Raw genomic sequence first — 66,221 nt, forward strand, 5'->3', positions numbered from 1 at the left:
GAGTAATATTTACCAACCCCTTTTTTTAGGGAAATTGATGATCTATGAGTTTTTACTTTCCTATTTAATTCGAAACTTTCCATTTTCATTCTTAGTTGAACCTAGTTTGAACAAAACAATTTGTTTGGTCCTTCAAATAGCAAAAGCAAAACCCAACTCCGTATTCAACTAGAAACTCAATTCGGTAAGTCACTTTGTTTGTTCTTTCCAATCTTGGACATAAGGAAATGAAAGAGAAAGTTGAAGACTAAACTTTTTACTGTCCAATGATGAAGAAAATTATAATATTGCTCGTGAATCGTGTCCTCAATTTTATTTTATTTTGTATCAATAAGTACGAATTTTAATTGAGAAGAAGTTGTAATTAGATCTGGACTCCCATCAAAATCACTTATAATTTAGACTGACGGGAAAAGGGACGATTTTCTAAAAATTCATATCTAAAACATAATTATCTTCAAAACAAATGAATGAATTCATGATTGCAAAAAGCCCCACGAGAAATGAGGAGTTTTCCCCTGTTTGTATGTTGTGGAGAACTTGTTGCAGAAGAAAAGGAATTTCATTAGGATCCTAGTCTCGGTAATGAAGACCTCTTATGATCCGAAATCAACAACAAAAATATTAATTTAGTTCTCTTTTCCTTCTTTTTTGGCCATTGCAAAACTCCAGAGTTCAACTAGTCAAATTTGTATGACTCTGTCGAGGAGAACACAGAGCAGTCCAATCTGTACCTGACCAAGAGAATTTTCCTATAAAATCTAGTAACTAGACAAAAGATTAGAAAAAATAAGGTTGTCATAATCACATACGTTTCAGGTTATTTTTCCCATGCAAGTCGCTGTTTTTATTCATAGCAGAGTAGAGTGATGCAATGACTGTACTCAGAGAAATTAGTGTCTTATTTCACATCCTCTGCTAATCGCATCATTTGAGTCTGTTGATGTAACTTCCCTTTAGAATGACCTGACTTTTATATTCAAGAACATGATTAATGAAGGGATAACACATTATCATGATACTGCATATCATTATTGCATAAAATACTGTCTCACAATAAACTTGTAAAGTCGTTTTTTACTTCGAGAGCACGCGATGATGATCCTCTTTTAATAGTCGTAGATATCCATTATCGACGTAATCAATTTTTGAATGGACCCGACAACAGTCACAATTGAGATAATAGAAAAAACCCTCAACGAGCCAACAATTCCATTTCCAATTAGTCAACAAATTATATGTTTAGTGGAGAAAATAGGACAATTATCTGTTCCTTTCTGGACAAGTGGAGTGACGATAGGGAGAAGCATCTTTCGAGCAATCGATGGAGACCTCACGGGCTCGCACTAAAATGTGGACGTATACACCAATGTAGCGATGCTCCTATTGATTTAATGTTAACATAGGAAATAAATAAATAACTCGAGGAATATTCCTACCTCACAAGTTGACATGTTGGTGTTTTTTCTAGGGGAACATTTTGGTGTTTAGTTTATGTATGACGAAAAACCAGCTAGTGTCTATATGGGATGGCTAAATAAACAAGAACGAGATTAGTAGGAACAGGTGGACTATCCGGAATTATTTGACTCTGGCGAAATCTAAGTCTAAACAAACAAAAACAAAGTAAAAATCAGTAGGAATTATTTAATTCATGCAAAATCTAAGTGTCCCCGCGTATGATTGAGCGGAAAATAGATAGTTAATTATGTAGCCTCTATAAAAAGCATTTCTTTCTTTGTCCTCATGGCATGGTAGGCTGGTCCTGTTAGAAGAGCAACAAAATGCCGCGTTGCACAATAGTGGCTGCTGTTTCATATAAAATTATAGCATACATGGCTGGTGTAAACAAAATTTCACATGCATTCTAATCACCTTTGATTTTATTTTATTTTTGGTCGAATCACCTTTGATTTTAGGGTTCTAATAATATATATATATATATATATATATATATATATATATATATATATATATCTCAAACCTTGGCAAAGTTGGTTAGAAGTCAATTATTCGAATCCTAGAAACTACATGCAATCACCTCTAGTCCAAGGGACTTGCACAAGCTGAAGTTTTCGATTTGATTGTTCATGGTGTTTACAATGTGTTCCATAGGCCTTCATATAGTTGGGTTCCCACGTCTGTGCTCTTCAATTATCAAAAAAAAAGTTAACCCACTCTCTTACTAACCATCAAACCGAAGAGGAAAAAGATGACTTATACTATCATTATATGCTACACTTACTCTTGTTTTACTCACTTATATACTTGCGCACTCTCCATGATGCTTTAGCTAGCTAGTTTAGGTTGCAATTTTATAAAGTCCTCTTTTATAGATGTAGTGAAAGTTATGATTGTGCATTAAAAAAAGGGAAAAGGCTATCAAAAATCTCAAACTATACTCACATTAAACATTTACCTTAATTTTTTTTAATAACACCAAAAGTCCCAAACTTGTATTTGTCTAATACATTTATCCTCCGTCAAGATTCCATCAAGAGTGCCATTAAAAATCTATCTACATGGATGACAAAAAAATAAACGGTATTAACATAGTGTTCATGTGACTTAAATGAAATAAACGTCATTTTAGCTAGAAAGTCATATGATAAATCTTTAATGGAGAATAAACGCGTTACACGAGTACAAGTTTGGAGTTTTTATATTACAAAAAATTTAGCGCAAATTTATCACAATAGATATAATTTGGGATTTTTTGATGTCACAAAAAAAAAGTTCAAAATAATTTGTAACAATGAACATAATTTAGGGAAAAATAACAAACACCTTTTTCTATTTTTCTATTTAATGATTATATGTAAAGGCCCATTAACCTCATGAGCCTAATAAATGCGAGCTAAAGGTTGAGTCGATAATCATTGGGATTCGCCCCAATAGTCACCCTTCCAACATGGAAGGGGGAGGTGCGGGATTCAAATCCCCACCTTCTTAAGGGGGGGGGATGGAGTGGAGACGAGTAAGTTTCAGGAGTGGATTTCGACTCCCACGCCCTACAAGAGGCAGGGCAAAAGTCTAAGAGTAAATATAGAGTAGGCATAGAGTAGGACTGACAAAAAAAAAAAAAGACTAAGTCGATTGTACAAATATGGAATTGTTTATATTTGATGGCGTGGGAAATTGAACAATCTAGTGGGCGCCTAATTTATACAAGCAAAATGACTCGTTAACCACTAAACCAATACCTTGGTTTTTTTTTTGTCGAATCCCATGGGATTGAGACATCCCTCTTTTGGGAAGAAAATACTTCATCAATTGACTCACAACTACGAGACAATAGACGTAACTTATCCTAATCCATCCCATTGTGCAATTCAATCCGACTTTGTTAATTCATAAAGTGATTTACTGGAGTTTCAAAGCCCCGGCTAGTTAATTTCAAGAGCTTTCAAATATGTTTTTTGCCAATTTGGCAAGTTTATCTGCGCACCATTTGAATATGGTTTTTGCCAATTGACGCTTAACGAAGCCTTCTCATTTGAGGCTTTGAGCAGCCCTTAAGGATGATGCTTAACGTTTTATCGAACTCCTTTTTTCCCAAAGCATGCAGAGGTTTCCGCGTAATGCCAACGCGAAAATCGTGATGCGACCCCACGTCAACCCTCGGAGACAGTATCCAAACGCCTCGGGCCCTAAAAAATATAATCATTTTTAATATATAGTACTCGTTCAATGTCCTTTATTATTTATAAATCATGAGTTTACCGTCGACAATCTCCCTATCAATATCTTAATAACCGCGAAAAAAAATGTTTTAAGGTGGACCATACCACGATTGCGATGTTCTACAATTTATATACAGAGAGAGTCAAAGAGAGAGAAAAAAATTTTAAGGCCTTGTTAACGAGCGTAGTACTTTTTATAGGCATGCTTGTTAAATATTAATTATGTGTGTCGTAAAAACCGTCGGTGCATTGAAATTATAATTTTCTTTATTTGGTTGTTTAATGAGTGTTGAATTTTTATTTTATTTTTTACAAAATTCAACGTTTAAATGGACCAAAAAAAAGGGGTAATCGAAGGGATTTTAGAAGATGGATTTGACCCTATCTTTTGCACATGTTTCTTTGCTCTTGCCTCTTCCATTCCAATTGTCTGTGACCATCATCTGCCCAAATTAGTCGCATGACATTCAACCTCTTAAAAAAGCAACGTGCATCTCGATTATTGTATGGTATGCATTCAATTTAATTGCTGAAATGAGTGATAGCGCCAATTATCATTAAAAAAAAAAAAGATTTAGGATTAATGTTCTTTTCGACGAGACACGATGTAAAACTCACTAATTTATGCTTGGCACAATGCTGTTCAACCATTTGAGTTTACCAAATTTACTGTAAAATCTAATTAAAATATTTGTAATTTTTTTGCCTCATTCTTTAATGGAGGACTTTTGCATTTGCTCAAAGCTTACATGCTAGTTCAACTCCGCATCAAAACTCTTGAAATGGGGTCCTTCACTTTGCTTGTTGGTGAACCCTGTCAAGCAAGTGGATCGGATTGAGTTTGGATCAATTGAAAATTGTCCAACTAGAATTAACCCATTTCCATATAATATAAATCTAGTAACCTATGTCTAACCTAATACATGTCTAACCTAATCCATATTATTAAAATGCTTTGATATTTAATCATGTCTAGAAAAACTCATACCCAAATTGAGGTGATAGGGCGAAGTGAGCAAGCACAAGATCAAGTAAGGGCAAGGGAAAGTAAAAAGAGTCATAGAGGTGACCTTGATTTAAGTAGATTGTGAACCCATATTTTGAATGATGATGGAAACAAGGATCCCATGTCGACTGTCCTGTCGTGAGGGTGTCTCCATTGATATTGGATGTTTGATTCGTCCACATATATTATCGGTGAAAAGTTGGTAGAGACACTAACGAGAGCACCATGCGACGAAGAAGGACCCTCGTTTGAAAAATGAACACACAAGTCATAGTCATCCTAAACAAGACCGTGTGGTACAATCAATCACCTCCATTTTTGACCGCTATGTAAGATGGGGGCGAACCCATTAAAAAAATCTGCTTCTAAGGCGGATTTTGCATCTTGATGGACATTGAATTTTGGAGAAAATAAGCACAAGAACTTCTGGTCAATGGTCAAAAGAAATATATATCCATGTCTTCTCCTTCACCAATAAAAAGAGATGCGTGAACAAGTTGAAACAACATCGTCCGAAAATGCAGATGACCAAACATGTCTCCCCAGTCTGCCCCTAATCGATACGACTCAATTAGACACGACTTCAAACTCCGTGATTTTCGTCCGCTAAGGTAGTCGGTCGTCGACAGACACGACTCGCTGAATAACAATCTAAGCCAAAACCCTAGCAATTTCCCATGTGTTGGCATGTGCTGCCAGATGCTCCTGCCGCGTGAACGACTGTTGAATCATGAATGGCCGTCGCTCTCGTACTTCGCTCCCGTCTTCTTCGACCGTCGAATTCGAGTCGAAACAGTCCACCCAAGAGAGTCGCTCAACGACATTCATGATATCATTATCGCGCCTACACCCCCCATAGATCCCTACAGGACCAAGCAAAAATAATGCATGGTTCTTACGGCCTCCAGCCAAAACAACAACGCCCCGAACGGTCCAAATCGGTCCGCGTCGGGACACCAGAGGGACATGGAGACTGCGAGAAATGGTCAAAATGTGAGGTGCGAAAATAATATGATTCGTTTCTTCCATTGATCATGTTGATGCGAAAACACCAAACATTCATTATATGCAATCTCGTCCTTTTGATTCTGGTCAAAAACCCTAGGGATGCTAGACGAAATCCTGCGTGATGCGTGACCCGTCGTTTTTTTATTTTAGAGTCGGGTCCACTATAGCCGTTGATCTCGGGATAAAAGTCTTCCGACCTGACCACTCGGCTGTAATCGCCTCTTGCGCTCATTTAACGCTGCAATGCCCTGCAAATCTGCTCAAAATGGGTTGGAATTTTATTTGTTTCAACGATCATGTCGCGTGATAATGATACGAGATGTTAAAAAGAGAGCCTGTTGAAGATTAAATTCTCTGTCATTTGAAATTAATTCCCATCGTGCATACATTCTGTGATCTAACATAATCGTATGGCATCCATTTTATGAAAAATTTATCAGTTGGAAACTAAGGGTAGATAGGAAAAATGCGGTCCTTATTTTATGCAACTTGAGCATCTCTCGGCTAGGTCGCGATTTCTATCTCTCTCAAGTCCTTTTCCTACATTTTCTTCTTCTTCTTTTCACCGGTCGTCAAGTCCTTTTCTTTTGTTTGAAGACCGGAAATTTGCCGAGGTAGCTAGAGTCAACTGCGACCAAACACAGGGCTCGAAAACGAGAGAGAGAAAAATATAATAACTTCTCTCTCTCTCTCTGTGGAAAACCAAGAAAACTCGCTTGCCCGTTTAGCCAATTCTAAGAGCGTCAACTTTTGGGCCCGCTTAATTAAGGTTATTGTCCAGGTAGCCCTCACATATATTCTCCACCTATGATTTGAGGCGAGAAGTTTAGACATACCAGGGTGAAAGGGAAAAGGCACCCAAAAAAAAAAAAAAGAAGAAGAAGTAGTAGTTTCCAAATCCATTGTATTAGTACCAATTCAATATTAAATATTTAAATTGAATCAATTTAGCCCTAAAGATTTTCATATTTGTACCAATTCAATTTATCCGACCAATTTAGGTCGAAAATAACTGATGTTGATGTCGATCGTCCTATATGACACAACTAGTGATGACATGAATAGTTTTAAATAATTTGTAATAATTTTTTGTTTGGCAAAGTCCATCCAAAGCATCCAATGAAGAATAAGAGGAGAGCGAAGCGCCAATGGCACGCGAAGCAATTGTTTTTTCTTTTTGTTCTTTTTCTTCCATGGCCTCACCTAGATAAGGGCAAGCACCTACAAAGCCACCGTCAATAGAACTAGTGAGGGCGACCTTCACTCAAGCAAGGCCATGGTTAAAAAAGAAAAAAAATAGCAAGAAAATTATTTAAGAATGTTCATATTAGTGCTAGTCATGGCCCATGCCTCATAGAAAAGCCGACGTCCATGTTAATAATTTCCAACCTAAGCTGGATATACTCAATTACTACTAATGTAAAAAGGCTTGTGACTAAATTGATCTAATTAAAAGATTTATATCTAAATTTATATAAATATAATAATTTTAGGACTTTTTTTTTCTATACTTTTCCCCGGGTAAAAGTATCGTTTTAGAATATATGTTATTCTCATCAACGTTCTAGTATGATATCTCGGTTATCTCAACCGTCGATTTATATGTTTAGGGTTTCTTTTTAAGTTTTGCGTTCGGATAGATCAAGGATTGGGATTCAAGAGAGGCAAAGAGACTGGTCTGCCGAATAGTGACCCGATCGGGTACGCATTACTAAAAGCATGAAATCCCTTTTGACTTTGCCGTTCAAAAAAAAAATCCCTTTTGACTTTGGTGAAGCCGAGAGAACGGTCCGAACACGGAGTAATACGTCCTAAAAAAATTTGCTATAAAGGGAAACATAAATGTGCCAGCGAAATTACTCGAAATTTTGAGGGAATGTTTCTCAATTAAGAAATCCAAGGTTGAAAAATAAATCCGCGAGTGACAAAAAAGAGAGAAGCAAAAAGAAAGGGGGCCAAAGAAGAAAAAAGGAGAAATTGGTGGGCTCTATTTAAGTCGCAAATAGTTTAATACAGCTGTCGGAGGGGAAAAAGGAAAAGGCTGAAAATGACAAGGCAGAGTTTTTAACCAGGAGATGGGCCCTCACTTTGATCCTGGTGGGCATCGCTCGATCCGGTTCTCCGCTAGGGAACCCGACCCGCAAGTCGTAAATCTTTTACTGTTTTCTTTTAATTTGTATTGGGTGTCCTAAATTGCTTAATTTATCTGGTAATATCCAAGTAATTTTCAATAATTTATGTAACTCCTAGTACACTGTATAGGCTGAGATTCTCTAAGGATCGAATTGGCATTCACGTATATCGAAGTGTGGATGTATCTTACGATGGATGCATACATGAATAGTGTGCATAAATATTTTTTTCTTTTTCGAAAGGTCCGAACATTTTGGGGTTCATAATTAGTCTCTCATTTGTTGAGAAATTTTAAACTATCTACATGCACGGAAAAACGTCTTTTTTCTCTTGTTCGAAAAGTCCGAATATTTTGGAGTTCATGATTAGTTTTTAAATTGCTGAGACAAGTTAAACTATTTGCATACACAAGTACTTCTTTTATCCTTTTTCGAAATGTCTGAGCATTTTGTGGTTCATAATTAGTCTCTCAATTGTCCGACATGTTAAACTATTTGATTGCTTGATTTGCTAACAATGAAAAGACTAGTCGCTCCGAAAACATAAAATCGATAGAAGAAGCACGGCTGGATTCACCTACCCATCGAAAGTGACCAGAAATCCTATTGCGAGTTTCGCATTCAGTTCCTATTCAACGTCCGAGCCTCTCGCATCAAGTCACAAAAAGAAAAACTCATTTACAATGAATGTCTTAGCACTTGTGTGGATAATTTATCTTTGACAGGATCAAGAGAACGGACTAATCTATCATATGAAACCCGTAATCGAGTATTTTTTTAATTTATTTTATTTTTACAAATTGCTACACATGACATCATGTTACATATGATTATACATCCTCTTGTTTTATGGTGTGCATTAGAAAGCACGGGCAATAGACGACACGAAGTTGCACCCTCCCCGAAGGACCATTGCATGCACGCAGACCCCCTTTTTCTATTATATATTTTTTTTTTTTTTTTTTTTTTTTTTTTTTTTTTGTGGTTGGAGGCTCTGCATGCGAATTTGAGAAGCCTCGAATGGCTAGCAGCTCCAATTCTTGACTTTGAACTTTTCTATTTTTAATTCATTTTCTATACTCTTTTTTTTTATATATTTTTTTGGATCTAGCAGAACTATACAAGCATAGGGTGGTCCTTCGCACCGTTTTCCTCCGATTTCTAGCCGATGGCTACAGCCCCCCTCGTTAGTGGATCTCGTGATAGTTTGCCTCTATCTCATGCTTGATAAAAATTCCACAATAAATGAATATTAGAATTAGGGCAAAAAAATTGAGAAGAAAAAGAGTTGTCCAGAAAAAAAAAAAAAAAGGGTTATTTGACATAAGATAGGAATGCTTGTGAATCGCGTATAAGGTGGTGCGCAATATTCCGGCGAGCAAAAAGCTTGAGTCAAGCAAGGAAAAGTAAACTCGCAGGTACATGTAGAACTCATAAAATATGAGGTTGTTGCAAAAAAGAGTTGTAATTATGTGGTCAATTGTCTAATTAACAAAGAGGGTACCACAAATTTATATACGTAAATCCTAGGTACTCCATACAATGCATTACCTAAAAATGACCAAAGAGTAAGGCAAGAGTTCGAAAATTCACAAATTGATTTGAAAACAAAATACTCCGTCCGATCAAAAGTGATGATTGTAAGTATCTCAGTGCTTAAATTTCTTCCTTGAAAATTGTAGGATAATTCAACGGAGGTTTATCCCCTATGAAGTACTTTATTTTATGGCATAGAAAAATGTCATGTTTTCCCCTGTTAAAATTAATATATTATCCGCATTTAAAAGCGTGTGGTTGTCATCATTTACAACGGGCATATGTATTGATATTCCTATCAAAATTCGAGATCGAAAGTTGTTTTGTATTTTTGCTATTTTGCACTTTTTGTGCCACTAATACTATTTTTCATTTGAAGTAATATTTTACAGTTCTTGAAAAAAATCAAATAGGACAAAGTCATACGTGACATTGACCATAATGTTTAGGAAAATTAACTTCCTTATCTCCATTTATATAAAATTTAGGAAAGATAAAAGCGAAAAATATATTTCCGAAAAAATAGATGTGGAGAAAATTAGCAATTTTATGTGTTAAAAGACGATAAATAGCAAGAAGATGGTGGAGCATTCCAGTTCGGTTGTTCTCGAGGAGAAAAGGAAGAAGAACAATTACTTGGCAGCCTTGCTAGAACTAAGGTATAAATACTTTCAAATAATGATATTAGATCCAAATTGAAATTGAATGATATTAGATTGATGCAATTGATTGAAATATCGGGAAATTTCAAGTTCATGAATTAGAGATCATTCGTTCGAATTTCTTCGATTGTGCAAGCTACTAAGTTGGGACCACTCACACGAACCAAACTTTGAATTCACGGATTTGCAGAGCGTTTTATGAATTTTCAATAGATCTCCAGTCCTATATGTTTGAATTTTAAAAAATAAAAAATAAAAAACTTTTGCACAGAAAAAGTTGATAGGAAAACTGCCTAACAATTGCGCTGCGGGAGCCCATTATTACAAAACTGATGGCGATTGAAATAATGGTGACTTTATTGTCCAAACATTATTTTGGGAAAAGAGAGTAATCAAAACACACCAAGGATTTAGCTAATGAGATGCTTAATTTAGCAAAAGCCAACTTGGAATTGTACACGCCTACGATTCTGCTGATGGACCTAAATCTCGGACGCCGGAATTGCAGGTCGGCTGAGTCGCCATCGGCATTCATCCCCTCTATTCATCATACCGCCATAGCTTGATTCCTTTGTACTGCTTTGTTTCTATTCTTACTTTTTTGGGAAAATGATATAAATAATTCATGAATTTTAGCTTGTAATATGATTCATAAATTCTTAATTTGTTTAATGTGATTCATAAACTCTAGCCTAATGGATAATATCGTCTCTAAATTTTTAAATTGTTTAATGTGCCACATGGACCTTTCGTACAAGTTTGATTTAATCCATGAACTATATAAAAATATTCAATATTATGCTTTTATTAATTCAAGTTCAAACACGACATTAGACATTTGCATATAATCCAATGATTAAATTTAATGTGTACCGTAAGAGTCACATTAAATAAATTAAAAGTTCGGGGACTACATTACATATTTGAGTAAAGTTGGAGTAAAGTTCAATGATTACTTGCACACTGGATCAAAGTTCAAAAATATTTTATGTTATTATCCCTAATTTTTTCTCTAATTTGGGCTTAATTACATGAGCTTTATTTATCATAATCGTGTAGAGGGAGGTAATAAGGAAGTCCCCTCTTAATCACTGAACACGTGTCCTTGAAGTATACAATAAAAGAATGTATCACTCAAATATCTAGGAGAAAAAAAGCCTATAAGAATATAATCTCTGCTTTATCAGAAATTATCGCCATATTATATTAACAAAAGAGGAATATGTTTGGGATATATCACGGCACTTGATCGCACAAGAGGAATATAGCATGCATATCAAAGTTTATTTAACAGAAGCAAAGTTGCACTTGTATTGTCCTATTAGGTAAGAGCAGGAAAATCTCAATGGGAAAAAAATCATAACATTTTTCTTGTCAAAATTGACAATTTGCTAATATAATTATTCAAGCCAATTTTAATCAGAAATTACTAACGTGGACAATTTTTGTACTCTTTTTATTTTTATGAATTTTTTTATTAATTTTTTGAATGTTTTCTTTTGTTTCTTTCCTTTCTTTTTCTTCTCTTTTTCTTACTCCTCCCCTAGTCATTGCACCTCGGTGATGGCTGTCGAGAGGCAACCTCACTAGATCCAGAACTGGTAAGCCTCAACCAACCATTGCTAAGGCCTAGCGACCAGTGGAGGAAGATTAAGAAAAAAAGAAAGAAAACTTTCAAAAAGTTCTAAAATTTTAAAGAAATTTGAGAAAATTGCAAAAAAAATTGTCCACGTCAGCAATTTCTAATTAAAATTAACCAGAAGAACTATATTAGTAAATTATCAAAAGACTTTGAACTAAATAAGATTAGGCTACCACTTGTGGCCACCTCAAGCTCCCTCTGTCTTAATTAAGAGATGGAGGGAGGTGCACTGAGCAATAGAGATGATTAAACAACCGAATGGATTGGGCAGTAATGGAGGCACGATGGGGGTGTGGTAGTGGCACAAGATTGTGTGTGTGTGAGAGAGAGAGAGATTTTTGGATTGTGTCTAGGTTTGAGGGCAAATCCCCATGATGGTAGAGACGTCTCGGTTATTTTGGGATTATTGCAACATGTTATTACCCCTACTTGCAAAGTATTCATATTATAACTAGTTCACACTTCGTTAATTGTTGAGGTGCATGTATAAGAGTATTAAATGATACATTAAATCCCCCACATTGGATAGTTGACGTGGGAGATGGAGTGGTTAATGAATCTAATCTAGTTGCTAACATCTTAACTCCCTAAACTTTCGAGTAAAAGCTGGTCGAATTACATGTTAATAAACTCAAACCCTAAAAGACTCCCGATACCCTCACACAGTACACTTAAACAGGTGACATAAATGGTCTCGCCAAGTTTCGTAATTGACTAGCGTTCGATTTTCTAGACCAACCAAAGAATGAGAAAAAACCGGGCGACAACAAGATATTACTTTACCCCCAAAGAAAAGGAAAGACAACAAAAGCGGGGGTGAGAAGGTGGCGCTATGTTCCCCTCTCCGACCGCATCGCATAATACGCCCCAGATCATTGTTCACATGTCCCATGAAAATGCGCCTCTTTTTCGCTGCCCAAATCTACTCTCTTTCTCTCTCTCTCTCTCTCTGCGCCTCAGTTATTGAACATGCATCAAAAGGAGAAACCATATTCAAAAACACCAAAAAGAGAAAAAGAAAAAATACACACAAAGCAAGAACAGCGCGAAAAGAAAATGAAAAGAAGGAGATGGGTGTCATTTTCGTTGAGGAACGAAAGAGAATCCTGGCAGCAACCTAGGAACATCCCTCCCTCCACATCTCCATTGGCAAACATTAAGAAACCGATGCTAATCGATATAACCCAATGACATTGACCCAAAAAAGAAGAAGAAGATATAACCCAATGACGTAAACCCTTTTTGTCTTCAATTTGCAAGCAATATGGTGAGCCGAAGTAGCTGATGTCATTAAGCAAAACAGCTTCTCATGAGCTCCTAGCACTTGATTTTCTCTGTGTAAATATTGTCAATGCATGTTCACAATTTCGTATGTACATAATATGTTTTTAATGTGGCGAATAAAATGAACTTCGAGCATTGCAACTTCTCAAAAAGTAGCTGTAAATGTTACGTATTATTAGCTCAAAACCTTACAAAGAATTATGGCACAACTGTCGCACTTTTTGTTTATCCATGTCCAAAGAGTTAAGATGGATGGCAAGCAAAACTATTATAGGAGACACTCGAAAAGAAAATGAATTAATACCTACATGATTTTTGGCTAATTATAGATGTTAAAATTAGATGAATGAGTTAAACTCATTTTATAAAAGGATTATGTTAATAAATGTCCGAAATTACTTATTAATCATATTTAGTGAGAAATCATCCGATCTCCAAATTATTGTTTGTCATATGCACCATGAAAAAGAATAAGTGTCTTGAAAAATTACAAATGATATTATTTGATCATGACATAGTTGCCTTAGGGACATTTCTTGCTCCCAAATTTTTGACAAGGATATTAGGTTGTAATAAATCATTTTGGAGTGTTTTTTTTTCCTTTTTTTCCACCAAAAAAAAAAAGTAGCGGGTTTTCCGGTGCAAAGATGCAAAAAGCTGGCGCACGACACGTGGCGCCATACCGTCCGTCGGATTGGAATGAGAGTGTCCTCTGAAAATCTTCATCGGAGATTAGAAACATGAAATCCACAGCCAACGCGAGAGGGAGAGAGAGAGTGAGAGAGACAGAGACAGATTTTGGCTCTCTCGAACTTGCTCACTCTCACCAAAAAACTCAATCACCTGCAACAAAACCAAAAGACACAGAGGAGAGAGAGAGAGAGAGAGAGAGAGAGAGTGCTGTGTGTGTATGGTGTTTGATGGATATGTCGAGACTTAAATGGAGGTAGCAGGAGTTTGCAGATACTGAGAGGAGAGAGAAAGAGCGGACGACCCATGGCGGCGTCGCAGGGCGAGAGAGAGCTGTAAATTCCATGGCCCTTTAATGCAGAGAGTAGCGAGACAGAGAGACAGAAAGAGAGAGAGCAGGAAAGAAGGAAGAAAGGTGAAATGAATTGAAGGCTCTGCCACAGAATCGTCCGACGTGTGTCTCACAAAAAGAACCCATCAGCAATTATACACACCCAACTCCCTCTCACCATTATAATCCATTAAACCTCGCTCCCACGCACCACACCCGTTTGAACTCTGCTTGAATTCTCCATCTTCTAGGGTTTTTCAGCTTCTGGAAGGAGGAAGGAGGAGAAAGATAGGAGGATCGTGCGCTCTGATATGGATTTGAATTCCCAGTCGAAATCGAGATTTGTCCGGTCAATCGTCGCGAAATGGCTGGGTTCATTCCATTAGGAGGAGGAGGAGGAGGAGCTGCTAGATCAGCAGCAGGAGCAGGAGGAGGAGGAGGAGGAGGAGATCAGCAGATCAACCACCCACAAGCCACGGCCACCGCCGAAATTCCTTGGTTCTATTACCCGAGAAGCAACGTGGACGACGTGGGAACGTCGTCGACTTACAAGGGTTTGGAGCTATGGCATCAAAACCAGCCGCAAACCCAACAACAGCTACACTTCTTCTCGCAGCAGCAGCAGGATCTCTACGCATCGGCCGCGGGCCTCGGGGTGGGGCCCAGCGGCGGCGGCGGCAGCGGTAGGGGCTCGATCAACGTCTTCTCCGACGAGAGCTCGAGATCGGGAGGAGGCTTCACGACGTCGACCTCGGCGGCGACAACGGGCGGGGGGATGAGGGGGAATCAGCTGCCAGGACTGCGGCAACCAGGCCAAGAAGGACTGCCCGCACCTGCGCTGTCGGACCTGCTGCAAGAGCCGCGGGTTTGACTGCTCGACCCACGTGAAGAGCACCTGGGTCCCTGCAGCGAAGCGGCGGGAGCGGCAGCAGCAGCTCGCCGCCCTGAAGGAGCACCACCACCAGGAGCAGCGGTTGCAGCTTCGAGGCGAGGCGTCGAAACGGCAGAGGGATGATCGCGGGAGGCCTAACAGCTCAGGTATATGTATGTACATAAGTACACGCGTGTGCTTCTTCTTGGGTGACTCTGGGCAAGAGAATTAGTCAACCTGTTTTCGCTTTCAGGATCACTCTCCGCACTGAGAGAGAGAGAGAGAGTCAGGGATTTGGTGGGCTTGAGTTGAGATAAAGAACATGTTTTCAGCTATTATCATTACTTCTAGTACCCAACGAGCTGGGGATCGTATCGTTTGCGTGTGTGGTGCTCGACCTCCATAAGAAATCTGAAGACCCCATTATTCTCTTTTCTTGGTTTTTCTCCTTTTCTTTGCCTTATCTGTTTCCCTTTTCCAACATACTGTTATTTAGTATTCCTGACGATTGGTTTGACAGGAAAGCTCCTCTCTCTCTCTCTCTCTCTCTCTCTGTGTCTCTGTGGGGAGTGTCTGTGTTGATTTATATGTTTGTCCCTAGTCTATGCGTGTATTCTTCATCATGCGATCTTTCATATCTGTGACAAAAGATTTTCTAGGGGAATTCCATTGCAGAAGCAGAAAGTTTGTGGTTCTTTTGTCAAAACAAAGCTCATGAGTTTCGTCGCGTATGATAAAAGATATAAACGATATATATTGTGTCATATATATGCGCTGACCGTACCATTGATCTTTTCTTTGTCCTGGTCTCTAGGGTTGGAGTTAGTCGGCAACTTCCCAGCCGAGGTGAGCTCGCCGGCGGTGTTCCGGTGCGTGAAAGTGAGCTCCGTTGACGACCCTGACGAGCAGTTTGCGTATCAGACGGCCGTGAACATCGGAGGTCACGTCTTCAGAGGTATTCTTTATGATCACGGACCCGATCACCCCTCCTACACCAATGTAGCTGCCGGAGACTCTTCCTCCGGTGGGGGTGGTGGTGGTGGACTGGTTCAGCCTCTCGACCTCATAGCTGCTGCAGCCACCGCGGCCGCATCCCCCATCACCAACGCCGAGAGTGCGCACGTGTCATCCGCGACGGCACCGTTCTTCGACTCGGCTTCTTTGTACCCGCCTCCGCTCAGCACATACATGGCTGGTACGCAATTCTTCCCGCACCCAAGATCTTGACACACACATCACATTCGTTGCATTTTAACTCTAAGTCATAACCCTCTCCTCTCTTCTTTCGCTCTCTCTCCCTCTCTCTCACTCAGTATGAAAGGAGGCAAACTCTTTGAGATAATGTTATTGCTGTTGCAGTAGCAGTAGCGCTATTAGTATGGTAGCTCATCATTTGACAAATCCATTTGAGAGAAGGGTAGAGAGAGAGAGAGAGAGAGAGAGAGAGAGAGAATGTGGAAGACATAGGTTTTAGTTACCATCTTTTGTTTTCTTCTCCTTCTTGGGAATCATTGAATCTGTGTACGAGATAACTTCAATTGTTTGTGCTCTCTCTCCATCGTCTTTTTGTTGTATTTGCTTTGGATTTTGTGGCCTTTCCATTCTTGGGTCGATCTTGATTACATGTTATGGGTTGGTTCTTGAAGTTCGGAACTGTTTGCATGCGCCTTTCTTCCCTCGTTTACCGGTATGGTTGTCGATCTCACATGGGGAAAGAACATCTTTTTGTCATTGTGAGGGGGTTATGGGTTGTCCCAAGACATTATTTTGCATGTTGCTGGTTTCGAATGGATGTGATGGATCTTTCTCCGAAGTGACTCTCATGTATCCCCCGAAATCCCAAAAAGATTCAAATGCATTAAACTTTATAATATATCGCTGAATTTTGGAGCCACTCTCAGGGCCGTTTCCTTGTTATTTCGTCGCGTGTTTCTTTCTCTCACGTTGCCTACGGTCTTGGTTTATGTTTGGCCATGGATAGATGTTTGCCGGTTCTTGCATGTTAGTCGTCTGCTTTACTTGGATTCTCGATGCGCCAATAGAAAATGGGCAGGTTTTGTATGGTATTAACATGGCACGGAACAAAGAGTTTTGACCTCCAATCATAGAAGCAGCTTCCCTTCGACAAGGAAATTAGGAAAGACCACATGGAAACGTACTCGATCCGATGTATGAACTGTTATCCAACACGAATGCTGGAGCGAGCGCTCGTACTGGTTTCGCAATCCCTAGGGGGGATGGAGGGAGAGGGAGGGAGGAGAGAGAGAGAGGAAAAAACTTAAACTACGTTTTTAAATCGTTAATTTATGGTTTTTTTTTGTACGTACGCTCTCTCCTTTTGATGATTTGATTTGCCTTAATACTAGGGCTTCTTGAATACTGACACCTCGAGTTACTCCCTCCAATTTTTTTACTAATTGTCCTCATTATTGCTACTGTACGGGCGTTGATTTTGCCAAACTTGCGAATTATATATGGATTACTTCTAAATCGGCTCTATTCACCTATTAAGATAAGGGCATGTTCTTGCCGGGGAAAAGAAAACAAGATCAAACGGTATATTTCTTTTGGAAATCGATGTCAAACACCCATTTATATTTTCGAGAATTTTTTTTATGGGATGGATCTCAGGACATTTAATTTTTTTTCCAGGCCTTAGGACACTTATTAAGCATGCTTAAGTTGGAGTAGTTCATATTTTTATACTATTGATTACATGTGATACGAGAGCAGTATATATGTTAAACATCTTGTCTTTGATAAATTATTTTAATTAGTGCCTCCAGGACATTTGTTACCAAAATTCTATTTGTAGAGCGACATATCATCGTCCGGATCCTATAAAGTAGAAGGATCCATATTTTCGCCTTTTAAGTTATTGGAAAATGATTTTGATGCATTTGCGCGGTCAAAGTGCATCTCAAAATATAAGTCTTGTGGAGGCTTTACTTGGCACCGATAGAGCAAGATGTTCTGTATCCTATCCGACGAATGGGGTGGTCTTGCAGAGACGATTGGGGGAAATATAATTAGGCTCTGTTTTTTTTTAGAAAATTAAATTAGAAATATAAAGAAAACGCGAGGGCTAGGTCTTGAGGGGAAAGGATTGCGGAGAGGGGTATTGTCACTGTGGACATTGTTTGTCACCTCATCGACACCGTCATTCTCACAACAATGTCGACAACTAGAGTAATGACACTAGCGTCATTCTCCCACTGCAGTTATTTTCTCCCTCACCTTTCTCCTCAATTTGTCTTTCGAGAGCATGGCACCCTTTCTTAGTCGCCCGCCGTCTCTCTATAGCCCTCCTCTCTTTCCCTCACCAGTATCATCTAATTCCGTATCTTTCTGAATTGTCGTTAGCCATATGAAATCAGATCACAACTTCGTAGTTTTAGTATCTCAAACCAAGTTGCCATGTTGATTTAATTTTCCAAACCACATTGCTTTACGTGGCTAGGGTGTACATAAAGATAGGTGATTCGGGGCTTGTTTAACTATTTTTCTTACCGGATGCGGTGAATCTGCACATGATTTGTGAAGTATAATTGCCCTAGCTTATCACGTTAGCAATTATTGTACAAGGGCTAAAAATGTAAGGTTCTGGCGTCAACATGCATTGTTTTCTGGCTTGATAACGGGTAGCTTTTGGTTGCACCTTCACAATTCCATGAAAAGGGAAAGCACGGGAATGATGAATCAAAGATTAATCTGAGAGAATGACATTCTTAGAGACATTCTCTCGTATGTTTATTGTCGTGAAAGAGGGACCAATGCCGATCTCAAAGAAATTGTGTAATTCGCACGAGTTTGTAAAAAAATTTAAAAACGGGGTACATTCATTTCCTGTGTCATCTCCAGGTGATACCGCTAGGGTTTTCTCTTCCATATTCTTCCTTCTATTTCATGTTGTGCTCACTTGGAGCAGTACTTTGTTTTCGCATACTAAACATGCTTTAAAAGAGAAAATTCAAAATGAAAGTTCAAATGGTATTCTTGATATTGGAAATAAAAGTTACAGGAAAGAGAAAATTGTAAAATCAAACGATTCACGTATCTTCATCAAAAAACAAAACGCGGTGAACAATGAAACACTAGACCAATGAAAGTTTCTTTGACCGATGAATTGATGTAGAATAATATAGGTGTCATCATGTGCAAGTCTCATGCCTGTCTAGGGTAACTAGGGTGTACCTTGGAGGATAATGTTTTGACATGACAATGCATTGCTATGAGTACAAATAATTCTAGTTGAGACTGAAACTTCCAGAAGTTTTGGTAGGTTTATGACTCAGATTGGACAAATAGTTTGCCAATATTTCCACCGAAGGACCACCTATGAATATAGGTTGGATGGCGTATGATAATTTGTGCGCAATTATGCAGAATCGTTCGTGAAGGTCCCCATACAATCGATAAATGTGGGCTATATGCTATATAACCACCTCACTCAACCACCAAGTAGACTCATAGCAGTAAACTGTCAAAGTTTATTAGGTACAGAAGAGACCCTAGATTTTTTAGAGAGAGAGAGAGAGAGAGAGAGTTCATCTCTGATGAATCGTAGAGATTGATTTATATTTACCTTTTCTGAATATAAATAAGGCTTGGTTAGAAGTACATGCATGCTTTAGTTGATTCGATGAATTGCAACTTTGATATGGCTCCAATTTGGTGGCCTTTAATCGCTTCTAGCAAGCGACAGCACTTCAAAGTCATAATCTTTTTTGGGGGCTCAATTTCTATGGAAAATGATGTTGTACTAGTTCTACCGTAATTGATAAGCTTAACAGGACCTATAGTCTAAAATGGGAAGTAGTCTTTTGAGAGATAATTATCAAAAAAAATCTTAAATCTATAGTACAAATGTCGGATGCCGACTTAGTCTTAAATTTTCAATTGGCCAATTTTATCTTAAATTTTTGGACAATTTACCAACATAGTTGTCTTTCAACTAATTTTGTTTAGAAATTGCTAACATGCACGTCAACCATTCTACAAGATGTGATTGACGTTAATGTGAACATTTTTTAAAAAAAAATCTGAATTTTTTTCCTTTTTTTGTCATCTTCATTTCTTTTCTTTTTCTTTTTTCTTTTTTTTTTCCTTATTTCCCCACATTGGTCCATGGCCTCAATGGCAATTGGCAACACAGGTTAAGGTTGCAACGGCCTCACTGAATAAGCAAAGGTATCATTGTGGTCAAGGGTTTCAAGTGAGGGCTGCAATGCCCTCACCCAATGTTGGCAAGGGTCATTGGGCCACAGTACAAAAAGAAAAGAAAATCAAAACAATTTAAATAAAATTGAAAAAAAAAAATCCAAATTAACATAAATCATACAACGCATGCTAGTCAACATTTATATCAATAATTTTTTTGTTAAAATTGGCCGAAATAACTATATTGATAAATCATCAAAATATATAGGATTAAAATAACCAAATTGAAAATTTTAGAACTGAAATGGCCATGGTAAATAATTTTAAAACTTTTTTTAGTAATTTTCCTGGTCTTTTGATGTTAGTTAGCCCTAAGCGTTCGTTTGCACAAATTTAATTGAGGTATGGTAAAATAATTAAACATAACCTAGGTGAGTGCCGGCTTGTAGGCCCCCTTAAAATAAACATTTATTATTTGATCCATATCCTGACATTAAAAATCCAAATTAAGCTGCAATGTGTAGACCATCGTGACACTCTTAAATCGACAATGACTGCGATTTTACACGTGGCAACCAATTAAGGATATTGCGAGTGTTAGGAGAATTCATGTTGGTTTCCCTCAATACCTGCAACCAGCAAACTAGTCCCTGCGTGATTGATTTAGTTGTAGTGGTTGAATAGAGAGTTGTATTCTACTCCAATATGACTCTTGATTGGTCAATAATCACCACGCTAACATCATCTAAGTATGAGTTTACATTAGAAAAAGCAGAACCCGAGAAAAAAACCCTAGCCATACTTCATAACGAAGCCAGTTTCCGTCTATCTTCACTTTCTCTCTCCTTCCCCCGTCTGCAGCACCGCCCTTTGCCCGAAATTGCTGCTGCGACACCTCCGACCGCTTCGCTCCGCAAGATCAGATTCTTACTGTCATTCCCTGTCTCTCTACCTCCGCACAAGAATCACCTCTCTCTATAACTTGGGATGTACAAAAAAACACGAAATCATCCAGACCGCCTAAAATTAGACTGAACCAGCCAATTTCCATGAGAACCAGTCTGGTTTCAGATTTCAATAAGCAAACTTGATGCTCACAGACATCTCATCTCAGTCTCTTCTCTTTCAAGAATCCTCTCAAGTCTCAACACGGTCACTCTCTGCTCTCTGCGGTGGGGATTAGGCAATTTTGGAAGGCATGGCTGGTTCTATGGACCCATTCAAAAACCACACCATCAGTGGTTCGGTTTCCGGGAGGGAGCAGGAACCAATGGGTGATTCCTGCTTCCCAATTTGTGGAATCCACCCTTCATGGGTGGTTCCCAATTCCAAGGTGAGAATTGGCCCACCTTGGAATCAATCAGTCACTGTCTGTGTAGCATCAATCTCAATGGATTCTCTTGTCAAATTGGGATATATGGGTAGATGGCTATCATTAACCGGTTGTGATCCTCGTCCAAATTTAGGGCCTCCCTAGATCTCGGCCATTGCCGCCTTGATTGACTTGGAACTACCCAGATCTATCCAAGTATGGGCAATTCGACCAAATGGGGGCCTAAATTGGAGGAAATTTCAAAAACACGACACTATGTGAGAATTTGTTCCCTTGAGTGTTTGGTAGATCAATAAGTCCCTTATAACAGCATTGAGACATGGTTATATCTTAAAGCTCATTGCTCAGTGCCGAAGTTTCGGTGTTCTCATCTCACTTCAAATACTAAAGTTTTGATTGTTTGATACGTTCCATGATGATTTTTTCCGACAATCCTATTTGATAAAGAAACCTTAAATTAACTAAACAAGCACTTGATCAACCAAATTCCATCATTGGAGCGAAGGAACCAACTTATAAATTAGTGGCGCATCTTATTGGGTGCGCAAATATTGGACTGAAGATCTAAAACTTGGTGGATGCACAAATTCCACTTATAATAGCAGGTGGATATTTTGGAGTGTCTCTAGGGTGCAATTTTTTAAGTCCCATTTAATGTTCTTCGAAAATTCGAAAAGATAAGAAGTGGTATGTTTCATTGTCTTATTATGCGTGAAGGACACTCCGATAAATTGTCCAACAAAAAGAATATGATCTGGAATATTCATCATTACCTACTATTTCCAAGACAAAAGTAGCGAAACTATTGGAACTGTTACCCATACGATGTTGATGTGCACGGGCGAAGGACGAAACCACTGGCAATGGAGACGTTCTTGGAGGCATCATGTGCACGTGAGTCGGTGTATTCGAGATTTCAAATTCATGTAGGGCTCACATTACATCTACTGTCATAAAAAGTTTGAATGTATTAGGTTCACAAATCAAAATTACACACATAAGAACGAAAAAAAAAGGCAAATGGGGTAAAACACAGCTTTTCTAAAAGGATTAGTTAGTCGTTATATATGAGTTTTGCTCCAGTGGCTACCCTTCCATCATGGAAGGGGGAAGTGGATGGTTCGAATTTCCACCTTCTCGGGGTGATTGGAATGGAGACGATTTAATTTTAAGTGTAGGTTTTGATTCTCACGCCCTGCAAAGAGGTAGGGTAAAAGTCTGAAAGTGAAAGTTAGAATAGGAGTAGAGTAGGACTCACCAATATATATATATATGTGTGTGTGTGTGTGTGTGTGTGTGTGTGTGTGTGTGTGTGTGTGTGTGTGTGTGTGTGTGTGTGTGTGCGCGCGCGCGCGCGCGCAGTGTGCCAGTTAAATTATTTTAATGAATTGATAAGCCATTCCATTTTTATGAGGTTTTGTATTCTCTCTCCGGCAGTAAGGAGAAAATAAATTTTACAGGAGATTGGTGTTACTAAATTTGTCATTAAGTGTATTCTTGATCAACTACTATGTTTTACTTATGTCTTTCCATTATGGATTGGAGATTATAAAAATAAAATAAATAAATAAATAAAAAAGAAACAACAAAGAAATACAAAGCAATGGGCTAGCACTGCATTTGAAAAAGAAATTTTGTCTACCAATTATTGAGAAAATAATTTTTATTAACAATGTAACCATCTTATGTATAAATGGTTGCTAGCTCACGGTTAATCGTGATATTAATTAATTTACCTTATTTTCGGTGTGTGTCTATAAGCTAAAGCAAATAACGTCATATCGATGTATGGCGTGATATACGTGTCGCGTAATAAAATTTAAGTAGGGTTAGGGCTTGGGTTAGGAATTAGGATTAGAGCTAGGGTTAGAGTGGGGCCATCGCTTTAACCATCAAAGCTGGCATCTCCCAATAATACCATCGAGCAGCTAATTCTACAAGTTTCTCAAGCGCCCTTTGACACTTCCAAACCAAGCATCCCGAGTTCTGCTCGTGCGTGTATATAGACTATGCAAATACTTGCTTAAACTGGATTAGATATACACATGCAGTGTTTGCATATATATACATGAAAAATACCTGATAATCACTTGAATGAGTCGAGTATTCTGAAGAGAAAGCGTGAACGCAATTGTGTACGCGCTTGGACTCGTGGGGCTACTCCATACAGTTCATCGATGGCTTCCGAGATGGAGAGTTGTCGGAGATCAAACGGATTATATATGATCGTAGCTAGAGACGGTGGACAAGAAAGAGAGGAAAAGATTTTAGAACCTTTTGTTTGTGTCGATGGAGTTCTGTCCTATTGTTTTGTTCTGATTATGTACATAGGTATTCTCACTGTCGATCTTCTTCATGTGTCGTGTGGACAATAATAGTAACTCTCGCAGTGGCCGTTGCGCAGCGCCTATTCCTTCAAGTCTCTTTCTTCCCATCCGCGAGTGAACCAGAAGAGGAAAAAGTGGGAAAAGGGAAGGAGAAGTGCTGAGGGAACCAACATGGCAATCGGAAGCTATTTTGCCTTTCAGTGAAATGATTACTATAACCAGCTGATATTGTTAATGTCAATCCAAACCCTAATTACATCTCTCTCGCATCGATTAGCATTTTTCATCGAAGAAATAGAGTTCCACAAAGCTCACAGAGATTCACAACTCACGACGAGTTTCCAGATGGATATACGACTTTTGATCTCATTTTTTCTTCCTTATGACAGAGACAAAACACTGTCGTTTTTCAGTAGGACTCGAGTATACATGGGTCGACACCGAAAACTCGTGTGAACTTCTTATCCAGGAAATATAGAGCTGTCCAACCATGCACTGCGAATGTGCACCTTCAGCTGGTGTATGATTGGGTGAGCTCACGTATTTCTACATTTCTTTGCTTGTAGCATCAATACTTTTTGGCATGGAGTCTTAGGCAAATGCTTGTCTACACCAGTTCTAAGGTAAACCAAATCAATCGTGTTTGTTGATCTTGTGAATTCCATGTGGTCCCACAAATTTCAATAGTTATGATTACATTCGATCCATGGTCCATGACTAATGGCCTTGTAAATCGAAGTATCCCACAAAATTGACTTAGCAGAGGTCCAATCAACAAGGGTCGATCCCGATAAGGCTTTCATTTCTTACTTCTAGCCTCGATACTTTTAGGCATCTAGTCTTAGGCAAATGCTTGGCTTCACCCTTCTAAGGTAAATCGAGTCAATTATAGTTATCGATCATGCGGATTCCATGCAGGTCCCACAAAATTCGATAGTTATAATTGCATCCAGTCCACGATCCATGACTCATGGTCATGTCAATCAAAGTATCCCCCGCATTGATCTAGCAGAGGTCGAATCAACAGGGTCGATCCTGCTAAGGCTTTCATCTTCGGGGCTCCACACGCTTCAATCCCGAGTCGGGTTTTGTCGGGCTAAGAAAGCTCAAGACAGCACTCCCGAAAAGATAAAACGGTCGCGCTTCAATCAATCGCAATGAGATTCGGAAAGCTCATACGCGAGAACTAATAATGTAGCTAGTCGCTCTAGCCTTTGTTTTTTTTTTCCTTCTGTATTATGGGGTTTGTATAATGAAAGGAAACAGAGAAAAAAGCGTGGCATCTTCAGCTGGCGGCAGTAGGGTGAGGCCAATAATGCAGTTGTAGTATAGGTATCTTCAGCACCGCCCCTCCAGCCCCCTCATGGATAATAATGCAGGTAAAAATTTTCCTTTCCTCTTTTCTCTTTTGTAGCGTGTTCCGCTTCTGTGGTCCCGACAATGCTCGAGCTAACTGTTGTTGAAAGAAGTAGAGAGAACGCAAGAAGGGCCCTTGTCCTGTGCGTATATGCATATGCAAACTGGCGCGCCCTCTGTAAAATTCTCTGTCCTAGGAATGGCAGACTGCATCGTTCTGGAAGGACTGCAAGGCTTCTTGCGCACCGTACTTTCTGTTCCGCGTATGTTATCTGCGTTGGGGCGGAGAAAAAAGGCCTTGTTCATCATCATTTGCTCCTGACCGAGAGCGAAGTGATATCTAAGGATTTGTGCATTTTGGGGATGCGCCTATGATCGCTGTTTTTGCAGTGTTCTTCAGAGCAGCGAAAAGTGAATCCCCATGTCACCGGTACAGCGCCTACCATACCATGTAATTGTATATCTACTACATGTAATTGTATATCTACTACATAAGTGGTTACGTGGTGATGCGCTCCTCCAAGAGGGAAAATTTCCATGAACTTTTGGCTCGGAGGACATCGGTGAGGAGAGTATTGGCAAGTTCACGGCGTTTTGATTTTCAATTCGTGTGCGGACCTGGCGGCTGGTGAGAGCTTGCAAGCCCTCGCCTAGTGGAGGCCACAATGAAAATCAAGAAAAATAGTAAAAATTGTTAAATTTGTCCACATTAATACTAATCATGCCACATAGGACGATTAGTATCCATATTAACGATTTATAGCCAAAATTAGCCGGATGGCATATATTGACAAATCGTCAAAAGATTTAAGGCTCAATTGATATAATTGAAAGATTTATGACTTAACTGATATAAGTGCAATAAATTTAACATTTTTTTTTTTTAATACTTTTACTTGCAAAAGTGATTGCTCCTAAATTCACCAACTATATTATTTGAGGAGTGTTAAGTACTTCCTCGCTTTATTAGCTAGAGAACTTTCATATTTTCAAGATTATTTAGCATTTTCGCTCGGCATCCTATTGAGTCGAGGTTAGAACTCTTATCCAAACTTAATTTTTTGAGAGAGCGAGGCGCCTGTTCATATATCCAGCGAAAGAGCACCCCAATATATCTACCACTGAAGCGTTGACGGCAAACACTATTCAAGCATGTTCCAATGGAATGCAATGCATTTCCAATTTTCATTTAAATTTCTAGTAGTGCGACATCGTACTAGAGGTAAGTCACGAGCTCAAATCTTCACGCGCTCTCCCCCCATCGACTTATTTACGGTTTCCCCTTATTTTATGTCCCGGTCCCGACATCTGTAGACACGCGATGCGGCATATATATAATACAGAGCTAGTCAATGGACGTGCAATAGGATAAAGTCACAAACATTATTAGCGAGAGAAGCGCGTTTCAGAATCTAGAATAGGATAAAGGGGGGGTGGGAAAACGAGCAAAAAAAAGCCCTTGGTGTCCGAATCTTTGGTCCAGAATCCGATGAAAAGGCCCAGGTAAATATTAACGCATGGGGATAATCCTCCTCCTATTTCACCATCTAGCGTGGTCAAAAAGATGAAATTTTTTTTGCGCTTCTCAAGGTTACAGCTTTTTTTGTATTTTTAATGAACGCTCATCACCCACTAATCTCTCCTTAATTATTCTGGGGAGGTTGGAATCCCGATGGGGGGGAAGAATTCTGCCCTTGTCGATCTCGGAGCGAGAGCGAGATCTTGATAGATCTGCAATAGATTGAGAAAATGACGAAGAAGAAACGTTAATTTAAGCGCTGTGACATGATTGTTGCCGGAGTTTAATATTAGGACGCCGGGCGTCAAATTGAAAACGTTTCTTCTACTGTCGGCACTCGATTCTGGCGACTCTGCATGTGCGCAGATGACCTAATCCACTAATGGCTTTTCTTTGAACAAAGAGAAATTAACCATTTGCTAGGCAATGCTTGAGGGGAGCCGCGTGTGAAATCAAAGCTAAGAATGGCTTTTTGGCCTTTTTTGTTCTTTTTCCTCTAGAAGGACATGTAGGTTCAGTGGCTCCAAGCAGAAGCGACTCCCCCACCAAAAAGTGGCTGCAACAGTCTATATTTTGCTTGCAGATTAGTCCTGCTTTCCATCTGGGCGAACCCAGTTAAGTAGAGTTCAGTAGCAGACGACGCCGGCCAATTCGTTCATACCAAACACAAAACGTGGTAGGCCTCGAACGTGGGTCTTTTCTTTCGGATGTATTCTTGCGGTGCAAATGGTTCCTCAAGAAAACTAGTATTTCCGGTCCGACCATGTTGAAATCATGATTAGCATGCGACCTTTGCTGCGAGCTGAATGAAGTGTGAATGTAAGTGATTTATTTTTACTTTTTTAGACAGTCGTGCCGAAACTGACGATGCAAATCCAGGACTCTTAATGGTGAGCAGTCTCGAGAGAGAGAGAGGGAGAGAGAAGGCAAGCCTCCCCTTTAAGTCGCTTAAACTACACAATTCTGTTTAACATCTGACGATGCATGTATGGCAGCAATCCCATTTCATTGACGAATAAAAAAGAATCGATAAGATTATACTGCTGCAATTGCCCCAAAAAGGACACTGCTACAAAATGTAATGATACGTTCTGAATACACTTTAACTGCACGGGTTGTACTTACGAAAGGAGGACCTAAATTCACCATCAAATTCAGCCATATTCATTTTTCCGCAAAAACGAAAGTGCTGGGTGATATCTTCCTTGGGGGAGAAAAATAAACCTCAAGGAGGTGACCAGTCCGATAAAAAGTAGCAGCAGCAGCTTTTGGCTCCTTATTTGCAATTAGAGGGGAAAAAAATCATAAAGGCAGAAGCAGCATGTGTAGTTGGCTTAAAAATGTCATGGAAGAATGTTCCACCCTAAGCACGGATATTACTGGTTGTATGCCCTAAGCGCCTATAGAAAAGTGCCCACAAAAGCAAGAGAAAAGGCATGTGTAATTGAACTACGCCTACACATATGGATAATATATTCAATGAATCTGAGAGGAAAAGCACACAAGCATGTGCCTCTTCTACGCATCAACGTGCACATGCTTCACAGGAAATGGAACTACCCAAGGGAAGACTAGGTAAGTTTTAAATCATTGTTACGAAAGCAAGGACACCCCCTTTGGAAACGCAAAAGCAAGGAGTGGAAAATCATTGAGATTTATGACAATGACCTTGTACATGTGAGGTTCTACGTCTAGCTAATTTTTACACATGGGAATTGGCAAATGTATTGCACCAAACTCCCACACAAACCAAACTTACCAGCCGACTCTGTTTGGAGCACTCCCAATACCTAGACTTTTCGAGCATGCTGTTGCAATAGATTTTGTTTCCTTTGAGTCTCTATATATGAAGAAAGAGATGCACATTTCCTCCGAGTTTCCTCCAACTCTTTCTCCACCTTCTGTATCTACTCCAAGTGAACAAGGACAAGTATAAATTGCATATCAACAGCAACAGGATTTTTTCCAACTACCTAGTCACACTGCATGAACAAAATATGGATGCCAAAAAAAAAAAAAAAATACCATCTCTAGCAGCTCAGTCTCTTTCTCCTTGTGTCCCTGAAGCCTGCATAAAAGCAATTATATCAAGAATGTAACCATCAAAACTGCTAGAGGAATCATCTGATTTTACTTTTCAAGCCTAGAGGCAGGTCGGAATAAAGGAAAATTTTGGGCACACTGAAAACAATGTGGCAATATCACTTATAAGTTCACCATCAATACTTAGTGGTTAGTGGTGAACCAAGTATAAAGGCTACAAGTGGTTGCCTGGATATAGAGCCCCAATAGGATCTATTTGTTCTATCCAGGGTCTGATGATGTCTCCTAATGATATATACCTGGGTAGCCCAATAAATACTTGGTTAGGCGGGATAAGCCCAAATAGAATTTCTCCTATAAAAACCACATTTTAAGTCTTCTCATTATCACGTCGTTAGATTGTAATAGAGTATATGATCTTAAACTTTTACAATCCGATACTTGAGACTCTTATATTTTCTAATTGGAGATCTAGCACATAGCTTTTGAACAAACAAATGTGGTCACCAAGTTGTGGTGCTCTATTACATATTTATTGTGAGAGAATTCGTTTCTTTAAAAATATTCTAGTGGGATTTTTGGTGTTTTATGGGTACCTGATTAATTTAGTGAGGTAGGCTTGGGATTTAACATTAAGACCCTTGACAGGTTTGGAAGACATTCAAGAACTATTGTGATGGGCATGGGACCAGGTAAGTCGTCCCAAATCTTTGTTCCAAACCCAATCCGCTTCCATCCCTAGGGCTCAGCTTTCTTTAGAAAGAACCTTAAATGATCGTGTCTCATAATATAATCTGACATCTCCAAGGTCCTATCCACAGCGCATCAAACAGTCTGGACAATAGATGTTAATGTCTCATGTTATAACTGGCCATTTACCAAGCAAAATATTATATAAAAAGAAAAAAAGAAAAAAACCCTCATCCCATTATATCCTAGCCAGTCATATAACCTAACCAGTAACCAAGAGTGAATATACCCAATCAAGATAGGAGAGGGATTAATTATGCATTAGTGGTCGGAATTTCATCTAAACCTCACTTGATCTACTTCATAGCATCAAACAGATGTCTGTGGAAATTGAATGTGCATGTTGATACTCACAATGGGACAAACTCTCATTTTCTTTAACAACACGAATTTCCACCCACTTTCTAAACTCACGTTAAGCCACTGTACCTCATAAAGAGTTGTAAATTCTCATCACAGATCTGATCTAAGGACATCGACTCAATACCATTGGTTGATGCATTTTCTGAACCCTGCAATATGCATATCAGACCATTAAGAAGATACAGTTCAGTGACTTCAAGATGAAAGCATCATATCTATCATAATATCCACAGTGATGAAGAGTGAAAATCTACTCATCTGTCTAGTTAAACTTACGTGAGCAAGGTAAAGATTGGAATGGACAATTGCAGAGTTACTTTGATTACAAAGGGAAGCACATGAACTAGTGAACTATGATCACAAATGCTTGAGAGAATTACACTACATAATCTACAGAAGCCATCTAAATTTATCGCCAATCACCATCATGCAATTGAAGGGTGCTTACCCCCCACAGTAAATACCAGAATCAGTATTAAATCTCTATCATTTAAAACAATTGAACAAATACAAGATCAATAGATCTAGAAGGTGAATCAAGTGGCATTTAGAGAAAAGCAAATCAAACATTTAGCAGTTCTTCCAAAAGAAGTTAGTTAGATGGATAGTCTACCCATAATAATTCTTCAAATCATATTCTCTTTTCTAATTCCTGAGGTATCATAATCAAATCTTCCAACCCATTTTGACAGGTGAAGTTAAAAGTGACTGGAAATTGTTAGATTTGCTCAAACAACTCAAATTAGCACACCTTCACCTACCAAAACAGCTATAACACCATTTATTTCTAAGTCCCTCAAAAAAAAGCTGTCCGTAACATCAATACCCACATCACCTTACACACCTTCTGATCCCATAATATATATCCAGAAAGATATCATATTAGCTATAACCATTTCTGCATCTGGATTCTTTGGATAAATTTACAGATAGAAATTATTTTGATTGGAGAATTTTCGATTTTTGTGTTGGAAAGATCATTGTTGTCAGGATCACGAGGTATTTCCAACTTTATGAACCGACATGAGATATCTATTGAGATCTTCCACAGGCAGACAAAAGAATATCATTACCTATGCGGACGAACTAAGAATTTGCACGACTCTCACAGAAAATAATGAGCCCCACCATGTCCGTTTTATGTATTATAAGACACCACGATGCAAGCATTTCACGAAGTAATAATCAAGGCATTCTCAGAAAGCAGTCTAACCATGACATCATGTCTAAATTGGCAATGAAACTTCAATTGTTAATCCATACCAAGTTGTGAGAATGGATAGGTGTGTAAATGCAATACCCACATTATGCATTGAAAGCAGAAAAGAAATTAATTCACCATGCCTATCATAATTTCCTCAATACATGCACTTCAGCCCATTAGTCCATTACTAATTTTAGTTTTAGTGACATTATAGAGTAACATAACAGAGAAGGGAAATCAGACATTGCCAAACAGCATATGTGCAGCTATCAGATAACAAATCCATAAAATTTGCTTACACCTATCCCCATATAACTAGCACATAGTTAAATTCTCTTTAGAAATTCATGCAGTTATGACAAATTGTATTAAAGGAAACATATATCTTTACCCCACTTACCATTGCAGATCCAACAATGGGCTGATTAACAGACAATTCTTTGCGATTATTAGATTGCCCATCAATGGAAACCCGCCTGACATTAGCAGCAACACTAACAGTTGATGGATTTAGTTGCACTCCTTCATAGACACTGGCCAAGTGATGACTTTCTCTGGACTGTTTCTGCGCATTTGTTTCTACCCCCATGGGACTTAGATTTCCCTTTTGCACCTTCTGCGCCTTAAAACCAGGAGGCTGATAACCAATAAGGTGACAGTAACTTTTCCTGTCTCAGAACAATCTCCATCAGGTCAAAATAACATGAACACTACTGACATTAGCTTGCCGTAAGAAAACAAAGGCCACAGTAATGATATATAGACAATAAAATGTTAATACCAAAACCCACAAGAAGCACAATGCCAAAGCCAAACAGGCATAGATACTAACAAATGAAGTAACCCACTGACCGGCCTAACTGAGGAAAGGAAGAAACTCATTTACAAATGCAGATCCATGAATTTTAATCCTATACACAGCACCCAAAGTTTTTCTTCGATTCAGCTTCATAACGAGCTTTACCTCCCTCATGAGTGATGAAGAACGTTCCCTAATGACAAGGCATTTCAGTGATGCCAGTGATGGTTTAAGTAGAGAAGCAAAAATACATCAGTGAAACAAATGTTTTCCAAACTACTGCAGGAAGAGATGGGATAGCCAAGAATTCTCCAGAGGCTTCCATAACCCGTGAAGTGGAGAAATAGACCAAGAATTTTAAAGCAGTCACTCCACAGCAAAATGTTTAACCATCATCTGAGACTCAATGAGAATTAGAGAATTGTAATTCTAGAAATATGCTTAAGAGCACAAAATGGCAGTTGATAGCCAACATGCCATTTTTATCCACTACTTTCTGAGGGTACAATTATCAGTCATCATTCAACCAATCATGAAACATTATAAACACACAATTGTCCATTCAAAGTGACTACAAGAAGAATAACTAACCAGTATTCTGAAAGTATCTGCTTCAGCTTAGCTTCCAGTCGGATGAATAATGATGACCTCTCGAAATCTTGCTTGTCATGTGCAGGCTCTATAAAATTTGCCTCTAAAACTCCTAAAATATATCAAAGGAATCTGGTAAACAATAAATATTCCAACAGATATTTCTTGATGAAAGCTTATAGATGGTAAGCACAATACCAACAACACCGTATCCTTTTGAAGACCCATCACTGGTGACTTTCCAGAAAGGCTGAAGAATGTATGAAACTCAGTTAGTACAGTGGACATAACAACAACTCACAATGAAATTAAAACAAATTAATTATCTTCCCTAATTATGCAAGCACATTTTTCTGAAGTCAGAATAAAAGAGTCGTGAGATTTTTAGAGTTCAGTTTCTGAAAATGTTCAGTTACTTGAAAAATGTAAAAACATCCGCAGATTGATCAAATGCAGTTCCATATCAATATGCATTGTAGCAGGCACTGAAACCCAGGATATAAAGTGCAAATTTGTTGATCGAGTAATTGAAAGAGCATACCCGGATGAGGCGATTCTTATGGTACACATTAAATCCACAAATTCCAACATGATCAACCTCTTTTATAAAGCCAATGGTTGTTTCCACAGCAACCTAAACCAAGAAAAAAGGCATTAAAGTACAATCCCTCCTTAAAAGCTTAGTATACTAAAACTAATTATGCTAAAACTTATAAAGATCCCTAAAACCCCTTGAGGACATCCACAAACTTTTCTGGAAACAATTGCCTCAACACAGGCAGAAAATGTATTTTATTTGCACTCTGACATATGGAGCCGTGAAAATAGAGCATAGCATCAGAAATCATATGTTCCACAGACCTGCTACGTCAGACGTTCAACTAATCATAACCATTAAACTAATTGACCGTGATTGACCTAGACAGGAACCAAAAAAAATCCAGGTGAAGGTTACAAGCAAAGGAATCTTTGATAGATAGTTTTTTTTTTTTTTTTTTTTGGGTAGAAATCTTTGATAGTTTGTTGCGATCAAAAGAACAACCAAAAGTATCGTATAAGTACGTCAAAGAGAAAGAGAAAAGAGGCTAATGGGTAGAATTCATGGAATTACAAATTTGACATCACGCATCAATGAAACACCTGCTTTATGACTATTGATAAATACCTGCACCACACCATGCACAGTGATGACAGGTCTACAACTAGTCAACACGATCAAGTGATGACACAACCAGATACTGTGCTAACATAATAGGAATCAGACCCAAAAGATGAAACTAAAAGGTGCAGAAAATCACAGCAGTGTATGAGCAAACAAACTGCTTAAATAACAAGACACTGAGACAATTGGCAAGGAAATTTTTTGACCAAATACATCAAAAAATTTTCTCATAAATCTCCTTTATGCTAAGTAAAACTGTGACAAATTCATGCATAAGTGATTCCAGCAACTCTGCCAAGAGGCCCTCCTCTAAGTTCTTCACTGAAACACTCCACATCTAGTAGGACAGCAAATGACATTTCAATCTTAAAAAGAGTTTCTTGTACACTTTTACCAAAATAAATTGACTTGAGCTAGTACAAAGAAATTGGTAACCCACTTGCTACTGTCAGATGGAGATCCAATGTGGTGTGGCGGCAATCTTTTGCACAACCAGAGCAGAAATAAAGATACAGCTGTTGGGCTCATATTGCTTTTTGTAGCCACTTCTGGGGAAGAATTTAAGTCTGCATTTGGCTCTCTACTTATAGTAATTACTTATTCCACTTTCCCTCCAATATTTGGATTTTTCAACCAGAAAAGAAAATAATTATTTGTTGAACCTATGAAAAGATTTCCCCTGATTTCAAATGACTTATATGCCGAGACACTTATGGAAAAAGTTGAGGTGTTCTTTAAGTCAAATTTCAATTGCTAAAAACATGAATTAAGATAGAAATAAAAGGCAAAAGTTGGTCCAAACAAAGTTCTAGTAACTGTAACAATCTAGCAACCACAAGAAGATTCATTTTCTCTTAGTTGCATCATGCATCTTACCTCTTTTGATGCTGCCGCAGCTAGGGGTTTATATGATACAACCTTCGAGTATTTCAAGTCATCCGCAATGATATACTGGTCAACTGGTTTCCCCCTCAATAAAATCTTGAAGTTCGTAAATTTTCTGAGATATAGTATGGAAGCATATGCCTAAGGAGAAGAACCAGTTATTACATATAATATAAATGAGGCACGAGAACAAATACCATATTTTAAACAAGATAGAGAACTTAGAAAGTCAAAGACCAACCCTCAATGAATAGCGCAACCGGTAAGATATATGTGCTTGGACTGCAGCTGTCCGTTTGTTTAAACTTGTCGCACTTCCCTGATTAGCTTCATCTCTCAGCATGATATCCTATTTTAAAGACTGTTAATGATTCATGGATTCAAGTATTATTTTGCAAAAAGAAACCAGAAAAAGAATGAGAAAAGAATACATCAGATATGTATATACATGCTCAAAGTAAACTGGCCAAACCAGCACTACCAAGGTTCAACAAAAATAACAGGTTCTGCAGGCAAGCTTTGGAGTTTCTTTCATTATCCTGTACAAATTTTGGATTTGGAGAAGTTATAGGAACAGCAGAAACTAACAGTAGTCCAAACTACTCGTAGTTACTTGAACTTATACATCTATGAATGCCCTAGAAAAGTGACTCTTTTTCTCTGGATAACTCAGTCTTTTCAGCCCAACAAATAATGCCAACAGACAATTTGACAGTGCATGCCTCAGATAAGGGACCAACAGTCAAACTTCCCCTTGAAAGTGCTCATTTCAAAATGGAAGCTTTTAAAAAGTTCACAATCAAATCAGACAGGCTCGAGTGTTCTCTTAAAATATATAGTAACATGGAGATCTATAGTCCTACAAAATATCCAGCACAAAAAATATATGAAATAAATAAATCATCACTGGTTGGCCAGAGGTACAGAGAAAGAGCCTGATGATTCCATTGGATCGATTTGCAAAATTGAACAATTCCAAAATTTCATTCCAACAAAAGCAGGCCAAAGAGGTTGTAATTGACAATATGGATATAGAACACACAAAGATACCACATGGAAAACATATTTCCCACATGCAATATATACCTCTTCATCGTCATCAAAACTTAATTCATATATGCCTTCATCGTTCAGCCACAAATTGTAAATAAGGACTTTGGTTCCGTGTAACCCAATATCCTCGAACTGGGAAAAGAAGATTCAATATTCAGGAACAACCAGAGAGTAGTTGCAGCAAATTAGCTTTCAGAAGAATCAGCTTAACTCAAAATTAACAAAATTCTCCTCCTCTCAAGGAATTTCAATGCATAAGGGGTCAAAACTTACCAGCTGCATCGGACACGTTCAGAAATATTGCACCCACATTTGATAACTCAGGCTCTCAACATAAAACTTCTAAAGGATCTAAATTCCACTGTCAGACTTTCAGTTGCCAGATTTTATCTATCTCCCCTCACTTGATACTGCATACTATATAGGAATGCTTTGACATTCAAAATTTATGTGGTCCTAAAAATTTATCTAAGACCTCCCCATCATTGCCATACACCAAGGAACGTTATTACATGCCTTTTTTTTTACCTATTCTGTGGCAAAATAATTATTAGTCAGAAAATTACTAAGAGACCATATCCCACCTCCATAACCTTTAACATTAAGCAAAGAAGATAAACATCCCATTTATCAGTACCTCAACCATATAAAGCTATTGCCAACCAAATACAATGAAATTTAAAAGTGCAACCGCAAGCTTGGTCTAGCTACTTGCAAGCTACTCATTGCCAGAAAGCTACTTGAGTTTTTAATTGTTTGTTATCAAGTTCGAGTAGCTTGAGGATATTCAACGTCAAGCTTCATATCACTTAACTCCAGTAACTCATAAACCTATTGTAATCACTTGGAGTTTGAAGTCCAATTCTAGTAGTACACTTGATCTCCATGAAGCTGGTTCAAATAATTTACACCCTTAAGTGAGACTAGGAAACTAAATTTCTTGCCTTGATGAAGGAGCAGCAGAGAGCAGGTGGAATTGCAAACATATAGCATTGGGAAGAAAAATGAAACACAAAGCTAAAAACAAAAGATAAACCTGTTGCATTAGGTCCCCCCTTGATGCAAAAGGAGACCATTCGAGGATAGTTTGCAAATTGGCAGACCAATCATTCTTTGAGCCATAGATTATCGGTTCAGTCCAGTGACCAGAGATATCGAAATCTATCTACAAAATATGTAAAACCAAAACTGAATCAAAACAAAAAATCGATTAATGAATATAATGAAAAGCAGGTGATCATGATGAGAGTAACTGCAAAGATACTCATCTTTAGGACAACCATAGTTACCCATGTTGCACGACACTGATTGATGAGCCTGCTTGTTTGTGCTTTTTAAAAGCAAAAGGCTTGCTTTTTTTTTTTTTTTGGCTTTCCCACCATAATTTAACATATTATCCAAATTCTAAAAAATTTAATTGCAAATCTACACATCAACATTTGTATATCATGAAACTTTCAGGTGTTCAAGACTAAGAAAAACTGCAACAAGATCTAGATTAAGCAAAAAGTAAAAGCCTATCCAGACAAGCTTGAAATCTCTCCAAAATTTTGGTTAAACCACAAAGTCCCTCTGGAAGCCCACACATTGATAATAATGCTGAGTGGCAGTTGTAGCTATACTACCTAAGAGCCTACAATCAAAGCTGATTAGAAGTAGTTCTCACTTTCTACTGCACCATCTTACAGCCAGTCCTTGCACATTTCTCACACACCTCAGAATGGGCAACTAGAGCCATTTTCAACAATTAGCAACCATCACAGGAACACCGCTTTACAAATTCTTGCTAAAAGTTCCTGAAACAACCAAATCATCGCTCAAATTATGGACAACACAACCATGCAAACTTCTTGCTAAAAGTTCCTGAAACAACCAAATCATCGCTCAAATTATGGACAACACAACCATGCAAACAAAGCACTGCATCATCTCCATCCACAAGTCTGCTCTTCAAAGTTCCCTCTCAATGAAATAGAGAACAAACAGTACTAGAACACACGCACTTCTACTTGGATTTGATTCTAGCATCTTCTCCTCAAACAACACCCCCCTTTTTTTTTCTCTTCCTTCCTCTTCCCTTTCCTTCTCTGTTGACGCATGAGCAGACTCAAATTGTTTGGAAGGGCAAGGGTGTTTAATGGTTGGGTATGTCTGACCATTTTCACCTCCTTCAGTTCCCAAGTCTTTCCCCCATGGTTAGTCAAAATTGAGGTGTCTACAATTAGTAATTCCAAACTTGGAGTCCCCTCATTGCTACAGAACAAGTTAAGCACCAAGGACAAATTTGAAATGGCAAAGCCACTTGCTATGATAAACTTGTGGGCATATAGATCATTTTATGTACACTCTGTGCATGTGCCTGTTACACTGGAGCTAAGCTTTAAAGAAACTGGCCTACTTCAAGACACTCCATGGAGAGAACATATCTACAGAATTCATCTGCATTCAACTTTGCTTTCCGCTAACAAAATGATAGAGCAATTAATCTTTTAAGTTTTTTAAGTTGTAGGAACCTAACAAAGCTCCAAAAACCAGTGCCAACCTCTGCTGATGTTAATTGCCAAAATTCCAATGAAGCTTGAAGCATATTTCTAGCCCAATCAGGCAATTAATCAGAATCATAATGTTTCTGTTACACAGATAGATACAAAGTGCTAAGAGTGAGACATGGATGATGTAGGGGCAAGATAGGACTAACGAGGATGAATAAGTAAATCCTCAGAGTGCAAACTTAATATAGAAATAAAAGAATCACCATTGGGACAATGACATCATCCTGCCCGGTGGTCCTCAAAAAGGTGTACGATAGAAGCCCAATGCTTTGGGTTGCTCGGCTATAAGAACATTAAAGAAAATATTAGGTTCTAATAAAAAGTACTAGTAGATCTCAGACCAAGAACTGAGCAAGTAAAGAGAAGTCAATGATAAAAATTAGATTTCCAGGGCACGAACTAATCTTTGCCTCAAAATGAATTCAAAAAATAGCACCTTTTATAGAAACCAAGCTGAGACCAAATTCATAAATGATTCAAGACTCTATGACATATTCTTCACAATGAAGGAAAATATGCACAGGTGCTCTACAGCATAAGTTCCTAATATCACACAAATACAACTTAGATTCCTATGCATCATATATGGAAAATGAAAAAAAAAGAGCTGATTCTGGAAGTATTTTTTCAAGTGAAGCTACTGCTTAGCAATTCGATTTAATTATTAATGTACTCTAATAAGTTGAACTTGATGATCATTGAAGAGAAGCCTATCAATCTGCTAAGAAAGGGAAATTATGTTGCAAGCAAGTTGCCCCCTTTAGGAAGAGGTAAGATCGAGTCATAAACTAGAATTAGTTTTGTTTCTTATAGGCTTGTATCTATAGTTTGCAAATGCTAAGATTCCATTAATCAGCTTACAACTCAGGAAGTGGTACAATAAAAAATAAAAGTGGCAGCATAATACACAAGCTCAAACTTTTGAAGAAGTTAGCCCTCGACCAACTTAGTGAAAGACTCAATGGAAAAGGGAAAAAGGAAATTGAATGAGGTCACAAGAGGAGAGATTAGACTTTACATATCAAACTACCAGTTTGAAGCAAATAAATAACAGTCCTTCAGAACAAGACAAGACACCAGATCCAATATGGTTGAATAAGTTATAACAACCTTCAGAAAGATTGCCCTATGGTTCCCAAATTCTTAAATACTGGTTAAAGCCACTCAAACTATGTTGCAGGGCTTACATGCCATGTCATCTGACATAAGAAGGGACTTAGCATTAATAGAATAGAATTAAAGACTTACATCATACACTCGTGCATATAACATATTACTGTGAATGATGAAAAAATTTGAATATAATATAAGAAGTGTTGTTTAGTAAATAACATATCAATTTAGACGTAGATGTACTTGATAAAAAAGAAACCACATGGCACCAATAACTTACCAAAATGGAAATATATATAACAAATAAAAGCATAACTTAGTACCGAAGTACCACTAAAAATGAACTATAAAGTCTGTACAAACAGCACCCATTATTAAGAAAATAATAATGCAAAGGGTACAGTAAACAAAGGAGCGTCAATTACCCAGCACGAATAGCACGAGTAAAAACAATTACATCAGCACCTAGTCTCATTGTACTTGTCTTGAATCCATTTCCATCTGGAAATACATCCTCGTAACCATGAGTGGGGAACACAACCATTAAGTTCAATAATATATAAAGCAAACAAAAAGGCAAATAGTATGACAGAAATTGCAAGACTCTAAAAGGAAATCAGAAATATGCTAGAACAAGTAATGGAAACTTTCAGGGAATCGAAAGGTTGCAAAATGAGAGGAGACCGTCAGTTTGGTTTTCCTATGCACATTGTAAGTGATGAATGCTAGTAATTATTTATACTGGTTGCCTGATCCTATATTCTAAGATGGAGATGAAGGCCACTGCTTATGCCATGAATAGCTCAATAATCTCAGCCATGACAATACCTGTTTACTTTACAAGCACAGTTTCCTATGTCCCCAAAGAAACGAGGGCAGAGGCATGACGCGGATCTAGAGATCATCACAAAAGGAAGCGTAAATGTAATTCATAGATCTCAACATAGTTGACATTAGGAGCTAAAGATATATCATCCACTTCCCTAGATTTAAATACCAGTAATTCTACCTTAGACTGGACGTATGCAAGCATTTCACTCAAATAATTCGGTCAGAATTGCCAATGAGTGAACCTCAATGTTGGTTCCATAATTGATCCAGAACAAACTTCAGTGCAAAAGGACCAAAGAGCTGAATGAGCTTGAGGAATAATAAAATTAGGATTAAAGCAAAAGAAAAATCCTTCAATTAGATCACCGGCTAATAAAAAGTGAAAACAGTTCATGTCAATTACATTGTCCTATCGTAGTGTTCGACTTCTTTGAAGAATACCCCAAGCTCATGCATTTCCTGATACCATCTGGATCCATTCCACCTCCATCATCTGCATAGTTGGCAAAATGATAACTTGAACTTATCTGAAATACATACAGTGCCATTTTGAAGAGTAAAGTATGAAGTCCCATGCCTTGGATCAGTAATGCTGGGGAGTTGTCCTTGAGGATATCAATTTTGTCAATTTTCACGAACGTTGCCCCATTACGTATCTAAGAATGATATTGGAAATGCTCAATCAGTCCCAACCATCATTTGAAAATGCATAATTCTTTGTAAAACCCTTCTTTATTTCCTTAATAGAATCTATAAGCGTGCAAATCAAAATCAAATTAATCATTATGATCCAGTGAATGCCACATACAAAATTTCAAAAATAACTCCCAAGAAAGAATCTGCTACCAAAGAAAGCCTTTTAGAGTGTAACAGCTAACAATATTGACATTTAAAAAGACAGAGCACTAAGAGAGCCAACATTGATCAACAACATAGAATATAAAATGGTCCCGATCTCTTGGAATTTTCATTTTGATTCTCGATATTAGGTAATTACACTGTTTACTCAATGATTCATAATTCAGAACATTCTTTTCTTTTCATAATATACAAGCAATTTGCAGCACTGGAATTAATGTTCTCGATGATCCTGTACAGAACAGAATCAGAATCAACAAGATCGAACATCACTGTATCAACAGTAAAAATTGATCAGAGCACCACCCTTCAAATTAAGAAATAAGATGAGACTTTGCAATAGAGCCAAAAGGTAAAGGTAGTACAGTGTCAAAACCAGAAAAGGCATAGTCAGACTAAGCCTATAGGCACTACATTTTAGAACAGTAAAGTCAACTAGAAAATTCAAAATCACAAGCCCAACCACAAAGAAAAGGACTGAAAAAGCACAGACAAGATGAATGGAGAAGGGCATATAGCAACATATATGCTTTCAACCAAAAAGATAATATGACATATGGAATGGAGCCAATAGGTAAAAGTAGTACGCAATTCGGAACCAGAAAAGCATCTTTAGACGAAGCTTATTATACATTGAAGAACATAAGTAGCAAATAACATTGGGCCAAGCACAAAGAAAAAGACTAGAAAAGCACATTCAAGATGAACGAAGAAAAGGATTTCTGGAACAATATAGATTCCTTTTGACCCAAAAAGAAAAAAAAAACGCCAGTTAAGTTAAAATCCACGCGAATCTTGCCGGTTAACTACCAAAACCTATCATTCATCACCAAGAATCAACAAATTGTTTCATAGGAGCAAGATACCAAATCACTCAGTAGGGGATTGAAGGTACTTCTTCAAGTGAATGTGAGTCAAAAAAATCGACGCAAAGGTCAACCCATCGTTTATTCACGATATCTAGTTTTAGTGCACATGCTCTCTCCCTCTCTCCCCTTGCTATCTCCTTAAATTGATTTTTGACCTGTTTTGTCTCCTTCGGAATCTATCCACGAATGAATGTTTGTCCACTTATGATTTGAAGTTAGCATTGTGGCAATAGCCTCGGTATTGTGGTAAGTATGACAAATGTACTAACACTTTTTAGAGCAACTCTTGTCCTGTAATCCCTGTTTATGCTGGTCATAAACTCACCAGAACAGCATCAGCAACCAGATCTCAGGTAAATTAAAGACACATCCATCAATAAAAGAAAAGCTGCCTAAGTGTACTTTGATTTTTACTCGACCAATGTTTAAATGCCTAAATTGTTTCAACTATGCGCAAATGCAATTTCAATATCATACTTCAAACGATACTATTAGAATTCTGCAGTTTCAATTATGCTTATAACCAAAAGAACAAACCAAAGATTCCCCTCTTCCAGCTTTTTGCTATCAAGGGATTTGTATTTAGCTGATTATTAGACAAATTCATACACATAAGAAGAATCTACAAACTGTTCCCAAAGCAAGAATTCCAAAGAGAGAATTCTTTTGCATACCTCATCTACAGCATTGTCCAGGAGCTCGGCAATTGCTGCAGAAAGGAGGGATGAGAAGGTGAACCGATGAAGACTTAATAGAAACTAAGAATTTCATCCACACTAAATAACAAACATCAAATATAAACCTGTCCCCATCAAGATTAATCTCTCTAACTTCATATACAAACCTCATGAAAATGAAAACGAGTATCACCTGTTTGGCAACTGTAAAATAAAATCCTCACAAATGAATAAAAAAGTTACATAGTGTACTAACACTTATCTGTACTTGTGCCATATTCTGCCCAATCAATACTGTGCAAACTATAGAATAAAGCAGATCTTGAATAGGTATGCAATGACATCTTTTGACATGAGATACGAGTTTTTGACTGTATCTGTAAGCTGGTTTAAATTACATGAACTTTTACCTGAAGAGTCCTTGATGTTTCTAGGGTAGAGGAAAAACACTCCATATTTAATGTTTCGAATACTGACACGTTAAAGCTGCAATATTTAGTGGTGGAAAATTTTCCCATGTTTGATTAATGGATGCAAAGGAACTGAATAAAAAATAACGACAGACAGACATATTTCCTCCTTTTGGCTGATAAAAGATGAAGGAAATGGATGGAAATTGAATAAACGAACTTCCCCTTGCCACCCACTTCATGTCTTCCCATTGAAAAATATTTCCAATATAAAACACTTGCTTGTACATTCTCACTTTTGCTTAAAGCCTGAATAAGAATCTCAACCAAAACAGCAATTTTGTTTCTCTTGGCTTCTTTCATTTTCCTAGTAAAATGAATTGCCAAAGATCCTATATATGCATAGCGTTAATATGCCAAAAGGGCAAATCGCAAAGTCATTGAGCCCTCATCCCCATAAGCAACCAATTATCATATAAAGGTGATAACCAAAAGGATTCTACATCAGAATGCTCACAGTTTCATTATTTGTTTGACGTACCCTTTTTTCAAAAGTTTAAACAACCAGGAAATAGACCGATGTATATATGACATAATTCTTAACACCCTGCCTCACATGTAAGCAGGGCCTTATGTGAACGTAACCACATCCACAAAATAATCGTGAAACAAGAAATCAGACACAACTACAGAGAGTAATAGATATAATAAAACAAGAGGTATTTTCAAAATTCGACTCGTGACCTATGCTTTGATATTGAAAGGCGTGTATATCTAACATATCTCTTGACCATATAAAATATCATACATGCAAACCATGTGAGTTTTCTCGAAAAGAAGAATTGCCTCCACCTAAGGCTGAAAGAAAAAACAAAAAGATACAATCTCACAATCACCTCACAAAATTGACCTTGAGATGGGAATAATAAGTTTTAGGGACATGTACCTTCAACCTCAAGAAATCATTACAATTAAAGTGTTTGTACAAGAGGTGGCCATTTTAGCCAACGAATGAAACTAAGTCAGAAAGAGCAAACGTCCATCATTGACCTCATGAATTCAGTCGCCAACATACAACAATTTGCATAAGCACCATCAAGTTACTCACAAATATTGAATGACCACACAAGCACGCAGCTGAGCTCAACCATTGACAGTGCTCAATGCACAGACATACCACGAATTAAAAGCTCTACCACTAGATAAACATACATTAAAGTTCATCTTCTTCGGTTCACTTAAAATTGACTTGCAAATGCCCATCTTTGAGAACGAAGAAACATTTCAGGAGCAAAACACAATAACCATTACCTAATGAACATCAATGCCCCAAAAACTGCATTAAAATCTCCAGCTAAGCTCCTGATTAGCAAATACTGGAAACATACACAAGCAGCAATGTATGTGCCCCACGCTATTTCCAGTTGACAACACAAGTGGATAACGAAATCGTTACTACAGTTCACTAAAAAAAATCACCTCCAAATGCCCATTTGTGAGAAGTCGCGTTAGAGTGAAGAAACTTGGGATGGACACGAGCATATTCCAGCAGGCCTGCACATCGAAAGAAATCGCATCAAGCACTTACACACACACAAAACCTAGCCCGCATGCACAAGCCGACAGGCGACCGAAACGGACTCGAATCGGAAGCCAGCTTCATATCGGGCGCCACCGCATAGTTCCCGGCTTTCCAGAAGCTTCGAGACTCTAGGCCGTCGCCGGCGGCCGCCGGAGGCGGAGGCGGAGGCGGAGCAATCGCGGCGATTCTCGCCGCGTTGCTGATCGCCGGTTTACGGTCGTCGTCGTCGGCGACCCGTCTCACCACTTCTACGGAGCCTTCGTCGTCGCTGCTCTCGATGTCGACGACCACGGGCGCTTCCTTCTTCGGCGGCATTTCCGGGAACCGCCGATCGCGATTGCTGCTCCCGGCGCGGCTCGGGGGCCTTGCGGGTTCCGACCGGCGACGGGCCGAACGACGAGGAATTTCGAGCGAAGGGGAGGATCGCCACCTCTGTGAGTAGCAGCCGAGCGAAGGGAGTGAATACGACTTAAGGGAAAATCACACAAGATACCATGAACTTTACCCAATTTGTTGAACATGATTTCTGAAATTTTAGAGTAATATGCAATGTGAACTTTTAATTTATTTAATACAATTATTAAATTTTTATATATATATTCACTTTAATTCTCATATAAAAATATCTAATGATGTGCCGAAATTTGAATGAATAAAATGATAATATTTAATATTTTCATGTAATTCATGGATCACATTTAATAAATTAAAAATTCAAGGATAATATTGCACATTTAACTAAAGTTCAAATATCACATTAAATGAATTAAAAATTTAGGAAATATATTATACATTAAACTAAAATTTACGCATTAAGATTATCCTAATATGGTATATCAACCACTAAATTCATAATTTCATATCATTGACACATAACATTTTGTTTTAAAAATTTCATAGTGACTTTTTTTGTATTCGCCCTATCCTAACTCTCAGCTCTTATTTTATAAATTCCATAGTCATGTTTTTTTTGTTGTCACATTATAACTCTCAACCCACTCTTAAATATTTGTCTTATAAGGTGTAAATGTTGAAACTTACATTTGAAATTAAAACGGCTCCAACCCAATCACCCTTGAGAATATGAGAATTCAAACCCCCAACTTCCCCTACTCGTGTGGAAACGATGGCCACTAGAACAAACTCTAGTGATTAATTTCATAGTGACTTAGTAGTAAATTAGACCAAAAGGGTATGTGTATCCTTACATTTTATTTTGTCTTTCGTGGCAACCAATTAGCTATAAACTTTTCTAAGCACGTAAATTTAACACACCTCAAATAAAGAAGTTTAGGAATTATGCCCACGGGAACCCTTCGATCGTTAAGTCAGTAGATATCTATGGTGGTAAAAGGCAAGAATGGCACAGGGGAGAGCTATGCCACCCCAACAATCAGCTCTACCTCCTAGGACATCCCTACAGTAGCTCGCACACCTTCTCGCTGCTTCACTGTTATCACAAGCAAGGCACTAAGCCGTTAGCCCCAATTCCAAGTAGGGGTGAATAGTTCCATATTCCATACAAGCTTCACTTAGAATTTGGAATTTATCTGCTAGAATAAAATCCTTATTTTTGGGAAATTATACTTCAGAACCTCATATTACCCCGTCATAAGTTCTAAGGTTGGTCTTAAGTTCCACTTATATCATTAATTGAACGATTATAATGAATCATCACATTTAATGACCATTATATCTTGTTAAATCTGCTAACTTCAACTTATATTTAGACACATAAAGATTATTAAATATTAAATAAAATAAAAGTCTCGATCATGAAATGAAAGTTCAAACTAGTAGTTTCAAATGATATACTCATCATCAAATGTTATGGTATACGGATTGTACAAAATTAGGAAAACACAAAAACTTTATTCAAATCCAAGTTTCACCTACCGAAAACCTAGAATCTACTTATCAAAACAGGTTTCTTAATTTTTGAAAGCTAGAATCCCACCAATCCATTACTTCGATTCAAAGTTCTAACCTGAAAGTATGCTCATCCCTAATGTCGAGAATCAATCCCCAAACCATCATGCTCTACCTTATGTCCTTATGTATAGTGTGTCGAATCTAGGCCCTCAATGTCGAAAAGGTTATCGAGCCTAGATTCAACATTGCCGACCATGGGCAACCTTAGATCTAGTGAACCTCCTGGCAAGCAATGCCATACATGGCAATTTCGCAAGTAGTCGCGATCTTCGAGTAAAGAGACAATGACAAATTGTGGGTTCGCTGATGGGTGATGCCTAAGAGCCACGACCCAAGGACTGGAGTTGATCTAGACTCATCAATACATACACTAAGTCAAACGGATAAGACTCAGTCGTTAGAGCGACAGATTCATTTGAATTGCCCAAACAACCCCATCCTTTCTTGCTCAACCAATTTGCGGTAAGATGCATTTCACCACTAAATCAATTATTTCTAGTATTACCCTTGGGCCTTTGAGCATGATAATGGCTCAACCTCACTGTTTTTTTTTTTTTTTTGGGTTGAAATGGCTCAACCTCACACAAGTTAGAAAATTATATAGCGAGGACCAACCCCACAATTCCTTCTCCTACATGTATCGTCCAAAGCTATAAAGAACCAACCCAAAACGAAAGTTTCTTTTTTCCTTTTTTTATGAGAAAACGAAAGTTTCTCCCTAACAAGTCCTTGTGAATTTCACGATACAATTATAATATACAGGTTTTGCCAACCAAGCAAAAGATGGACGATGATGGCAACGCAACGAGGCTTGCTTTGTCATAGAGGCAGGCGGCGATTGATGATGGAGGAGTGTCAGGAAGAATGAAGTAGGGGTGTGCAACGGGACCGCCCGAACCGGGAACCGGCCGGACCGGACCGAACCAGTCGGTTTTGGGCAGTTCCCACGGTCGGCGGTCCGGTCCCCGGTTCCTAATCTTGGAACCGGTGGCCGGTCGGTCCGGTTCCCGGTTTCAAGGTGGGAACCAAACCGAACCGGACCGACCGGACCGAACCAAATTTTTTTATATATAATTTATATACATAGAATTAATAAAACATATAAACATGATAACTTATTGCAACCAAAATTGCAATTTGAGGTAGCAACCTCTTATGTGGCCAAGAGACCATTAAAATCATTTTTGTTACTCTTTTATTTATAGAAAAAATCTCTTTGATAGTTTCGACGTGGGACTAAGACTTCAAGAGATCCCGTGAATCACATAAGTGAAGTTTGAATATTTTGCACGTGGAGCACGTGTGATTAGTTTTGTTGAATTGCCCGAGAATCGAATTGAATTGATCGGTCAAGAGCGCGGTCACTCTTTAGTTCTTTAGTGCAAAAAAGTAGAGTTGATTTTTTTGGACTGGACCGGACCGGACCGGAACCAATGGTCCGGTCCGGTTCCCGGTCCTAGGACCAAACGGTCCGGTCCACGGTTCGCAATTTTGGGAACCGGTGCTCCCGGTCCGGTTCCCGGTTCCAAGGTGGAACCGGACCGAACCGGGAACCGATCACCCCTAGAATGAAGGCTTAGAGATCAACAAAACGAATTTGTAATATCACTAATGGTGGGTTTAGTAACATTTCTATTCTGAAAAATAATTTTTCTTCTTTTAGAAATTGTCTTTTTTTTTTTATTCCTTGAAACAATTTCTAAGAAAAAAACGCGTTTGGTAATTATATAAAAATTATTATGAAATAGTAAAAGAATAGAAATACATTTATTATGGTTCACAAATTTTTTTATGACTTGAAATTTCTTTTAATTTTATAGTAAATTCTTTAGATTTTTTCTTTTTCCCTCTCTTCTTCTTCGTGTTTCTCCTTTAGCCGACGGCGAGGACTAATGGCAAGGGCTGATGATCGGCTACCGGCGGCGGTCACCGACAGCCGGCGACGAGGAGGGGGGCAGCAGACGGCGGGGAGCAACGAGCGACAAGGAAGTAGAAGAAAAGAGAAAAAGAAAAGAAAAAAATGATTTATTTCTAGAAATTATTCTCAAGAACAAATAACTATTTTTTTATAGTTTATGTTTTTATTTCAAATCTATTTCCCGGCTACTTTTCTATTTCAAAAATAGAAAATTAATTAATGTTAACAAAAATATTTATATTCTTATTTAATTTCAAGGAACCAAAAAACAAAAGAATAAATAAAGAAAAGAAAGAGAAAAACCCAAAACCCGACCCGACTCGACCAGAATTTTCAATACAGGTTTAATGTGTTTCGGGTCGAGTCATAGTATACGACCCTTATGATTTGGGTCGGGTCGAGTAACATCAAAACCCGACCCAACCCATTGACACCCCTAGGGATTACTCAAATCTTCCATTTTTCCAAAAATAATCACTTGGATGGTTTGTAATGATAAATTGATGAAAATAATGGTTTGTAAAGATAAATTGATGAAATATATTTTCATCATAAAATATTTAAATATAAATTATTATCAATAATAAAAATACTTTTCATTGATTAATTATTCCGATGAGAAAATATTTTTTAAATTATTCATTTTTCGGAAAATAAATGGAGGCTTAACTTTAGAACACGTTGTGTTATCTGAAAGAATTTTTCGGATGAGTGGAACTTGACTCTACAGAATGATTTTCTATGTGATAAATCAATTTCATTGGTCCTATCCGAGAGTACTTGGTTAGTTAGAGTACATTTGCTTTTGAGTAAATTATTTTTGGGTTAAGGTTGTTATACAAATTCTTTTGTAAAACGATATCTTTTAGATTTTAGGCTCCATTTGTTTCGTGGAAAATAATTTCTGGGAAAATATTTTCCAGATTTTCCGGCGTTCGTTTCATAAAAAATGAATTTCTTGAGGAAAATATTTTTCCATGAAAAGAAAAAAGTCTTCCAAATTAAGGGAAAATGTTTTTTACTTTTGAAAAATAGAAAACATTTTTCTCACTTAATCTCTCTTATCTCACACCTCTACAAATCCTCACTTCGTCCTCCCATTTCTTCTTATTCTTTTCTTTTTTTATTCGAATTATTCTTTATATTTTCTTTTTCTTTTTAAATTCAAATTATTTTTAATTTCCTTTTTCTTTTTATTTCTATTTTTTGTTTCTCATCTTCTTCTTTCTTGGCTAGTCGTTGGCTGTTGCCACTTGTTGATCTTAAGCTCGCGCTCATCAATCTAGCAAGCCTCGAGCTAGATGCTCACATTAGCCAATCTAGCAAACGGTGAGCCTCATGCTCGTCAGCGAGCTCGAGGCTCATAGGCAGTCGATCAAGGGCCATCGTTGTGACCAAATACCAACCAAGAAAGAAGGAAATAGAAAATAAAGAAAAATGAAAAGAAAATTAAATATGAAAAAATTAATAATAGATTTTAAAAATTAAAAATAATTAAAAATCAAATTTTAAAAGATATGAAAAATCCATTTTATAATATAAAATAAATGAAAAAGAGTATATAAAGGAAAATATTTTCCTTACCAACTAACAAAAAATATTTTCCACTTCATTTTCAAGTTTCATCCGCACACCCAAAAAATAATTACATTTTTTTTAAAAATGACTTCCTAAAAAATATTTTCTAAAAACTCACATATTTTCCACCAAATGAAGAGAGCTTAGATTTGTACTAGCTTCACTCTCTTTTTGAAGTGCCGATTGCGACAAATTGCGCACGAGGCTATCGTTTCAGCGAGGGAGACGATCCTCATCCGTCGGCGGAAAAGTTGCCATTTACGAGAAAACGACAGGATCAAACGCGAGCTAGCGTCGTACATATTTTAAGGAAAGTTCACCAACTTTCACACATGGAAAGGAAGACGACTTTTCCCACTGAACATGGCCACCTTCTTTCCTTTCCTTCTCTCCTTCTCCCTCATCGTTCTTCCTCCTTCCTTCTTGTGCGCCCGCGTGTTTGTGAGAGAGAGAGAGACGGCGGAAGAGGGTCAGGTGATCAGTTGCCACAGCATCGAGTCGTGGAGGGAGCAGATCGCCAAGAGCAACGAACCCGACAAGCTGGTAATAAATTTCGGATCTTTTCATGCGCTCTGCACGTGAATCTGGCATTGTCGATGCGATATGCCGTCGTCTAGTTCACTTCCGTGCGTGAAAGTAGTCGTAGCAGATGGCATGACTAGTGTAGTTGTATGGCTTTTGAAGGTAAATACTCTGATTTTTTATGGCAAATGACTTTGTTTGGGTGATAGTACGGGTATTATTTTTCTTTCAGTATAATTTAGTGGAAGAATGAGCAAATGAGTCAGTGTGGCTGATTAAGCTCTTCGTGTACATGAGCCATTGAACTGCCGATTAAATATTTCCAGGATGTTTCTGCTGTAGCGTCTTATATTATAACGCCAGTAGCTTTGGTGACGAATTGGTCAGAATTGAAATGCATATGATGGTCACCGAGTTTGTTTGTTTCTTTTTTGTTTGAAACAGGTGGTTGTCGATTTCACTGCTTTATGGTCTGGACCATGCCGTACGATCGAACCATTCCTAGCTGAGCAGGCCAAGAAATTCCCTAATGTTCTGTTTCTGAAAGTTGATGTTGATGAGCTGGAGGTAAAATAATCCGAGGAATACATTTCCATGGCCTATATGAATGATGGAAATTTGTCTTAATAGATGATAGGCTAGCTGTCTAAGTTCTGCTCTGCAAGTGTTGTCGAACTCGTGAAGGAATGACTTTCCATTCTTTTGCAGACGGTCGCTCAAGAGTACGCCGTGGAGGCGATGCCGACTTTCATGTTTGTGAAGGGAGGACAGATTGTTGACAGGGTGGAAGGAGCCCAGAAGGATCAGCTGCAGATGACTTTAGCTAAGCACATGGCAACCGCTTCACCTTAATCATTATATAAATGCTATCGACCAAGCAACATACAATCTCTCTTTCTTTCTTTTAAGGAGTTGCATGCAGTGTCCCTTTGATGTTATGAGATTGGTTTGAATCTGGTTTTCAGTAGACATGCCTGTCTTCATTCACTGCGTCGAATGTCTCGCTGCACCTTACGTCCATCTCTGTAGAATTGTGATTCCCAAGCGAAAATAACACATCATGCTACATTGGGAGTACTTAGGATGAGCAAATAATGTATGGCAAGTCTCATTCACTATTATCCTTGGGAGTTGTTCCTCTTGGACCTTACTTACGGCATCTTCCTCAGAAACCAAAAGGGAAAACAGAAAAGAGGCGAGTCCCTCCAATAAAATTATGCAATCTCTGCTTCATGGATGGACAGCATCCTGATAAAGCTCGTTATCGACAGACGGAAATATCATTCCGAACCGTGCTAGGGTTGAACCTGCTGCTTTACTTATATTTAGACACATAAAGATTATGAAATATTTATAAAATAAAAGTCTCGATCATGAAATGAAAGTTCATACTAATAGTTTCAAATGACATACTCATCATCAAATGTTGTGGAATACAGATCGTGTAAAAATAGGAAAACACAAAAACTTTATTTAAATCCAAGTTTCACCTATTGAAAACTTAGAACCTACCGATCAAAACAGGTTTCTTAATTTTTAAAAGCCGGAATCCCACCAATCCATTGCCTCAATTCAAAGTTCTAACCTGAAAGTATGCTCATCCCTAATTCCGAGCATCAATCCCCAAACCATCATGCTCTACCTTATGTCCTTGTGCATAGCGTGTCGAATCTAGGCCCTCAATGTCGAAAAGGTTATCGAGCCTAGATTCAACATCGCCGACCATGGGCAACCCGCAACCCTTAGATCTAGTGTACCTCTTGGCCAGCGATGCCATACATGGCAATTTCGCAAGTTGTCGTGATCTTCGAGTAGAGAGACAATGACACAAATTGTGGGTGATGCCTAAGAGCCACGACGCAAGGACTGGAGTTGATCTAGACTCATAAATACATACACAAAGTCAAACAGATAAAGACTCAGTCGTTAGAGTGACAGATTCATTTGAATTGCCCAAACAACCCCATCCTTTCTTGCTCAACCCCATTTGAATTTGCGGTAAGATGCATTTCACCACTAAATCAATTATTTCTAGTATTACCCTTTGAGCATAATAATGGCTCAAGCTCACTTTTATTTTTTATTTTTTATTTTTTTTTGGTTGAAATGGCTCAACCTCACACAAGTTAGAAAATTATATAGCGAGGACCAACACCACAATTCCTTCTCCTACATGTATCGTCCAAAGCTATAAAGAACCAACCCAAAACGAAAGTTTCTTTTTCCTTTTTTTTATGAAAAAACGAAAGTTTCTCCCTAACAAGTCCTTGTGAATTTCACGATACAATTATAATATACAGATTTTGCCAACCAAGCAAAAGCTGGACGATGATGGCAACGCAACGAGGCTTGCTTGTCATAGAGGCAGGCGACGATTGATGATGGAGGAGGATCAGGAAGAATGAGGGCTTAGAGATCAACAAAACGAATTTATAGTTTATGTTTTTATTTTAAATCTATTTTCCGGTTACTTTTCTATTTCAAAAAATAAAAAAATTAATTAATGTTAACAAACAGATTTTTTTATTTATTTAATTTCAAGGAACCAAAAAACAAAAGAATAAAGAAATTGAAGTGTTACCTTACACACCCTTAATTATTCATTAATTACTAATGTGGCGTTTGTTCAATGTTTTCATTGTGCCACATTAACTACTGATATGACACGTCAATTTTTTTTCTATTCATCTTCAATTATAGCTTGCACATGGACATTGATTTAGAATTTAAAAAATAAAATTTGCTTTCTCTCTCCCTCCATCCATAGCCACCGCCCGTTTTTTTTTTTTTTTTTTTTTTAAGCATAGCCACCGCCCATTTGGCAGACTCGAGAATCATGCAATTTTTCTTCTCTTTTTTTCCCTCGCTAGCATTCACACGACATTATAACTCAATGCTATCATATAATATGTCTGGTAATTATTTTCCTTTCTAATCACCCTTATTAAACATAGCAATGTATAGCATAAATATAGATGTATTCTTTTATATTTATCTTCCACGTATCAACATAGCAAACTAATATACTTGTCAATTGCTATACATCATTTATCAATAATTTGACGGTAAAATTAAATATAATTCATATATGTAATCCAATACGGAAAATTATAACACAAAAACTGAGGGCAGAGATCGAAAGCTCCTAAGTGTGATTATAAGCATTTCTAATCATACCTACTTGCATCTCCATGATATGGACAATGAACGAGGCCTAATAATTTAAAGTACCTCAAATAAACTAATTACATAAAGTTTATATTTTTAGTTTAAATGTCTAAGGATTAGTATTGTAAAAAATTTCAAAATAGTAGATCTATATAAATTTATCCAAAACTAATTTTTTTACCACCAAAACACTCAAATTGATACATTTATGAGAAATTTTCTCTCCTTTAGTTTCTATTAAATTAGATTAATACCATAAAAAAAACTATAAACTAATATACCTATAACAAAGGAGGGTAAAACCCCAAACTGATACATTTGTCATCCAACTCAATAATTTTATGGTAAAATTTAACAGAGACTAATAAATGATAAATTTGTCATAGGTGTACCAATTTATTGATTAAAAATTTTGTTTGAAGTAAATTTGTCATAAATATACCAGTTTAGAGTTTTTCGTCATATTAACACAATTTTTAAAGCACATTTGAAAATCAATGCATTTCTTTTCTCATTCTTTCCTAAGGCAGGATGTGAATATTGGGAATATGCAAAATGGATTGCCTGACCACACAGAGGAAACTGAATTGGCTAGTGGGGTGTAATTCTTGGGAGTATTGGTCCGATTTCCGATATCCAAAAGTGGAACTAGTGTTGAGATAGTCCACTAATTAGTTTCAAGGAAGAACGAAATTGGATCAGACTGAGCCGACTACATATATATATATATATATATATATTTTTTCTCTTAAAAAAATTAGTAAAATGTGAACTAGACATTAACTTGGTCAATGGTATCACAAGCTACTGCATAGTGACTCTTCGCTCATCGTCACTTTCATCAATATCTTAAGATTTGTCATTTTCTCTCATTGTGTACAAACATTTTTAGTGGGGAAAAAGTGACCGGTTCCTGGATCAATTAGTTCTTTCGATCCAATTTTTGAATCCACCTTGGAATTGGACCGGAGCGGGATTCCAATTTTCGGAACATGGAAAGAACCCGGGGATATCGAATTCGAATAAATGCAGGGTTCCAGCATAAACAAAAGGGGGGATTACGGCGAAATTGGTAGACGCTTCGGAATTGCCACCCCGCTGATCCGACCCGATCGGTCATTCGGTTCGGGTCCTGTGGGGCGGACCGGGAGATGCGAGTCTCCCATTCATCCCGAAGTCCATATCTCGTCTTCCGTCGGACTCGGGAACCGGAGAGCTTCGTTCCTCCACCTCCGCACGAGGTAACTCTCTCTCTCTCTCTCTCTCTCTCTCGCCGGCGACGGAATCTCTCGATTCGGAAGTCAGGTTTCGCTTTTCATCGATTCTCCGGCGATGTTCAGTTGATCGGATTCGGAAAGCGATTGATTTCGCCGGGAGGTTGGTTCGTTTCTGATGATTTTCTTTCTTTGCTTCTTTCTGCGTTTCCGCGGTTTTTCTGGTTCTCGCGATCCCGGAGGTGAGTCTTTCTAGGTAGATTCTCGTGTTGTCTTGTGTTGGGAATGTCAAAATGCCAATAGGAATGGATCGCCACGGATGCAGAGCGTGCGTGCTTCTCTTTAGTCAGAATAGGTGCGATTCTATCGATTCGTAGCCTGATAAGCTTGATTTGGCTGTTTCAAGGCGTGTAATGTGTTCGGCGTCCAAGTTGATTAGGTCGTTTGGGAGAATGAGGTGAGCATGATGAGTTGCCGTTGATGTTCGGCGATGGAGACGTTCGGTCGCTTCTCTTTAGTCGGAATAGGCTCGATCCTATCATTCCGTAGCTTGATAGACTTGATTTGGTTGTGTAGAGGTGTATAATGTGTTTGGCATTGTAGTTGATTCGCTCATTAGTGAGAATCAGGTGAGCATGATGAGTTTGGCAATTGAGACGTTTTTCGCTTCTCTTTAGTCAGAATAGGTTTGATCGTGTCATTTCGTAGCTTGATAAAGTTGATTTGGTCATGTCGAGGCACATAATGTGTTCGGCGTCGAAGCTGGTTCGCTCATTGATGAGAATCAGATGAGCATGGCGCGTTGGTATTGATGTTCGCTGATGGAGATGTTTGTTCATCTCAACTAAATCAAGTTAATATATTGACTGGATGGATAGAACATGACTATTTGTGAGGAGACTTTAATGGAGGAAAGGTCTTCGTAATGGAGCTTCTCGTTATAGATATGCAGTGTTCTGTCTTTCATTTTTATTTGCAGTAACTGTTTGGAGTATTATGTTGATAATTGATGTCACCACTACCAATGCAAGTGTTTGGCGTCATATATTAATTCCGGGCTGCAAATTACGTAATTTCTGCAGGCTTGAAATGTGCTTAAAAGTTGGTTAATCCATTCTAGGCAGTTTCTTTAGATTTCTAAGATCTCTGTACATGAAGTTTGGTTTTAGACTTTAGTCATGGGGCTTGCTTTAGATTTTCCTAATAAATAGAGAAATGAAGGGTATCTTGTTTTCCCCCAGAAAATGCTGCCAGATAGTTGCCCGTACTTTAGACAATCCATTTTGTATTTAGATGGCAAATAATTTATCCAATTAATCATGTGATAGAGGCAGCAGGTCTCTAGATGTAGCATACCAATTATTAATGCTCCTCCACTGATTTATATTGATGATTTGCTAGAGGATGTGATGTTGCAATCCACTATTCAGGTTGTGTGTGCTTTATCAGAAGGAATTTACGGTTAAAACTGTTGTCTCATGGGCACTCACACCAGGAAGACTTTGACTAAATGAGCACCCTTTGTTTTTATAGTAACCATTCCATGATTTATCTAGCCTTGCACTGTCTTTCGACTCTTTTGCTGTTTGCTTAGTGGATGTTTTCATGTCTCAATCATCACTCGATGCAGGTGACTGTGTTTAGTCTTTTCAAATGGAATCAAACATGGACCCTGAACACCACGTAATGATTGAAGAAAGTTCTCCTAAAAGCTTTCAAATTGATCCAAGAAGAGCGCGCTTCCCATACTGCATTGTCTGGTCACCCCTTCCGGTCATCTCGTGGCTTATCCCTTTCATTGGGCATGTTGGAATATGCCGAGAGGATGGAGTAATCTTGGACTTTGCAGGGCCCAATTTTGTATGCGTTGATAACTTTACATTTGGGGCAGCAACTCGTTACCTACAGATAAGCAAAGAGAAGGTAGGCTCACTTTTCAATTGTGAAGTGAACTTTCTTTTTCCCCCAACGGCCATGACTTCAGCTATTGAACTCTTTACTATACTTTGAGATGAGATAGCACCACTTCATAGTTATCGGGCAGTTTTGCACTAAACCATGTGTTAGTGGTTTTCTATAGTATGAATTATGCCGGGCGTCATGCTATCTGTTCACATGTTCTCTACAGTGTTCTTTTCTGCCCTGTAAATCCGACTACAACGAGGATCAAAACCAAGAGGATGAATTTGGAAGAGACGTGTTGACTTGGGACGAAGCACTGAGAAAGAGCACCCAGGAGTTTCAACACCATCACTACAACCTCTTCACTTGCAACTGCCACTCCTTCGTGGCCAACAACCTGAACAGGTTGGGCTTCCGATCTGGCGGATGGAACATGGTGAACCTGGTTATCCTGTTCCTTCTGGAGGGCCGCTGGGTGAACAAGGCGGCGATCTTGAGATCCGTCTTGCCATTCGTCATCATCTTCCCGCTTGGGCTCATCCTGGGAGGCTCGACATTCCTGGCAATCTGGGCATCATTGACCTTCCTCCTCGTGGGGTGGTTTTTCCTCGGGACATACTGTTTTCCGAATGCGATCCAGTTGTAGAGCTCTCCCCGTAGTGGCATGTAAAAACACCTTCGCACGGATTTCTTATCACTCCCGCGAGACGCGGTTTTTAGTGCACACTGTATATACTGGCATACTGCGGCGTCATTCTGATTTCTGGTCTCTTGAATTAGTCAGTGCCTTGTGGTTGGTAGTGTCTGTTGTGCTCTGTCGGAGGGGTGGGCAGGAACTCAAATCTTCCGTTTTAATCTTCCGTTTTTCCAAAATTGTAAAGATAAATTGATGAAATATATTTTCATCGTAAAATATTTAAATATAAATTATTATCGATAATAAAAATACTTTTCAGTGATTAATTATTTCGGGTGAGAAAGTAATATTTAAATTATTCATTTTTCGGGAAATAAATGGAGGCCTAACTTTAGAACAAGTTGTGTTATCCAAAAGAATTTTTCGGATGAATGGAATTTGACTCTGCAGAATGATTTTCTATGTGATAAATTAATTTCATTGGTCCTATCCGAGAGTACTTGGTTACTTAGAGTACATTTGCTTTTGAGTAAATTATTTTTGGGTTAAGGCTGTTATACAAATTCTTTTGTAAAACGATATATTTTAGATTTTAGATTTGTACAAGCTTTTCTTTACTCTATTTTGGAAGTGCCGATCGCGACAAATTGAGCACGAGTCCATCGTTTCAGCGAGGGAGGGAGACGATCCTTATCCGTCGGCCGCGGCAAAGTTGCAATTTACGACAAAACGACAGGATCAAACGCGAGCTGGCGTCGTACGTATTTTAAGGAAAGTTCACCAACTTTCTTAAATGCGCAGGAAGGCGGTTTTCCATCAATAACGTGGTCACCTTCTCTCCTTCTCCCTTCATCATTCTTCCTCCTTCCTTCTTGTGCGTGCGCGTGTTCGTGAGTGAGAGAGAGAGAGAGAGAGATGGCGGAAGAGGGCCAGGTGATCAGTTGCCACAGCGCCGAGTCGTGGAGCGAGCAGATCGCCAAGAGCAACGAATCCGACAAGCTGGTGAGAAATTTTCGGATCCTTTTCATGCGTTCTGCACATGAATCTGGCGTTGTCGATGCGATATGCTGTCATCTAGTTCGCTTCCGTTTGTGCAAGTAGTCGTAGCAAATGGGCATGGCGTTCGACGAAATGCAATCTCGAGCCGGCTTCCGAGGCGATGGTTTGTCTTTGATTCTTCTGGATCGGCCGCGCATTCGTTTGCGGTCCTTTTTTTTTTTTTTTTTTTTAACACTTTTTGGCCCCGGCCGGGACGAACGAGAAAACCTAATCGGTGGAACGGAGAAAAAGAAAAAAAACATCAGAATTCAGAAAGAGGCACGTTGATCTGAGCAATGACGCTGACAGGGAAGAGAAGCAATGCTTTTCAAGGAGATTATCATCAACTTTCATCGTTCAGACTTAGTGTTGTTCGATAAGACTTTTTTTTTCGTTTTTTTTTCCCGAAATCATATGTGATGGGAACGGGATCTGGAGGCGACGGCTGCGGGTTGGAAGGTGGCGGGCCGGCTGTGGCGGGAATGGGGTGGCGATGGTGGCGGCGGCGGGGATGGAGGAGGATGGCTGGCTCGAGGCCGAGGAAGAGAGAGAGAGCGCAGAGATCGTGCGGGTTCGGCTGTCCTTGCTTATTAGGGTTTTTATGTGCTTAGCTGTAAATTGACAGGCAGTGCGTTAAAGTGTGAATGGCTTGCCGCGTCGGCTACATAACCTCCTCCCGAATATGATTCACTTGTTTGAAATGCCACAAACAGTCTGTCGCAACACTTAGTATGCCGAAGTTGTGAATAGGGGTTGATGGCATTTTACCTGAGTTTATAATGCGGCGCCATGTCTGGCCAACTCGCTGAGCATAGGACGGGAAGAATACTCGGTACATAGTTCCCCGTTGTTGATTAGGTTGCTTGGTTGATCGTTCTCCTTTTGGACTATCTTAAGTTTTGCTTGTAACCCAAGTAAATCTCGCAAGAAAAGTGATTCTTTTCGCTAAATAGAATCATACTTAAGTCATCTTTTTACTCTCGTGTGAAATCAAGGGGGAGAAATTTGTTCATATCACTCTCCTTTTCTTTTGAATTCTATTTTCTCATGAAGAAAGTACATGCATTGCTTCTCTACTAGTACTAAAGAGGAGCTGGCTGAGTCATAGTTTATGACTAGTGTTGTTGTATGGCTTTCGAAGGTAAATACTCTGATTTTTTATGGCAATATCAGCAGTCTGCCAGTGAATTCTTAATAGCAGGTGATTTTGTTTGGGTTATTATATTTCTTTCAGTATAATTTGGTGGAAGAATAAGCAAATGGGTCAGTGTGGCTGATTAAGCTCTTTGTGTTCATGAGCTATTGAACTGCCAATTAACAATTTCCAGGATGTTTCTGCTGTAGCGTCTCATTTTATAACGCCACTAGTTTCGGTGATGAATTGGTCAGAATTGAAATGCATATGATGTTCACCGAGTTTGTTTGTTTCTTTTTTGTTTGAAACAGGTGGTTGTCGATTTCACTGCTTCATGGTGCGGACCATGCCGTTTCATTGCACCATTCCTAGCTGAGCTGGCCAAGAAATTCCCTAATGTTCTGTTTCTGAAAGTTGATGTTGATGAGCTGAAGGTAAAATAATCCGAGGACTACATTTCCAGGGCCTATATGAATGATGGAAATTTGTCTTAATAGATGACAGCCTAGCTGTCTAAGTTCTGCTCTGCAAGTATTGTCGAACTCGTGAAGGAATGACTTTCCATTCTTTTGCAGACGGTCGCTCAAGAGTGGGCCGTGGAGGCGATGCCGACTTTCATGTTTGTGAAGGGAGGAAAGATTGTTGACAGGGTGGTAGGAGCCCAGAAGGATCAGCTGCAGATGACTTTAGCTAAGCACATGGCAACCGCTTCGGCTTAATCATTATATAAATGCTATCAACCAAGCTACATACAGTCTCTCTTTCTTTCTTTTAAGGAGTTGCATGCAGTGTCCCTTTGATGTTATGAGATTGCTTTGAATCTGGTTTCAGTAGACATGCCTGTCTACATTCACTGCGTCGAATGTCTCACAGCACCTTACGTCCATCTCTGTAGAATTGTGATTCCCAAGCAAAAATAACACATATCATGCTACTTTGGGAGTATTTAGGATGAGCAAATAATGTATGGCAAGTCTCATGCAGATAGTGTTATAACCGTAGATGGTGATTCTACGTAATATTGCTGCATTATCTGGGATGAGGTTTGATAGGACCTGAATGAGTTCTAAAGACACTATTATCCTTGGGAGTTGTTCCTCTTGGACCTCACTTACGGATCTTCCTCAGAAACCAAAAGGGAAAACAGAAAAGAGGCGAGTCCCTACAATAAAATTTGGCAGATCATGCAATCTCTACTTCATGGATGGACAGCATCCTGATGGTGCTGTCATTATCGACAGACGGGAGATATCATTCCGCAACCGTGCTAGGGTTGAACCTGCTGCTTTACTTGGTAATTTGGCAACTGCATCGGTCGGTCACATCCTCATCGGTTGCATGCATTTGATACTGATAAGCAGTTAGGTGACCTGATGAAACAGAGACCTGGTGCTATAACTAAATGCATAAAGCATGTTGAAGCCAAGAAATTGGAATGCCGAACGCTAACAATTTATCAGGAACTGCACGGGGTTAACAACAGCAAATGGTCGCACCAGGATCCACTCCCCACATGAACATCATAACTAGGTCCTCATTGTTCGTCCCAGCCAATACAGAAAACGAAATGGACTCACACACTAGTACATGCTAATTTACCTCGTAACTTAAGCCTACAACAGACTTTGGCACCCATTTTATTCCTTTTTTTTTTCTTTCTTTCTTGTTTGTCTTGCTGGCTGTGTATGGTTAATGGTGCGTTTGGTAACGATTCTGTTCCTAGGAACAGATTTTGATCAGAAATTGTTCTTATTTATTCTGTTCCCGGGAACAATTTCTAAGCATTTTCAGCCGTTTTGAGCGCGCATGACAAAATTTTTGTTTCTCAATTTCTCTGTTTCTCTGTTCCCCGGAATAGGTTTGGAACAAAAATCCGTTTGGTAACGCAATTTGATTTCTCTATTTCTGAAACAGATTTCTATTTCAAAAATAGAGAAATTGAAGAAATCGAAACTGAAATTTTTAACTTCTCGCTTTAAATAGAAATCAGAAATTGAAATCAAACCATATAAAAGAACATTGCACTTTCTTGCTAACTTAATTTACTCATAACCACAACTTCACAAATTATTGCTAATTTTCTTTTTCTTATTTTGCTCGTGTTTTTTTTGCATTTTTTTTTCATTTTATTTATAACTTCCTCTTTAGGATGAAAGGCAATCGAATGGATCCCCAATTTTCAAAAATGACCAAAGTTCTTAAATGCTTACTTAAAAACAATGGGGCTCTTTCCTCCTAGAAAAGGCACGCGCATGGCCAATTGAAGAAAAAGTTCTTACGTAATAGATGAATAAAAAAGTGCTTAGAAATTTAACCTTATTTTTTTACGGATTCAAAATCCTTGCAAAATCAAAATAATTAGATTGTTACACAATCTTGAATTTTAATTTGAAGGCAAGAGATTCAAGAGAATCTCTCTCTTTGCTATGTAAGGGCCATTAAAGGTTCATTGAGCAACAATAAAGAAATTAGGGATGAGCAATTAGACTGATTCAATTCGAGAATCAAAATAAACCGACCTTCCTTCAATTGGTTTCTAACCATAAACGTTACTTTAAGGGAGAATTCTCATATATTCCTTTACACCATTAATTTTGTTTTGTTGATAATCTTGTATAATACTAGTTTTTGATAAAATGACAAAGTTGTATAGGCGCCATTGATGACACCTATATTCATGCTTCCGCAGTACTTATCTGAACCTACGCAGGATGAGCTTGCAAACGATACATTGACCAAGGAGGGAAACCAAATAAATACGCTTAGGAAAACAATTGCTAATAAAATGGCAAGGGGAAATAATATGCGAAAATTCCATGAAATTGTATTTTCAACTTTTGTAATGTATTAGTATTATTTCGACTATTATTTTGTATTTTAGGATTTTCTATGTTGTTTTAGTATTATTTCGATTATTATTTTGTATTTAAGGATTTCCTATGTTGTTATCTAATCAATTTATATTCCTAGAAATAGAAATTTTGTTTTGTTATCAAACGGATTTCCGTTTCAAAAATATAAATTTTGAGTCGTTATCAAACGGGTTTCTTTGCTCAGAAACTTGTTTGTGGAATAGAAATTAAGAAATTGATTTCTTGCCAAAATCAATTTATGTTTCATAAGTTTTGTCATGCGTAGCCTTGATAACTCGCCAAAATTTCTGATTCGGAATAGAATTGCGTTTAGTTGATTTTGATTTTGTTCAAAATCAATTTCTTTTCATTTTCAAATAATTTTTTTTTATCTTTTTATCTTTTTCTCCTATTCTTTTCCCAATTGTATACGATGGCGCCTTGGAAGGTGGCAAGTTGGCTATGGGGGATGGGGTGCTTGTGGTGGAGGATGGCGGTGGCATCAGCGAGGATGGAGGAAGATGGCGGGCTGAATGCCAAGGTGGTGTGCCGGGAGGGAGGGAGAGAGAGAGAGCAAAGTTTGTGTGGATATGGGGGTCTTTGGTGACCCTATGGTCACATCAGCGACATCTACATAAACTCCTATGTATATGATTCACTTGTCTAAAATGCTGCAATAATCTATCACAACACTTAGTATGCCATAGTTGTGCCATAGTTGTGGATATGTCGAATTTATAATGCAATGCTATGTTTGGCCAACTCAATCATTATCGAAAGAGAAGAATACTAGGTATATAGTTCCCCAACATTGAGAAGCTTGCTTGGGTCATTGTTCCCCTTTTGGACTATCTTAATTTTTGCCCGTAATTCAAGCAAATTTGTTTTAAAAAGTGATTTTTTCATTAGATAGAACCATATTTAGTTGTCATTTCACTCTAGTATGAAAATAAGAGACATTTATTTATATCACTCGCTTTTTCTTTTTGAATTCTATTTTCTCATAAAGAAAGTATATATTTTGTTGTTTACGCTACTTCAATAAAGGAGCTAGTGAGTTGTTCAAACTAAAATCATAGTATGGCTTTCAAAGGTAATTACTTGATTCTTAAGGTTTGCTAGTAATTCAAGCAAATTTGTTTTAAAAAGTGATTTTTTCACTAGATAGAACCATATTTAGTGGTTGTTTCATTGTCGTATGAAATAAGAGACATTTATTTATATCATTTGCTTTTTCTTTTTGAATTCTATTTTCTTATGAAGAAAATATATATTTTGCTAATTAAACTCCTCCAATAGTAGAGTCAGTGAATCTTAGTTCATGACTACAATTGCAGTATGGCTTTCGAAGGTAATTACTCTGATTTTTTATGGCAACATCAATAGTATGCTAGTGAACTCTTGATAGTAGGTGACTTTGTTTGGGTGATAGAACATGTAGTTTTTTGTGGAAGAATGTGCAAATGGGTTAGTGTAGCTAATTAAGCTCTTGATGTTCAAGAGCCATCAAACTGCTAACCAAAATTCCCAGTATGTTTCTACTGTAGCGTCTCAAGAATACCAATAGCTTTAGTGATGAATTGGTCAGAATCGAATGTATAGGATCTTCACATATTTTTTTTTTTGTCCATCTTCGTAGAATTGTGATTCCTAAGCGACCATTGCATATCATTCTACTTTTAGGAGTCTTTAAGATGAGTAGATAATGTAGGCCGTCAATTGGGGCAAAAATCTCGTATGATTGAGACATTGACTTCATCATGGCGGATTGAGTCACATGGAAGTGGTATTGTGCATCGAAGCATGAGTATTTGATTCGATAGAAAGGTGTTCTAGAGAGTGAAGCAAGTTGGAAACCCACAAATGTTCTTTGGCAATTCAAGAAGCAAGTCGATGCAATTCCAAAGACACAATGATGGCGTCACTTGATTAGATGGGGGAGAATGTCACGACCCTGAGGTTTCCACATCCTGGAAGGACCGTGAACGATCCGAGAAGACCAGGCGAGCTTCTCTAGTGTTATCTAGAATAACAGCCGATCTTCTCTATTGTTCTCTAGAATGTTCCCAAGGGTGGGCAATATTGTAATTGTACATTATTCTAGAGGCTTCTATAATGTAGGAAGTTGGTAAATGGGAAGATACAATCTCCATTGTTAGATTGAGGAGAGATTTATGGTTGTGATTAAGCATGTACTAACATATAAAGGGGTCTCTTCCCCTCATTTGTATTCATCTCACAAGTGAAAACAAGCTTGGTCACCTTCTCTAACCTATTCTTCCTTCTTGTACCGATGTGTTTGAGAGAAAGGGGTCTCTTCCCCTCATTTGTATTCATCTCACAAGTGAAAACAAGCTTGGTCACCTTCTCTAACCTATTCTTCCTTCTTGTACCAATGTGTTTGAGAGAGGAGGAGGGAGAAAGAGAGATATGGCGGAAGAGGGACAAGTTTGTTTGAGAGAGGGAGGGGGAGAGAGAGAGATGGTGGAAGAGGGACCGGTGATCCTTTGCCACATTAGCCAGCAAACTTTAACAAGAGCAACGAACCAGGCAAGCTGGTAAATTTTGGATTTCATTTTTTTTTTTATTGTGATCTTCGTGATATACGGCTTATGCATATGAATTTGTTGTTGTTGATGCGATATATTGTTGTTTAGTCTGGCTTGTTCATGTAAAGTAGTAGCAGATGGGCTGGTGTTTGATAAAATGTAATTTATTTTAGATGGCTTTTGAAGCAATAGTTTTGTCTCTATTCTTTGAAAACAGTCGTGTCTGTTGCGGTTTTTTTCTTTTCTTTTTGGTACCAGCCCGGAGTAACAAGAAAAGCAAATTATCAGAAAAACACACATCAATTAGAATTGAGAAAATGTTGCATGCAACTTTGATTTAATGTCATCCATGCCATAGTCCATTCATGTGGCGACACGTATTTGATGTGGAGTCCACTTATCCTCTCCCCTCTTGTCACTCACTCTCTCTTGACTTTGTCTCTCCAACTCATTCCGCAATTCCTCGACTCTCCACAAGATCAAGTGACATCGAAGTGCCTCCCAATGGCTCGTCTAAATTGGTGTCACCGACATCAACTCCATCCTCGGTTGTGTGTGAAGGAAAAATGGAATGAACATAAGAACAATGATGAATCGAGATTGTTTGTGATCTACTATCTTTTGTATTCAATGAACAATTCAAGGAAGACATCCATCTAAGAGCTCAATCTCTAGCTTCTTCTCTCTTTTTCTATTTATACTACATGATCTAAAGCAAAAGAAGAAGACAACGAAAAACAGAATTAATAGAAAGAAAAATTTGTTGCTTATTCTGTTAGTCTTGTAAAATAGAATAACTGTTTTTTTAGTAATAAAGCTTCATTTATATTCAAACATGTGGAGCCCTGAGTTGCCATTCTGATGGAGGTCGGAGTCGAGCTTATGACTTCATCACATCTATTCTTCTTAGTTGCATTAATGACTCCATGTGCACTTATAGCTGTCAACTTCTTATTCACTCTTTTTCTTGTAGCAGCAGCATATTCTTCTTTTTTCTTTGATATAACAGCAACATTTATTGAATTTGCTTGTGTAGGCTTTACTTCTTCGAGCTTTGTTTCCTCATCCTCATTCACTTCCATGAGCTTTGTTTTCTTATACTTCTTATCTTTAACATCCCCCCACAAATTGGGGAGGGTTGGATAACCCAAACCCAATTTGGTGCTAAGAGTAGAATGTGTTAAACGAGATAATGATTTAGTAAAGATACTTGGAACATATCGACCCTAAGGAAACTTTTTCTCAAACAAAATGAAAATCTACTTCGATATGCTTAGTGCAAGCATGTAGAATAGGATTAACAGTAAGAGAAATAGCAGACTTGTTGTCACAAAAAAGAATTGTTGGTGCAGACAAACATATGCCAATGTCACGAAGAATAAAGCTGACCCATGTAAGATCAGCAGTAGCTAATGCAAGAGCTCGATACTCAACTTCTGTTGATGAACGAGACATTGTAGGTTGTCGCTTAGCTGACCAGGAAATGAGATTTTA

The 66,221-nt window shown here is 38.2% G+C and overlaps 5 protein-coding genes across 8 annotated transcripts; 4 read left to right on the forward strand and 1 right to left on the reverse strand.

The window, feature by feature from the left end:
- The first annotated feature begins 13,712 nt into the window (after positions 1-13,712).
- Positions 13,713-16,490, forward strand: LOC104419685 (protein SHI RELATED SEQUENCE 1). The gene is given in 3 exon segments (XM_010031422.3): positions 13,713-14,751; positions 14,753-15,012; positions 15,660-16,490. Coding segments are annotated over 3 exon segments (1,086 nt in total). The 5' UTR covers positions 13,713-14,338; the 3' UTR covers positions 16,073-16,490.
- Positions 16,491-27,981: 11,491 nt separating this feature from the next.
- LOC104419686 (protein MICRORCHIDIA 2) lies at positions 27,982-44,761 on the reverse strand. Of its 2 annotated transcripts, XM_010031423.3 has the most exons (18): positions 44,342-44,760; positions 44,180-44,254; positions 42,288-42,322; positions 40,464-40,542; positions 40,290-40,379; positions 39,481-39,556; positions 38,146-38,224; positions 36,427-36,555; positions 35,424-35,522; positions 34,579-34,686; positions 34,329-34,478; positions 32,832-32,924; positions 32,489-32,540; positions 32,291-32,402; positions 31,301-31,568; positions 29,763-29,845; positions 28,566-28,608; positions 27,982-28,447 (listed from the first exon to the last, which is right to left on the reverse strand). In XM_010031423.3, exons 1-18 carry the CDS (start codon positions 44,595-44,597, stop codon positions 28,331-28,333), a joined length of 1,944 nt encoding a protein of 647 aa, XP_010029725.2. In that variant the 5' UTR covers positions 44,598-44,760; the 3' UTR covers positions 27,982-28,330. The 2 variants fall into 2 exon arrangements, with proteins under 2 accessions (XP_010029725.2, XP_039157564.1); XM_039301630.1 differs by lacking the exon at positions 29,763-29,845 and having other exon boundaries at positions 44,342-44,761.
- A 3,345-nt stretch (positions 44,762-48,106) lies between these two features.
- LOC104420794 (thioredoxin H-type-like) lies at positions 48,107-51,250 on the forward strand. Its single transcript, XM_018862490.2, has 4 exons — positions 48,107-48,203; positions 50,159-50,253; positions 50,677-50,799; positions 50,941-51,250. Exons 1-4 carry the CDS (start codon positions 48,107-48,109, stop codon positions 51,082-51,084), a joined length of 459 nt encoding a protein of 152 aa, XP_018718035.2. The 3' UTR covers positions 51,085-51,250.
- Positions 51,251-54,466: 3,216 nt separating this feature from the next.
- Positions 54,467-57,319, forward strand: LOC104419689 (protein RTE1-HOMOLOG). 3 transcript variants are annotated; one of them, XM_010031425.3, is made up of 3 exons: positions 54,467-54,641; positions 56,245-56,537; positions 56,743-57,319. In XM_010031425.3, the coding sequence occupies exons 2-3, from the start codon at positions 56,268-56,270 to the stop codon at positions 57,160-57,162; spliced, it is 690 nt and encodes a 229-aa protein (XP_010029727.1). In that variant the 5' UTR covers positions 54,467-54,641; positions 56,245-56,267; the 3' UTR covers positions 57,163-57,319. The 3 variants fall into 3 exon arrangements, with proteins under 3 accessions (XP_010029727.1, XP_010029728.1, XP_018718659.1); XM_010031426.3 differs by having other exon boundaries at positions 54,639-54,777; XM_018863114.2 differs by lacking the exon at positions 54,467-54,641 and adding an exon at positions 56,045-56,146.
- Positions 57,320-58,068: 749 nt separating this feature from the next.
- Positions 58,069-60,045, forward strand: LOC104419688 (thioredoxin H-type). Its single transcript, NM_001302721.1, is given in 3 exon segments — positions 58,069-58,155; positions 59,638-59,760; positions 59,902-60,045. Coding segments are annotated over 3 exon segments (354 nt in total).
- Positions 60,046-66,221: the final 6,176 nt, after the last annotated feature.

This window comes from Eucalyptus grandis, chromosome 9 (genome assembly GCF_016545825.1).
Source record: "Eucalyptus grandis isolate ANBG69807.140 chromosome 9, ASM1654582v1, whole genome shotgun sequence".
Lineage (NCBI taxonomy): Eukaryota > Viridiplantae > Streptophyta > Magnoliopsida > Myrtales > Myrtaceae > Eucalyptus > Eucalyptus grandis.

Excerpts from the sequence above, each read along its gene's own strand:
- LOC104419686 (XM_010031423.3), bottom strand. The coding sequence starts at position 44,597 with ATGCCGCCGAAGAAGGAAGCGCCCGTGGTCGTCGACATCGAGAGCAGC. Across the intron at positions 36,556-38,145 it reads ATGATGTCATTGTCCCAATG|ATAGATTTCGATATCTCTGG; the intron begins GTGATTCTTTTA and ends CATATTTTGTAG. Across the intron at positions 32,925-34,328 it reads CTGCGGCAGCATCAAAAGAG|GTTGCTGTGGAAACAACCAT; the intron begins GTAAGATGCATG and ends TTCTTGGTTTAG.
- LOC104420794 (XM_018862490.2), top strand. The coding sequence starts at position 48,107 with ATGGCAAGGGCTGATGATCGGCTACCGGCGGCGGTCACCGACAGCCGG. Across the intron at positions 48,204-50,158 it reads GAGCAACGAGCGACAAGGAA|AGAGAGAGACGGCGGAAGAG; the intron begins GTAGAAGAAAAG and ends TGTTTGTGAGAG. Across the intron at positions 50,800-50,940 it reads TTGATGTTGATGAGCTGGAG|ACGGTCGCTCAAGAGTACGC; the intron begins GTAAAATAATCC and ends ATTCTTTTGCAG.
- LOC104419689 (XM_010031425.3), top strand. The coding sequence starts at position 56,268 with ATGGAATCAAACATGGACCCTGAACACCACGTAATGATTGAAGAAAGT. Across the intron at positions 56,538-56,742 it reads TACAGATAAGCAAAGAGAAG|TGTTCTTTTCTGCCCTGTAA; the intron begins GTAGGCTCACTT and ends TGTTCTCTACAG.